The sequence below is a fragment of the Haliotis cracherodii genome, unplaced genomic scaffold (genome assembly GCF_022045235.1).
Source record: "Haliotis cracherodii isolate W230 unplaced genomic scaffold, xgHalCrac1.p SCAF_12, whole genome shotgun sequence".
NCBI lineage: Eukaryota > Metazoa > Mollusca > Gastropoda > Lepetellida > Haliotidae > Haliotis > Haliotis cracherodii.
Genome location: NW_027266267.1, coordinates 9749333 through 9821421, shown reverse-complemented (window position 1 = coordinate 9821421; position 72089 = coordinate 9749333). Strand labels below are relative to the sequence as shown.

Below are 72089 nucleotides of genomic sequence, written 5' to 3'. Positions count from 1 at the left end.
GCTTCTGTTGTTAGTGTTTGAGAAATGCAACTACAAACACAATCGGACATGAAATGGAACGGAATATCATTACCGTCAATATTCCAAAAATATGGACTTCGTTAATTGATGAGAAATATGTATTTTTACACTAACCTTCCTACAATTATATCAACAAGAAAGATAATGTCAATATGATAAATGTGGTATATTTACATTACACTTCAGTGTCAGGAAGGGAAAGGAATCCATTTCAAATTGAGGTTCTATAAACCAGGATTGTAAAAATCAATATCAGGCGGAGGAGAATCGCCTGCCTGTGTGTTGGGCATCTGTGTTGGGCCGCCTCTCTGGGTATATCTATGTGACATACAGTGCTTGGTGGTTATGTGCAAGGTTACTTCCCATGATGCTACAACTAACGAAGGGATAGCATGAACTGTACTTGCAGACAGGAATCCCTCTGCTCACAGTCACAGCACACGTACGGAGGACTGAGTCAATTCAAACAGAGTAAAGTGTTGATGTGTTGACAGCCAAATCTCGTGAACGTTATGTCACACCAATCTGGAACGCTTAAACATGGAATTGCACAAATATTGTTGATAGGCGTTTTGATTCTCATCATAACTCCATACTGTCACTTCTAGGTCACTACCAAAACACTAGTCAATCATTGGAAGGGAATTATCTATTTGCTGATAATGTCGCGTCCAAGATTATTGCACTTATATAGCCACGTGCATGCACGTGTGTGCGTGAGTGTGTTTATATGTGTGTTTGTGTGTGCGTGTGGGTGGCTACTTGCACTAGTCCGGACTGATGCCGATGTACAATGCTAGCCCACTGAGAAACCATGCCGCAGTTTAAGATGAATACTCCACTCTTTAACATGAAATCCCCACTCAGATACAGTATACTGAGTAGTCCATGTGGTTGTCCCTTAATGCCGAACACCAGACAGGGTAACAACAAGTACCATCTCTTAACGTTTCGATATGCCGGGGATCGAACCCCTTTACATCTCGTCCTGGGTTGTATTCACTTTAAGAGTAATAATTGTAGCTTTACAACTCTGGAAAGCCGAAGATACCTTGGCAGATGTGGACCGATCAATTTGAAACTTCCTTACTGGACAACGATCTTGCTGACGTGTGCCAGTGAAAAACGTCAGCTGCAGTTTAGCAGGTACGTTTGGTACTGCAGTGCGAGGTAAACCTGGATCACAAGCCAGTGACTGTGCATATAGACCCCGGGTTCAAACGATTCAATACTGAATGAAGCGGTCTGCAAATTATCGTTAGCGAACCACAAGCTTGTATCTACCAAACAAACACTTGCCGGCTACGATAATAGCCGTATGCTGGATGAGAATGACATACATTGAGGTTGAACTTGAGGGACTTGGGTGTTGATTTGTTTTGATTGTAAAACAAGTAGGGATTCATTTACAGACATTACAAACCGTGCCATGTAAAATCAGTCAACAAATGTGCAGAAACTGCTCAGGGTTTGTGATTATCAAGTCATTTGTGCACAAGCCTTGAATCAATACAGGTGTCCCTCAAAATTGAAAATCAAGAATAATTAAAAGAAATAACTCGTCGCCCTGGATATCAAATCTTGTGATAGCTTTCGATCTTCTTTCTTTGTTAAGATGTTTTGGCTCCAGGCATAAAACCGATTGAAATATTGTGATTTGTGGCCAGTTACATACTACAGGTCTGAATGGATGAACATTGCCCCTACCAAGTTGTAGTCAATTGAAGGAGTGAGTTAGAGAGACTGAACGTTCGTTTTGGAAGATAAGACAAGAGTAGACAATGTTCTGTGAATGTTTTATCTCATACATGTGAGTACATACATGCATTTCAACAGTAAAATGTATAAAGTAAGGGACGATCGCCAGCATTGGGATATTGAGTGAACACTGTGGAGTTACAATATTATTTATGAGGCAGTATTCCCTCCATCTCGAGTACACCTGTAAATGATTGACTGACTGAAACATGTACCGTTAGAATATTGAGTGAACGCTGCGCAGACACAATAATAATATTTTGTAGTGAGAGCCAACTAAAATTCGGATCGGATGGTCTGGCTGCGGAACTTGTCTGATTGCGTCATTGTGCACCGTCGCCGTGAACGTGCTCATGCTATCACCCACTGGGTACAGGCCGCCATGATAACGTTGTTGACTGCGGCGTAAAACAACTAACACATCAAAACATACAACAACTGACACTTAGCTCAAAGAAGAACGGACACATATATCAATTAGGAGATAAACATACTGTGTGTTCAATGTAGAGCTAGGTTACCTGTAGATTTAACCTCTAAATTAAATTTGGAACCGAACGCGCAGCGTGAGGTTTCAAATGTTAAATTAGCGCGGTTAAATCTACAGATAACCTAGCTCTACATTGAAAACACAGTATGTTTATCTCCATTCTACCATGACTAAATAAAATGCGAACTCTTTGGTGTTAGCAAATATACTGAGTGAAGCGGCATGGGTTGAGTTCAGAGTTTTGGGTCGGTTATCGATCTGAATTACATAATCACCGAACAGTCGTATATAGAAAAGCGCCAAAATTCCAAGCTCTCTGTTGTCTCCAAAACGTAAATACATTCCCTTTGTTGATTTCTGTCATGTTTTTCTGCACGAAATGTATTGCCACACATCCTTTGAATATTGTAGTAACCGCATCTGTGCATTTTGTAACCTGTAATTGTAGATATAGTTATTTGAATATGCCTACCGACAATGATTGAAAATAGTACTATTCTATGAATATTAGCTTCCGCGGTGATGCGGCCGTCAAACCAGTTGTTTCAATCAGAGGGGGTTTATTGTGATTTAATAGCCTCTGATTGACCAATCAGATTCGAGTAAATTCCAAATTCATGGTAGAATGTCAAACAACAAATGAGATCGCGAGCATGAACATTTTACAAATATTCAAATTGTTTAAGCTTTTCTAATCCATAGTTTTCTAATTGACCTGCATATATTCAACTTCCAGTTGGAACACAAGGTGTAAGTGATTCGTTAATTGGTTGTGTGGGAAAGCTACTGAATGTGAACATATAGTCGTATGTATCATTCAGATCTACTTAGCTTACTTGGTTCGTCTTATTTACCTCCCTTTGCTTCATATCGTTTTATACGTGATACTGTCACGTTGTTTTTATTGATAACAAATAAGCATCCAATAACTCAAATACACTTCATGACCCCACACAGCATAAAGAGAGCTTCTGTATTACCACAGCATCAATAGAGGCAAAACTGTGGTATTCTTAGCATACAACATGCATAACATGTGATCAAGTTTAATACAATAATCATGAACTACGATATTGATTTGATATAACAAATTGAAACACAATAATTATATTAATACCACATGTACTAATGATAATATCAAGTTGAATGGCAAATCTGTATGTAATGATATTAATATCAATTTGAATATATATACACGTACAGATGACATGAATCATATCACTTAATTTTTCTTTATACACGTACACCCACGCAGAGGGAAAATATAAAAGCAACTGTCATACACATAATACCAAGCATTTACATAAGAGATTAGTATATCCGTATCCGCATCAACGAAAACCTATCAGTTCAATGCTTTCCAATGATAAAATAATGCACTGAACATTCCATGGATGTATTATACTGACACACGCATATAACATATAATCCACTTAAACTAAAAAATAATTACAATAAAACAATATTGGCAGTACATCTCGATACACATCGAATGAGATTTGAACACGTACGACGACCAAGAACAATTTAGTTTCATTTTCGTGGACAAAATTCCTTTCCAAAGTGTGTCCGTATGTTTTGCAGTTTGTTCTGACACGAGTTGTTGTCTGTCCAGGTTTTGTTGTTCATTCAGGTAATCTTGACAGCCACCATGCTGAATGCATTATCTGGAATAACAACATACAACGTACATCTACAACGTTAACATTATCGACCGTGAATGTGTGTCGTCGCGGCAGTCTTCAATATGTCCTCGTATGTCTCGGGAGCCTGTAATAGTGGTGTCTGGACATATGGAACGACTGACTAAAAGGGTGAACGACAACCGCCGTGATATAACTGGAATACTGTTAACAGAGGCGTTAAACCCAACTCACTCACACTTACGACAGGTGAAGGATAGCAGAGATCCACGTTTTTCCCTTGAAATCCGCAGAAGAGAAAATTCCATTGGATCAAAATATCAACGCCCAAATACGCACTTTCGTGCTTATATATTAGGTCAACCAGTGTCAGTATAATGGCAGCATTCAGTGTTTTGGCATGTCTGATGAGAAGGCTCCGAATAGTAGGGGATAGCGGCTATCAGTACATATTGCTCAAATGATACACACATATTCCAGTCTTATGGTAATGATTATGATCCGTCCATATACTCACTAGTCCTTGCTGTCAGATCCAGCACGCTCATCAGCGGGGCCGTTGTACTGTCAACATAAAGAATGTAGGACGTGACTGAGAGATGGATAATACAGTTTACATTTGTTGTTTAACACCTAGATTATATGACAACGTGATGGATTATTAATTGTTATAACATTAACTGCTATCAACAAATAAATAGTTTAACTTTGAGAAGTTAAAGGAAAATAATAAATAAACACGTTACTTGCACAAATTTAGATAGTTTGGCATACAATATATATGCTTCATTCCTATTTCAGTGTCGGCAACTTGAATTTGTAACAAAGACATGTATGGAGGGGGGAGACTATAAGTTCCATCCGCCTACCTCCCAGTACGAGGTGTCCGAGACGTCGCTGTCCGAATACCCATGATAACAGACGTTGTCGACCATTTCTGAAACAATTGAAGTGAGTGAGTTATAAAAATGGGGGGACACAACTCTGTACAATGAATTGCGGCTTCTCAGATGACTGGACAACCGTTGCCCCGGGGACAATAAGGCGACACAATGACACACCAGTACACAGTTAACCTCTACAAAATCGCTCTCACACGTGATTGCATCTACCCCATAGTTTCTCTTGACATGGCTTGTCTTCACATTGTGTACTATATAGGAATTATGTTTAAGTCATATATTGATATTGTGATGTTCAGGAGCATGGGTGTTCCACGTGACAAATGAACCAGACTTATTTTACGTTAGTCAAGCGCTAAACACGTTCACATTGCAATATATTTGGAATAAGAGTTGAATGATAGATTATATGGTTGTTCTCGTGTTGAGCTAAGACAATACTCGACGTATCAAGCTTTAACTTAATGTTAATAAAATAAAATTAGTTTCATCATTAGTGTGCGATTTTATTTTGACGCTCAGACCACAGACACTCATTACCGCCCACCACTAATATTCTACACTAATCAATCTGGTTTTGAAAAGGACATTAAATACTATAAAACTACTAGAACTATTGTGCTCTTTAACTGTTAGCAATATCAAAAGTACAATTGCATCTTGATAATTTGGTAATATGAAAGATTCCCATGTTATGGTAAAATCGGAATGAAATACCTAAACAAGATTCCATCATGACTCGTTAATTCTGTTGTTAAATGTGCACTACTACCTGCAGTTTCTCTTTCATACTGCACATCACAACTGTTTGTATCTTCAATGTAGGCATATTGAACATAAGCTTCATTGTCGACCATCACTGCAACGAAACGTTTATTAGAATGTACATGACTTATATAGAAATGGACACGAAATATTTAAAAATGTACACAAAGTATATAGAAATGTACACGAAGTATATAGAAATGTACACGGTGTGTATAGAAATGTATACGAAGTATATAGAAATGTACACAACATATATAGAAATGTACACGAAGTATATAGAAATGTACACATGTATAGAAATGTACACAAAGTATATACAAATGTACACGACATATATAGACATGTACACAAAGTATATAGAAATGTACATGACATATATAGAATTGTACACAACAAAAATAGACATGTACACAAAGTATATACCAATGTACATGAAGTATATAGAAATGTACACAACATATATAGAAATGTACACAAAGTATATAGAAATGTACACAAAGTATATAGAAATGTACACTAAGTATATACACATGTACGTGAAGTATATAGAAATGTACACGAAGTATATACACATGTACGTGAAGTATATAGTAATGTACACGAAGTAAATAGAAATGTACAGAACATATATATAAATGTACACGAAGTATATACAAATATACGTGAAGTATATAGAAAATTCCACAATGTATGTAGAAAGGTACACGAAGTATATAGAAATGTACACAAAATATATAGAAATGTACACAAAGTATATAAAAATGTACACGGCATATATAGAAATGTACACGAAGTATATAGAAATGTACAAGAAGTATATAGAAATGTACACAAAGTATATTGATATGTACATGACGTATATAGAAATGTACACGACATATATAGAAATGTACACGAAGTATATAGAAATGTACGTGAAGTATATAGAAATGTACACGAAGCTATAGAAATGTACACAATGTATATAGAAATGTACACAAAGTATATAGAAATGTACACGGTGTGTATAGAAATGTACACGAAGTATATAGAAACGTACACGAAGTATATAGAAATGTACACGAAGTATATAGAAATGTACACAAAGTATATAGAAATGTACACGAAGTATATATAAATGTACACGAAGTATATAGAAATGTACACAAAGTATATAGAAATGTACACGAAGTATATAGAAACTTACACGAAGTATATAGAAATGTACACAAAGTATATATAAATGTACACGAAGTATATAGAAATGTACACAAAGTATATAGAAATGTAAACAAAGTATATAGAAACGTACACGAAGTATATAGAAATGTACACGAAGTATATAGAAATGTACACAAAGTATATAGAAATGTAAACAAAGTATATAGAAATGTACACGAAGTATATAGAAATGTACACAACATATATAAAAATGTACACAAAGTATATACAAATGTACGTGAAGTATATAGATATGTACACGAAGAATATAGAAATGTACACGACATATATAGAAATTTACACAGCATATATAGGCATGTACACAAAGTATATAGAAATGTACAGGAAGTAAATAGAAAGGTACACGAAGTATATTGAAATGAGAATACAAACCATCCATGTTTACATCTCCATTGTTACCTTCCGGTGTGCCCTTATCATTTCTGAAAATGAATGTTCAGACACATTATGGAACCATGGACTAAAAGCTAGACGTAGATCATTTACAGAAGTACGGAGCACAGAAGTTAACACTTTCTAGTAATGAGAGCAATGTCGGTCACTTTGGCCGAACACATTTTACACTTCAGAGATGTTCGAGATGAATGGACTGAGACACATGCTCCAACACATTAGACTGTAACAAATATCTTTGACACGGATTGCACCTTATGGTAAAACACTATCTTTGATAACTTATTATTTTTGTTGGGCTTACATCCGGAGTACATACAAGCGTATCCGTCATTAATTGCATGCCGATATCCAGGACTGTATGCCTACTACACTAAATCACACTATCGTCCTAATTAATGAAGATACGGACGGTATAATGTAAGTTATTCATGTGTTGTACATACTTATGTTTGTCAGTGTCCTTACGACCTGAAACGATGAAGTTAAACATCAATGGCAAACATTCATAGAAGGCAAAGTGCATCACGTAACATTGAATTACATAACATATTATTTTTAAATATAACCATCTTTAAACTAATAAGTAAAGAGTACATGCATATGTTCCTTGTCTTCGAATGCTTAAAGCTCAAAGTCAACAATATTAGCATAATAGTTATTATCTTGCAAATTCAGTTTTAATGTAGTGTCTCTGTGATACTAACCGCCTGCCATCTATTATATTGTTTTTAAAGCCGTATAGCTTGGAATGCTTTTGATAAATGGCTTATTGAACAGAATATAATGTTCTTTCCTTTATATACGCATATACTATAACACTGCTGTAGTATTTACCTATCATTTTCTTGACACAGACAAGACACACAGTCACAGCCACAGTTGTAATCACTACAACAGCAATCGCTGATCCAATTACAGCATACAGGATAATATCTGTAAAGAACAAGGATTCACCAATTTTAGACGTATTCATACGTATAATTATTTGCTAAATTAGTGATGTAATGTTAAACATGAAGTATTCCTCGTTTCTTAATTCAGTCAGCGGTATAAATCATACATACGCTTGTAGAGTCTTTATTCAAAGCTTTCAGACGTAGTTAGGGCATTGAACTCTGATTGGTGTCATATTTACGGCTGCTTATTTGTTTTGTTTGTTGTTTAACGCTGCACTCAGCAATATATTTACAATTAAACCGGTCTTATGTGTACTGTAATGTGTGGGGAATTTCTTTCCCCCATGTATGCTTGCAATGAGGACAATGCACTTGCACCTTTAGGGTCATCAGGGGGTAATAAGGAAAAAGTGTATAACAGGAGATCATCATGCATGATTCTGAAACATCCATGTCAATTGTTGTTTATGTGAATGTGTTTTTCCCGCATGTTAACACAAATTGGAAATCGAAACATTGAATTATGTAATAATATATGAGGTTTTGCTTCTGAACCAAACATTCAGTGTCCACACATGGAACTAGACAATGAAACGCTTCATAATGTTGCCAAGGGAATACAAATCAAAGCCTAGAATTAATTTCAAGTCCATTTAACACAACCATAAAATACCATGCTGTGGTTTGTGTACTGATATTGATATCATGAGCATGTTTTACCGTTCTTGTTTTCTGCAGAACTTGACACGGGCTGAGAAAGTGTCGTCACATGCACAGTTGGTTGATGAGAAGTGGGTTTTCTGCTGCCTGTGAAATAAACATATACAAATCTGCAACTGCAACATGCACGTGTAATTCATCTCTATTGGTGTCATCACTTGACTGGCGCGACGCCTGCAACACGGAGGATTGTGTAATTCAGTTAAATGTGTAAGGTTAACATGTTATTTATTGTTAAATTACGCCTCACTCAGCAATATGGCAGCTGTTGATAGGCTGCCTTTATATAATTGAGTCCAGCAACCACGTGGTTCGAACAACCCAATTACCGAACCATGATCTACCCGATCTATTGTTACCTCCGAAGACAAATTCAACAACTGCTAACCTGAGATCCTTACTGGGCTAAAATCTCTAAAACTAAGGACCACGACCAACATAATCCCACCTGACTTTGATTCAGAAGTATTCCATTGGGATCATTAAGTAACATTGAGTCATGAGGTCAACGAACTTTCAATGTCCAAAGATACAAAACGGTGATTCCATTTTCCCTCTTGAACAGCAAAGACACACTTTCAGTAGACATGGGACATGGACTATAACGTCTTTAATATTTACTGAATAAGCATCTTTGATACTTGCTTTTGAACTGGGATGTTGTCAGTGTTGAGGCACTTGAGGTACCTTTGTCACTGCTTGCTGAAAATAGAGAGTATTCCTCGTTTCTTAATTCAGTCAGCGGTATAAAGCATGCATACGCTTGTAGAGTCTTTATTCAAAGCTTTCAGAGGTAGTTAGGGCATTGAACTCTGATTGGTGTCATATTTACGGCTGCTTATTTGTTTTGTTTGTTGTTTAACGCTGCACTCAGCAATATATTTACAATTAAACCGGTCTTATGTGTACTGTAATGTGTGGGGAATTTCTTTCCCCCATGTATGCTTGCAATGAGGACAATGCACTTGCACCTTTAGGGTCATCAGGGGGTAATAAGGAAAAAGTGTATAACAGGAGATCATCATGCATGATTCTGAAACATCCATGTCAATTGTTGTTTATGTGAATGTGTTTTTCCCGCATGTTAACACAAACTGGAAATCGAAACATTGAATCATGTAATAATATATGAGGTTTTGCTTCTGAACCAAACATTCAGTGTCCACACACGGAACTAGACAATGAAACGCTTCATAATGTTGCCAAGGGAATACAAATCAAAGCCTAGAATTAATTTCAAGTCCATTTAACACAACCATAAAATACCATGCTGTGGTTTGTGTACTGATATTGATATCGTGAGCATGTTTTACCGTTCTTGTTTTCTGCAGAACTTGACACGGGCTGAGAAAGTGTCGTCACATGTACAGTTGGTTGATGAGAAGTGGGTTTTCTGCTGCCTGTGAAATAAACATATACAAATCTGCAACTGCAATATGCACGTGTAATTCATCTCTATTGGTGTCATCACTTGACTGGCGCGACGCCTGCAACACGGAGGATTGTGTAATTCAGTTAAATGTGTAAGGTTAACATGTTTTTTATTGTTAAATTACGCCTCACTCAGCAATATGGCAGCTGTTGATAGGCTGCCTTTATATAATTGAGTCCAGCAACCACGTGGTTCGAACAACCCAATTACCGAACCATGATCTACCCGATCTATTGTTACCTCCGAAGACAAATTCAACAACTGCTAACCCGAGATCCTTACTGGGCTAAAATCTCTAAAACTAAAGACCACGACCAACATAATCCCACCTGACTTTGATTCAGAAGTATTCCATTGGGATCATTAAGTAACATTGAGTCATGAGGTCAACGAACTTTCAATGTCCAAAGATACAAAACGGTGATTCCATTTTCCCTCTTGAACAGCAAAGACACACTTTCAGTAGACATGGGACATGGACTATAACGTCTTTAATATTTACTGAATAAGCATCTTTGATACTTGCTTTTGAACTGGGATGTTATCAGTGTTGAGGCACTTGAGGTCCCTTTGTCACTGCTTGCTGAAAATAGAGAGTTATGGATTTTCAAACATATCGATTGGCATCAACATGACCTTTGCATCTTATTAACTGTTATTATGAGTTTGTTGTTTTATTCCACAGTCAGCCATGGTCCTAGTATACCGAATCTGGCAAACTAGTAGTTGATAGCATGAACAACGACCCATATTGTCGGGATACGATGACAGTAATTGGGATCTAATGTGAACTGGAATCGGCACATGGAGTTTCTATGAGTAACTGTTGAAGAATTGAGAAACACGTCCAAGCAAAGATGACTTCGCACGAATTGAAGATTACAATCATTTTGATAACTTTACTGTTCTGGAAATCTCCTAATCTCAAAAGCTGAATCAACGGCAAAGTTCAAGACTCCGCCACCATGTTTGCTTATGTAGGTGCTCTTGAAATAGCTGATAGTGAAAATAATGTAATAACCATCCTCTGAGAGCGTAAATACTACAGTCACAAACATTTCTTTTATCGAAGAAAAATATGTAAACTACCGACAGACTCATGTGTATTATTCACAATTTTGAGAGAACTCATTATTTGAATAAGCATGGCGATGTGTTTTATCGTATCACTGTGTTGTTTATTACTTTCTACTTTCAGACTAAATGTTCCTGAGGTACAAAACTTACAGTCATCCTTGGATGTTTGTGTTGTCACAGAACGTGTGCTTGGTTGTGAAGTTGTTGCTGAAAAGAGCAGATTATTGACATGAAAACGGGCCGGATTGAAAGACTCCAGACCACAGGTGAAATGAATTGACGGAAACGTACCAGTGGCTCACGTTGCCTACCCAGATATTACTTGAGTGTTCCCATGGCATACTTACGATGAGAGCACTTACCATATTCTTCAGTTGTTGGTTTAGTTATTCCCAGGGTGGTTGTGGTTTTCTTACTCTCAACTGAAACACGATAAGAAACACCTGCCACTTGCAAATTATTGTCCAAATATAATCCATTTGTCGCCGCTTCAAGCAATTTGATTACAACACAAATATAAGTTTGCTTACGTTGTGCTCTTGTAGTATGGTATGGAATTCAACTGTTATTAAGAACACGAAGAGTTTTCAGTGTTAGGGTGCCAAAATTCCTTGTCTGGAGCTGCGTCCGCTAGGAGTTCCAGAATCTTGTTCCAGAGTCGATTATTTTATGAACACCATATCAGTGCTCGTGCGTGTATGATCTATGAAGGTCCGGGTTAGAACAACCCATCATCTTCTTGCTAGTCGTAAGAGACGACGAATGGGATCAGGCGTTCAGGCTCATAGACTTGGTTGATGAATATCATCGAATCCCAACTGCGTAGATAGCTGCTCAAGAGGTCAATCACTGGATTGTTTGGTCCAGATTCGAGCATTTACAGACCGCCTCCCTATAGCTGGAATATTGTTGATTGCGGTGTTAAACACACAAACACAAACAAATACCTGGAATGTTGTAACACTGGTCAAACAACGTTATAGTTAGAGTCATATGCATGAAAGTTGAAGTCATCCCTCGTTTCATACAGACATGTAGAGAGTTTTTGTCACTCTGAATCTGAACGCATAGAGCTACATATGAAACGGATGAGGCGTTTCACTAGTCTTATTTATTTCTTGCTCAGATGGGTCAATCAGAGAAAAGGAATTGGCTATTTGACCATTATCGGATCTCCGATATACCTGAAGCTTATTAAATTAAACATCTTGACCAAATTTCCCTGTTTTGAATTTGCTGATACGAGCAGAAATACCGACTGTGAAATTATGCCCTTTATCACTTATTGCTTTTGTGGTTTTAGAATGTACCTTTCAAGGATGAATGTATAATATATCTCTGTTATTTCACATATTACCGTTCCCGTAAGTTGTTGGTGTCGATGACAGAGGAAAGGCGGTTGATTCAGAACTGCCAGCTGTAATAAAAAGAGGATGATGTTTATCATGATGTGAAATCAGCCACAGCAGATAAGTATGTAAGTTACAAACCACTTCAAGAGCACATCTTTATATAAACTGATGAGGCATATCAACATCGTCATATGAAATATATAGATATATCGCGCTGTCGATGCATGTACACATTAACGGAGTTATCTCCCTCTTACCTCTTTTTGTCTCGATCACCAAGTCATCACTGAACTTCTGATTATTATCACAAGTCCACACAGATTCCGCATCAAGCACAGAGTTCATTCGGAATATCACGTTGTGAACGGCAAAGTTGGCGTTAACTAAAATACGCCCATCCACAGCCTTGTAGTCTTCTTTGTCCGACTGCTTGTCTTGTACGATTTCCGGTTTGTGGTTGGACGTTTGGAATATATAAACATAGTTCCGATACCACAGCACTGTTGTAATATTGCGGCCTGCTCCGTGTCTACAGGAAAGAGAGACATTGGTGCCATCTAGTGCTTCCTTTGGTTCTGATGTGAGATTCGGCCGTATACATTCATCTGTAACATTCAAATCATGTTACAGCAATACAACGTGGCATGCGTTAACTACGCCGAATCTGCGTACAAAATGTAAAGTTAAGAAACTGACTTTAATCTTTCATCATTGTCAGATAATGTGTAATGGGCCTTCCAAATTGAGTTGATAGGGGGTTGGTGCCATCAAATGTGAATCTCCTTATTGTAGATATGTTTTATTTCTTTGTTATTTTAATCAAATTTCTTTGTGTCACTATCCCACTTCTACATTGTCTCCTTACCAATATGCTTTGAACAAAGTGTCATCTTGTAACTTGATTTATTGCCGTCTCTACACTCCCACACAGATCGTTCGTCAAGAGTGGTATTGAACGGGAGAATGATGTCATGTCGTCTTATAGTTGCGTCCACAGTAATTCGCCCATATACAGATGTGTTCCTGTTTTCATCAAGCGCCTGGTTTGGCTGGAGGTGACTTGTTTGGAAGATGATCACATTGTTTCTGTACCACTGTGCTTTTGTGATATTATTGCCCCCAGCATATCTGCACGATATAGTAACAGACGTTCCGTCCTTGGCAAACATTGGGTCAGAAGTCAGACGAAGACCTGGCAAGAAAATCTTTCACATGACTTTCAAAGATTTTTGTTTGTTGTTCATTTGTATGTATTTTCAATACATAGTTGTGTTTTTATAACCATGATCAATTATTCAAACAAGATCAATAATGATGACATTAATAGCTGACGTATATGCTGTTGTTATATTGAGGCGAGTTGCTGACATATATTTGATTGTCTTTCCGATATGATTGACAGCCATATTATTTATATTTAGTTTCATTTTCAATTTTATTTTGTAAGCAAAAAATGAGTGAGTATTTTGCGTGAAAGGTGTTGGAATAAACATGTTGGGTTTGTTCATTCATCATCACCAGAGCGAAACATGGATTCAAATGAAAAGCATCAATGTCCATAATCATGAAACATTTCTACTGAAGGTAGAGTACAATGTGTTCAGACTATGCCATAAGCAGAAGGTCTAAACACTACAAATGATGATGATGCAAGATGTTCGTGGAAAAGGGAGCGTGCTCTGCCTCGCCGGTAGTACCCGTCACAAACACACGCAAAGCAAGTCAAGTGTTCACGGAAGCATGTGGTAGTATAATGGTACAAGTCCAAATGGGGAAGTGCATCGGACAGCGTGTTGGTTATTGATAGGTCAAATTTGCAAATATCCTCCATCACATATTTTGAACATCGTACTAAGGCTTAAGCCAGTTTGAAATCTTAGTGGAAAGAGTATGTTCGATCGTACTTTAGAAGGGTGTGACATGTAGCCACCAAGGGTTGGAGCTGCTGGAATATTGCTCGACATAAAGGGACAGTTGATGTCTCCCCTTTTGTCACACAGTCTCTTTGAAAATATGTTACTCTATGGAATTAGAGAAACTACGACAATAAGGCGAACATCTACATAGCAAATACCTACCTACATTTTGTAGTCCAAGCACTCCACAGATCAACACTACTGCAGCGTACAGCTTCAAAGGAGACAGCAGCTTTGCATTCCCCTAATATATGACAGATACATAGTCAACAATTACGAATGAATGTGTTTCCAAAGTTGCACACATACACATGTTTTACATATACTCAACAACAAAAGTTCCTGTGACACCAATATTTGAGTATATTTTTCAAACAAGTAAAGTTTGGTTTTCAATAGTGTAGTGCATGTATGGAATCAAGTCACAAAAACGCAACTGCTACAGAAAAGCTTGCATTTCATGCAAACATTCACTTTTATGCAAGCCCAATGCATTTTACTACCCAAGAATGAGTATAAAAATATATGCGTTAACGGGATCTCATATGCATTGTTTAGCATCGTGCTGACAACAACCACTCAGAAAAACAACAAAATTACGCAATTCTTCAACATTACGAAATGCCACGCCTGTCCTAAAACGAGCGTCTGCGAGCATTTGGTATGCTTGAAGTAGGATAGAGTCAACGTGATGATGCAAGACAATTTAACGTCCACAGAAACACCATTTGGTGTTTATGGCAACGATGGCAACAGACGAATGCAGTCAGAGACCATCCTCAGCGTGGCAAGCCATGCGTAACCAATAATCGACAAGACAACTGGATTCGAACAACACACCTACAAAATCGATTCCAGCCAGCAACAGTGACTGCAAGAAGCATCCCTGGCCTTCGACGAATATCTTCACAAACAGTACGTCGCCGCCTTAGATGTGCAGGGATTGACGCCAGAAGACCGGCAAGACGTCCCATTTTGACAGGAAACCACCGTCAAGCACGTCTACAGTGGTGCAGACAGCGCCTACGCTGGACGGTCATGCAGTGGGGACAAGTTCTATTCACTGAAGAGTCTCGTTTTCACCTCAGCAACAGTGATGGGCGGATTCGAGTGTACCGACGTCGAGGTGACCGTTACGTCAATCATTGTGTCAAGGATCGGTTCGGGGGCGGCAGCGTTATGGTACGGGTGGGATTACAGCAAGACAGACGACCCGTTTGGTAGTGGTAGATTGAGGGAATTCTGAATGGATAGCGCTACCGCGACGAGATCATCGGTCCTGTTGTTCTACCGTTTTTGCGTCGCCATGGCCCAGGCAATACCCTTCAACATGACAATGCCCGGCCTCATATTGCTCGACTTGTTCAGGAATCTCATCAACAAAACAACGTGATTGTCATCCCCTGGCCGGCTCGCTCCCCTGATCTCTCACCAATCGAGCACATGTGGGATGAGATGGAACGGCGCCTTCGACGTCAACCATGTGTTCCAAAGACACCTCAGGAACTTCGAAACATGCTCCAGCAGAGATGGACAGATATCCCACAGGACTTTGTGCGAAGCTTGGTCCATTCCATGAGACAAAGATGTGTTGCTTGCATCGCAACCAGAGATGGACACACAAGCTATTAATTTGTAAATTGACATTTTGGCATGTTCATGTTATTTATGAAATCATGCATTTTCTCAGTATGTCAGTCAGTATGGCAAATTAAACCATTTGAACAATTACAGGAGTCTTTTATCTATTGTAAACGTACACCTAATTTCTGCCTGTGCTTCTCAACTTCTCGATTTCAACGTTCTCGGCTACGGTCACTGTGACGGTGCTTGACCATCCATTGAGTTACATACCTGTAATGTTCTCTCGGCTACTGTCAGTGTGACGGTGCTTGACCATCCATTGAGTTACATACCTGTAATGTTCTCTCTGCTTCTGTCACTGTGACGGTGCTTGACCATCCATTGAGTTACATACATGTAATGTTCTCTCTGCTACGGTCACTGTGACGGTGCATGAACATCCATTGAGTTACATACATGTAATGTTCTCTCGGCTACTGTCACTGTGACGGTGCTTGACCATCCATTGAGTTACACACCTGTAATGTTCTCTCGGCTACTGTCACTGTGACGGTGTTTGACCAACCACTGCTTTAAATACATGTAATGTTCTCTCGGCTACTGTTCACTGTGACGGTGCTTGACCATCCACTGCGTTACATACGTGTGATGTTCTCTCGGCTACTGTCACTGTGACGGTGCTTGACCATCCATTGAGTTACATACCTGTAATGTTCTCTCGGCTACGGTCACTGTGACGGTGCTTGACCATCCATTGAGTTACATACCTGTAATGTTCTCTCGGCTACTGTCACTGTGACGGTGCTTGACCATCCATTGAGTTACATACCTGTAATGTTCTCTCGGCTACGGTCACTGTGACGGTGCTTGACCATCCATTGAGTTACATACCTGTAATGTTCTCTCGGCTACTGTCACTGTGACGGTGCTTGACCATCCATTGAGTTACATACCTGTAATGTTCTCTCGGCTACTGTCACTGTGACGGTACTTGACCATCCATTGAGTTACATACCTGTAATGTTCTCTCGGCTACGGTCACTGTGACGGTGCTTGACCATCCATTGAGTTACATACCTGTAATGTTCTCTCGGCTACTGTCACTGTGACGGTGCTTGACCATCCATTGAGTTACATACCTGTAATGTTCTCTCGGCTACTGTCAGTGTGACGGTGCTTGACCATCCATTGAGTTACATACCTGTAATGTTCTCTCTGCTTCTGTCACTGTGACGGTGCTTGACCATCCATTGAGTTACATACATGTAATGTTCTCTCTGCTACGGTCACTGTGACGGTGCATGAACATCCATTGAGTTACATACATGTAATGTTCTCTCGGCTACTGTCACTGTGACGGTGCTTGACCATCCATTGAGTTACACACCTGTAATGTTCTCTCGGCTACTGTCACTGTGACGGTGTTTGACCATCCACTGCTTTAAATACATGTAATGTTCTCTCGGCTACTGTTCACTGTGACGGTGCTTGACCATCCACTGCGTTACATACGTGTGATGTTCTCTCGGCTACTGTCACTGTGACGGTGCTTGACCAGCCATTGCGTTACATACGTGTAATGTTCTCTCTGCTACTGTCACTGTGACGGTGCTTGACCATCCACTGCGTTACATACATGTAATGTTCTCCCGGCTACGGTCACTGTGACGGTGCTTGACCATCCATTGAGTTACATACCTGTAATGTTCTCTCGGCTACTGTCGCTGTGACGGTGCATGACCATCCATTGAGTTACATAGATGTAATGTTCTCTCTGCTACGGTAACTGTGACGGTGCTTGACCATCCATTGCGTTACATACATGTAATGTTCTCTCTCCTACTGTCACTGTGACGGTGCTTGACGATCCATTTCGTTACATACATGTAATGTTCTCTCTGCTACTGTCACTGTGACTGTGCTTGACCATCCACTGCGTTACATACGTTAAATGTTCTCTCTGCTACGGTCACTGTGACGGTGCATGACCATCTACTGCGTTACATACGTGTAATGTTCTTTTTGCTACGGTCACTGTGACGGTGCTTGACCATCCACTGCGTTACATACATGTACTGTTCTCTCGGCTACGGTCACTGTGACGGTGCTTGACTATCCACTGCGTTACATACCTGTAATGTTCTCTCTGCTACTGTCACTGTGACAGTGCTTGACCATCCATTGCGTTACATACATGTAATGTTCTCTCTGCTACGGTCACAGTGGCGGTGCTTGACCATCCACTGCGTTACATACGTGTGATGTTCTCTCGGCTACTGTCACTGTGACAGTGCTTGACCATCCACTGCGTTAAATACAAGTAATGTTCTCTCGGCTACGGTCGCTGTGACGGTGCTTGACCATCCATTGAGTTACATAGATGTAATGTTCTCTCTGCTACGGTCACTGTGACGGTGCTTGACCATCCATTGAGTTACATAGATGTAATGTTCTCTCTGCTACGGTCACTGTGACGGTGCTTGACCATCCACTGCGTTACATACCTGTAATGTTCTCTCGGCTACGGTCACTGTGACGGTGCTTGACCATCCATTGAGTTACATACCTGTAATGTTCTCTCGGCTACTGTCACTGTGACGGTGCTTGACCATCCATTGAGTTACATACCTGTAATGTTCTCTCGGCTACGGTCACTGTGACGGTGCTTGACCATCCATTGAGTTACATACATGTAATGTTCTCTCGGCTACTGTCACTGTGACGGTGCTTGACCATCCATTGAGTTACATACCTGTAATGTTCTCTCGGCTACTGTCAGTGTGACGGTGCTTGACCATCCATTGAGTTACATACCTGTAATGTTCTCTCTGCTTCTGTCACTGTGACGGTGCTTGACCATCCATTGAGTTACATACATGTAATGTTCTCTCTGCTACGGTCACTGTGACGGTGCATGAACATCCATTGAGTTACATACATGTAATGTTCTCTCGGCTACTGTCACTGTGACGGTGCTTGACCATCCATTGAGTTACACACCTGTAATGTTCTCTCGGCTACTGTCACTGTGACGGTGTTTGACCATCCACTGCTTTAAATACATGTAATGTTCTCTCGGCTACTGTTCACTGTGACGGTGCTTGACCATCCACTGCGTTACATACGTGTGATGTTCTCTCGGCTACTGTCACTGTGACGGTGCTTGACCAGCCATTGCGTTACATACGTGTAATGTTCTCTCTGCTACTGTCACTGTGACGGTGCTTGACCATCCACTGCGTTACATACATGTAATGTTCTCCCGGCTACGGTCACTGTGACGGTGCTTGACCATCCATTGAGTTACATACCTGTAATGTTCTCTCGGCTACTGTCGCTGTGACGGTGCATGACCATCCATTGAGTTACATAGATGTAATGTTCTCTCTGCTACGGTAACTGTGACGGTGCTTGACCATCCATTGCGTTACATACATGTAATGTTCTCTCTCCTACTGTCACTGTGACGGTGCTTGACGATCCATTTCGTTACATACATGTAATGTTCTCTCTGCTACTGTCACTGTGACTGTGCTTGACCATCCACTGCGTTACATACGTTAAATGTTCTCTCTGCTACGGTCACTGTGACGGTGCATGACCATCTACTGCGTTACATACGTGTAATGTTCTTTTTGCTACGGTCACTGTGACGGTGCTTGACCATCCACTGCGTTACATACATGTACTGTTCTCTCGGCTACGGTCACTGTGACGGTGCTTGACTATCCACTGCGTTACATACCTGTAATGTTCTCTCTGCTACTGTCACTGTGACAGTGCTTGACCATCCATTGCGTTACATACATGTAATGTTCTCTCTGCTACGGTCACAGTGGCGGTGCTTGACCATCCACTGCGTTACATACGTGTGATGTTCTCTCGGCTACTGTCACTGTGACAGTGCTTGACCATCCACTGCGTTAAATACAAGTAATGTTCTCTCGGCTACGGTCGCTGTGACGGTGCTTGACCATCCATTGAGTTACATAGATGTAATGTTCTCTCTGCTACGGTCACTGTGACGGTGCTTGACCATCCATTGAGTTACATAGATGTAATGTTCTCTCTGCTACGGTCACTGTGACGGTGCTTGACCATCCACTGCGTTACATACCTGTAATGTTCTCTCGGCTACTGTCACTGTGACTGTGCATGACCATCCACTGCGTTACATACGTGTGATGTTCTCTCGGCTACTGTCACTGTGACGGTGCATGACCATCCACTGCGTTACATACATGTAATGTTCTCTCGGCTACGGTCACTGTGACGGTGCATGACCATCCACTGCGTTACATACATGTAATGTTCTCTCGGCTACGGTCACTGTGACGGTGCATGACCATCCACTGCGTTACATATGTTAAATGTTCTCTCTGCTACGGTCACTGTGACAGTGCTTGACTATCCACTGCGTTATATACGTGTAATGTTCTCTCGGCTACGGTCACTATGACGGTGCTTGACCATCCACTGCGTTACATACATGTAATGTTCTCTCTGCTACTGTCACTGTGACAGTGCTTGACCATCCACTGCGTTAGATACATGTAATGTTCTCTCTGCTACTGTCACTGTGACGGTGCTTGACCATCCACTGCGTTATATACATGTAATGTTCTCTCTGCTACGGTCACTGTGACGGTGCTTGACCATCCACTGCGTTACATACGTGTAATGTTCTCTCTGCTACGGTCACTGTGACGGTGCATGACCATCCATTGCGTTAGATACATGTAATGTTCTGAGCTATACAACTTCTGAAACAAGTCCGAACATGTCAGACCTCACTCACTCACTCACTCACTCACTCACTGTTATGAACATTGTGTATTTACTTACAGTATCAGCCGCCATTTTGTCTGACAAGAGGCACGTGGATGACTTCACTACGCAGCACGTTTACCCGGCAAATGAAACCCGAAAACAAAGTTTCCTCTTTAACTTCGCCTGTTAATATCGTGTGCAGATTCATAAAAATGATATTCGATGATTCACCAAGCTGCATATATCTTCTATACCATGTGTTCAACCTCCTGACTACACGTAACACTTCCGTAACACGTAAAAACCAGCTCGCTTGTTATGTTAATCATGAATGTGTATGAGGAAAGTTTGAGTAAAATGAAACTTAAACAAACATAGTAATAAACCAACAACAATAGCTTTCGTGAGGGAAATATATACAAACCGAAACAAGGACGCTGACACCAGTAACAAAAGGTTTATCATATACAGTACTCACCAAATACGTCTCTTTAAGTATTTATCTATTTTGCCCTAACATTTAATGAAGCTACTTGACAAAATGGGTGCATATGGGTAGAGTTGACATAACAAATACGGGTGGTGGGGTCAATACTGGCACGGGGGCTACTGACAAGTAACCCAGCTAGCTTTATATACCCTTACCAAGATGAATATTAACGGATTTGAGTGAGTGAGTGAGTGAGTTGGGTTTAACGCCACTTTTAACAGTATTCCAGCTATACCTCGGCGTGTCATCTTAATGTGGGAGGAAAGCCCGAAGGGATGCAGGTCTCAGACGTTTACCACTTCGGTGAAACCCACGAGCACGGGTATGGTGCTGACAAACCTAGAAACATAATCGGGGCGAACCGGAATTCGAATCCACAATCCTAGGTTTCTGGCGTGCCCAAGGAACGCAACTCTGCACAGCGAATCGCGGCGCCTTATACGACTGGACCTAACGGATTTGAAGTCAGGATGTGTCCATTTCCCAATGCGCCAAACAGGTTGCTATATGGCAAACTCCGGCAACTTGGGTTATGGCAGTATTTCAGAACATGCATACTGCTGCATGGAATTAATGAACAGATGAGATCATACTATTCTAAATGTTTCTGATATGGAATAAGGAAAAGACTCGCAGCCCACCAATTTAATTTCTTTGGCATTCCTGTAGAAGGAAAACAACAAATGAATGAAATACCTCCAGAAAGGTAACTGCCGTCAAAGATTATCAATTTCAAATGCCTGGAACAATGAGTTTGTTAGTTAGGGTTAACTCGGCTTTGAACAATATTTGAGTTATATAAAAGCGTGTCAGCTTGATGTGGGAGGAGTGAGTGAGTGAGTGGGTTGGGTTTAACGCTGCTTTGAACAGTATTTCAGTTATATCATGGTGTGTCAGCTTGATGTGGGAGAAGTGTGTGAGTGAGTTGGGTTTAACGCCGCTTTGAACAGTATTTCAGTTATATCACGGTGTGTCAGTTTGATGTGGGAGGAGTGAGTGAGTGAGTTGGGTTTAACGCTGCTTTGAACAGTATTTCAGTTATATCACGGTGTGTCAGTTTGATGTGGGAGGAGTGAGTGAGTGAGTTGGGTTTAACGCTGCTTTGAACAGTATTTCAGTTATATCATGGTGTGTCAGTTTGATGTGGGAGGAGTGAGTGAGTGAGTTGGGTTTAACGCTGCTTTGAACAGTATTTCAGTTATATCACGGTGTGTCAGCTTGATGTGGGAGGAGTGAGTGAGTGAGTTGGGTTTAACGCTGCCGTGAACAGTATTGCAGTTATATCACGGTGTGTCAGCTTGATGTGGGAGGAGTGAGTGAGTGAGTTGGGTTTCCCGTCGCTTTGAACAGTATTACAGTTATATCACGGCGAAAACCCTAAAGTGATAATGTCTTAATTTCAGAGTCTGCATTTACACTCAAAATGGCAAATTTAAACAGGGGATGTGTAACCAAATAAATAATATCAGTGAAAACGTCTCATCTATTTAATATGTTGAAGTTTCAGTATGACAAAAAAACTCACAAGACTGTATGACAAAAGGGATGACTTCAACTTTGAAACATTCAACCCTTGCTCTGACACTGTCCTTATACTGGACACTGCTGTTAGAAGTTTCATATGAAAATGTAAATGGTTTTGTCGCTGAAACCAACAAGCACAGGTATGGTCTTTACATTACGGAAGTACACGAGGGTAGTTGTGTATTGTTTATATACATGTAATGCCATTTAAAAAATCTAATGTTAAAAACGTAATAACTCTCAGTGCAGTAACTTAGAATTAGTGTATTCGCCGAGCAGCTTACATCTATCTATTAACTCGCGGTTCCAAGTTCATCGGATCGGATTATCGCATCTACAGCGCTACCCTTTATATGATAACTAATAAGATGTTAATTACACTCTTGATAAAATATTCCACTTATTTCACTTATCATTCTATAATCCACCTCCAAAGGCATTCTAACTTGATTGTTAACATTCAGGTGTTATAAATATGTCGCCTGCTGTTCAGTCAATTGGGTTTTTCGTTTTCATCTTCCGCACTGGTGAAGAGTAAATGCTGATCATAACGTGATCATAAAGGCCCCACCCTAAGCACACATAGACATATTATCAACGATATTATCCTTACTGATGTGAAATCCTTGTTTCATATTTCTCTCACTTCCTCGATTCATGTCACAGTTGACTAACGTGTGACTAAGCCACGATTGCAGTCGGTAACTGAGGAAAGTCTTTCACTAACAGCAGAATTGGGTGTGAGCATAATGCATATGGGTATGGTTTAACGCTGCTTTAACAATGTTCCAGCAAAATCACGGCGAGGGACACCAGACATTGTACCCATGTCGGGAATCGAACCCTGGTCTTCGACGTGACGAGCGAACGCTTTAACCACTAGGCTACCCCAGCACCCTGTAAAGGGTTGACAACTACAGGCAGTGTCATCTTCTTGCAGTACTCCCAAATAATAGATGCGGCCATACACGGTTGGCGACTGTCAGAGCTGCTTGATCAACTTGTGTAAGGGAACTGACGGCACTTGACATTTTATTGTTGTGTGAGACGTGAAATCCTTCCCTCATTTGTATTGTTTACTGGGTGCATTGTCATGTACGTCATTGTTTCTTATATGCGCCCTGATAATAATGCGCCACTACATTAATGGTCATATTTAGCTCGCTGGTGAATAAAAGTCTTCTATAAGGAACACAATTTAAATGTATATACTGTGTATCATGCGTATTATGATGTGTTCATTACACCAGATTGAGGATTGTAATGTGCGATGACTATGTCATACTAAACATACTTTGGTTTAATCAGTAAACATACTGATGCCATCGCAACATTCAACTACTGCCAAGGAGCTGTACGACTCACAAAGTCCTCAGCAGGCTATCGTGTCATCTCAGGTTCCTTGTGCATGTCAAAGAGACATGTCAGTGTGACCTAACATCCCAGCACCACCAGATCTTCGTTAGAATCTCACAGTTCATGATGTTCCCCCATTGATATCTGAGCTTCAACGATTGTAATTTGGTGTATAGAAAAGGTCTTGTGGTCTTTGGTGTGGTGTGTATGTTTGTGATGGTTGTTAGAGTATGTTCTACTTAATTGTACGTAGAGTGACAACAACTGATATAATATGAATGTACACACACTTACAGACCTTTTGCATATTGCTGGACTATTGCTAAGTGCGACGTTAAATGAAAAACACTAAACAATTAATAAGCTGAACATCTTCATAGTGAATGGACCTGAACAGAATCAATAGATTACAGTTTCACCACAAGGAAGTAAGCCATTCCATAAAGTCACAAGTGCCTGATTAGTGCATGTTCCGCTGGTGGAAGGATGCGGGTGATGGGGTCTCACTCAATGATGAGGATGCACTTCGCTACGTACAGCCTTAGGGTCAAATGTCTCAGTACTTGTCTGACACTATCACTACACCATGGGATATGAAACACATGTAGTATTCTGGTACGGACTAGTTATGCATTTTTACACACATGTGGTGCATGGAGAACAACAAGGTATGTATAATACCACATATTTGTACACTTATGTTCATTCTGGCTATCGTCAGAATATATAGCAATACTGCTCAACGTGATAGAGATTTATCAATTAGTATATCTACAGATAATCCAGTGGTTAATGTTATGAGCGACAATCCGCAATCAACCAAGTCACCATGCATGACCACAGTGTCTGACAGACACGCACACAGAATCAGCGATGTCAAGAATATACAGAGAGCGAGCCAAGTCTTCAGTATTACTGGTCTGCAGTCTAACTAATCCAATCTGGACAAGGCAACCTGTTTGAAAACAATACAGAACGATCCACGAAATCATTATTTGTTTATTGTTACCTTTTGTTCCATTGTGTGTACACTCATGTTGGCATTGGTATTTATCAAGACTAATGGATGAAGGCATATAACTCAGATGAACCACCTACTCAGCCTCTGGTCATACATTCTGTAACGCCCTGTGCCTTGTTGGTCCTCGTTATTGATGCTACCGTGAGTGTGTGATGTTATTAGGGTTAGGGTCACGTTTACCTGGCGCCATGTGCCCTGTTGGTCCTCGTTATTCCTGCTACTGTGAGTGTGTGATGTTATTAGGGTTAGGGTCACGTTTACCTGGTGCCCTGTACCCTGTTGGTCCTCGTTATTCATGCAACCGTGAGTGTGTGATGTTATTAGGGTTAGGGTTAGGGACACGTTTACCTGGTGCCCTGTACCCTGTTGGTCCTCGTTATTCATGCAACCGTGAGTGTGTGATGTTATTAGGGTTAGGGTTAGGGTCACGTTTACCTGGTGCCCTGTACCCTGTTGGTCCTCGTTATTCATGCAACCGTGAGTGTGTGATGTTATTAGGGTTAGGGTCACGTTTACCTGGTGCCATGTGCCATGTTTGTCCTCGTTATTCATGCTACTGTGAGTGTGTGATGTTATTAGGGTTAGGGTTACGTTTACCTGGCGCCCTGTGCCCTGTTGGTCATCGTTATTCCTGCTACTGTGAGTGTGTGATGTTATTAGGGTTAGGGTCACGTTTACCGTGCCATATGCCCTGTTAGTCCTCGTTATTCCTGCTACCGTGAGGGTGTGATGTTATTAGGGTTAGGGTTAGGGTCACGTTTACCTGGCGTCCTGTGCCCTGTTGATCCTCGTTATTCCTGCTACTGTGAGTGTGTGATGTTATTAGGGTTAGGGTCACGTTTACCGTGCCATATGCCCTGTTAGTCCTCGTTATTCCTGCTACCGTGAGGGTGTGATGTTATTAGGGTTAGGGTTAGGGTCACGTTTACCTGGCGTCCTGTGCCCTGTTAGTCCTCGTTATTCCTGCTACTGTGAGTGTGTGATGTTATTAGGGTTAGGGTCACGTTTACCTGGTGTCCTGTACCCTGTTAGTCCTCGTTATTCCTGCTACTGTGAGTGTGTGATGTTATTAGGGTTAGGGTTAGGGTCACGTGTACCTGGCGTCCTGTCCCCTGTTGGTCCTCGTTATTCCTGCTACTGTGAGTGTGTGATGTTATTAGGGTTAGGGTTAGGGTTACGTTTACCTGGCGTCCTGTGCCCTGTTAGTCCTCGTTATTCCTGCTACTGTGAGTGTGTGATGTTATTAGGGTTAGGGTTAGGGTCACGTTTACCTGGCGTCCTGTGCCCTGTTAGTCCTCGTTATTCCTGCTACCGTGAGTGTGTGATGTTATTAGGGTTAGGGTTACGTTTACCTGGTGCCATGTGCCCTGTTGGTACTCGTTATTATTGCTACCGTGAGGACGTGAACAAAGGTAGACTGTACATGCACCTTCCTGAATATGGATTCCATTTTTGTGTCTTTCAGAAATCACATTCGATGCCAACAAAGAAATAAGAGAATTTGCTAAACCCAGCGACGGTACAAATGAAACGGTCGCAACAGGTCGGCATATTACCTTCGTGTGTCGCACAGATGCTTTAGATACTGTCAACGTCGAATGGTACAGGAACTACGAAACAAATAAAATAGCTGATGTGCAGTTTTTCAACAACAAGTGTCGACTGAGGATGTAAACATTGCCAGGCTTGTATGTACAACAGACGGACTGCAACAATGGACAATTCAAACTGAGGATAAGACATGTCAATATCCATTATGAGGCTGACTGGTTCTGTGTCGTTATTGGGACGAAAAGACATCAAAGCCAGTACGTTGCTCTTCACGTTCAAAACATTAGTAAGTCTACTGTTACTTTCTCTCTTAACATCCTTACAGGCACGTAATAATTACACACGTATTCATGTTTGAGAGTATAAACACGCACCGTTAATACCATTGGTCTTCAATGAATGTTATCCACATTGGCTAAATCATGGAATGAGTTAACTATGTCACTATTTAAGATTGGCTCAAATGTCATGTACTCGATATGACCAAAATGTTTCGGACGTAAGGAGGTTTTCTTTTCAGTTTGTTTTACTTTTCACAAAGATAAATGTCAAAGACATGGTCACTGTACTATGCGCCGACCAGTATTAGCCCAAACCTCGATGTGGGCATCGTGGTGAACATTGAAGCCAGCGAATCATGGACAAGGCATGTCAATCCCTCACCTCCTTGCACACACATGTACTCTTCTGAAATATTATGAGTTTGAGAAGTCCAACTTAAATGTTTAATACATGTACTTTTATATATTAAACAGTCTTTCTAAAAGTTAGTTTTACTTTTTCCAGCTTTTTTTCTGACAATCAGATCTCATTTGGAGAAAATATATTGTAATGTTCCTGAAACAAAAAGAATTGTTTTTCCAGATATTCTCTAGATTCACATCAGCCATTTTTCTTATCCATATCAATTTCAGGGACTGAACAAAAGTAGCAATATCAATCATGCCAAGACCTCCCTCTAACTAATTTGCATATTATTGTACTTCCATTTATTTTATCTGGTTTTTCATTCCACAAGAATTTAAACAATATTTTATGTAACTGCTTAAGAAAATCTTTTGGGGGGTTGGTAAAGTCACAAAAATATAATTCAACTATATGTAGGGAATACCACTTTTGCGATGTCATATACCATAGAAAGTTCACGTAAAAAGTAGCATCTGACGAGAATGAGTGTGGTAGTTTATTACTTACCCACATTAAATACTAGTATGTATTTAAGTGAAAATACATAAAGCAACTTTTGTTCGTTAACAAACTAAACTGAAACCGGTTGCAAATCTGATTGCAAATGGGCATTTTTGACATTTCTATGCATACACATTAACAACATGTTCCTGTTGTTTGTGCAAACATGACGACACTTTTTAAAGAATTTCGTCAACGTATGGTAATTCAAGAGCTTGGTTGTTATTACGCAGGACAAGTATACGAAAACGTTAAAAGTCAATTAACGCCGCCCTATGAATCTCGGACCACCACTCGGTCACTCGCTCCCACGGGGTCCCGGCTGTGCATCAAAATGGTTCGGTTTCCTTGATCTATCAGCTGAATTTATATCCTGTCCATTTTGGAAGAGGAAATCAGAGTGCACGTCAAAGACGTTGCTGTTAACTTTACGACCTTGTACTGAAGACGTGAAAATGAACAAACGCAAGTCTTCTTGCATGTCAGTGACAGGGCAAGAACACCATCGGAAGAAGAAAAGACAACCGTGATCTGCTCACAACGTTATTGGTAACCTTTTGGATGTTTGGGGGTCACGAAATCAGAAGTCAGACACATTTCCGCGGAGTTTTCGAATGACTTGTTTCGGAACTGTTCACTTTAAGTTATCTGGTCGTGCAGTCGTGTACTTTCATTCACCCTCGGAAGCAGACCCACAAAATACGTTTTGAAGGGGACACTGATGGCATACGTCGGAGCTTCCAACGTGAGTCCACATAACTGTCCGGATTGTTTAAACTGACTTCAATTCACCACTTTTACGTAAAATCAAATTGAAAGATCTATCGGTAATCGTACATTGCAAATGGATATAGCTCGATTATGTAATGTCTGTAATAGCTGTATGCATAACTAATATAGAATGCAAAGTGAATTTGAAGCGTGTGACTATCTTGTTTGGTTTACTAAAGTGTCTCTCTGTGCATAAATGTCTTTTGCATTCATGCGATTCCTTTAAGTTCTGCCTTGCAGTAGTAATTTTTTTTTTATGAATGAAACAAGTAGTTCCGTTGCACATCAATGATAGACGTCACGGTTATCCAATCAAACGAATAAAACGAGCTCAACCTTGTACGGCACATGCGTGACGCAAGGATGTGGTATCTCATCACCGGCATCTTCACCACGTGGGTAATAAACGCAATTATGGCAATCTCACCAAGGGTCGAAATAGTTCTGTTCATCAATCTGTGAATTATTTGTCCAGTTTCAATTAACTTTCCAGAAAGGTTAAGACCTCGATGAGCTATTTCTTCCACATTAGTAGATAACTTTACACTCAAAACCTTAAAAACATCAGGATTACAGGATATACATCAGTATAAATACGAGCTTAATATACATGACCCATAATTTATATTGTATGGATGTAAAAATACTGTTTACACTGACAAAGTCTTTGAATTCATTATATTTTTTGTCAAATATTTCATTTATAGATGCAAGGATAAGGCTATTGCTCTTAATTTAAACCTTTACAATATTGACAATTGTACTCATTTTAATTGAAGTACTCAGCGCAAGTATTATTCACAACAGATGTTGTATTATTGTCTGTTTGAGAACATCGCTGTATTTCTCACGTTCCTGACCTGGTACAGACGTGTATACATTCTTCTGTGTGAATGGTGTGTGGATGCGATGAGCATATCCTTTAATTTCATAACACTTCACAAGACCATTGTTTGAAATTATTCCATTTCAAGAATTAGGTAATTGAGGTTCATGTATACCCTTGACATGGATCTCCATACTATAACAGGGGTTTCTGCCCCACATATTGGATTGGCATGTCTTTGCAAGCGTGTCTTTTGTGCTATACTCTTGAATATGTAACGAACTTTTCGGGTGTATTACCCATTCCCTTCGAACAAAGGGGCAATGTGTTAGAGATTGCGTAAGTGATTGCGAGTCAGTCAGTCAATCAGTCAGTAAAGTATCGTTTTAACCCGCTCTGTGTGTGTGTGAGTGCGTGCGTGCGTGCGTGTGTGCGTGCGTGTGTGTGTGTGTGTGTGTGTGTGTGTGTGTGTGTGTGTGTGTATTGACAGCTCATTGAAGGGGGATTGTAAAGATGTGTCAAATTAAAATTAATAAGGTAAATTCATAGATTGCTGCAGACTGTCACTGTCAGGCTAGACACAGGTCGAGTCGATACAATAGCTCGGATGTCACTCGCTTCGTTTCTTCACAAAGATAGGTCATAGCGAGGATATTCGTGGGCGAAAACGCTGTGTTCGAGATTAAATGGTTTAAATGATCAGACAGAACGCCTCTTTATGTATCCGTTTGTGAGAATTCCTCGGGGTATCCCAAGGAATGTGGAAGTAGTCCGTTAGCGTTTATGTCATTTCAAGACTACAGTTTCGTGAAAAACGTATGGGCGTCAAATTACGTCCTTCATTTTCTTAGGAACGTTAGTTTTGCTGTCATGTGACCGACCTCTCGTCCAGTGAAAAAGGGGGAAATTGTTAAAACAAATATATATATTTGTCGTTCAAATATCCTGATTTCATGAATGGGGATGTTCACAAAAAAAAGTTAAGTAAGAGGTACCCAACTAGAATAACTCTCATGTAATCTTCAGGTGTTGGCAATGGAGAAGAGATTACAGACTCCACACCTCAGCTTATAGGTGCAGCAGCGAGTGGCGCCTTGGTTCTACTTGCTGTTGTTGCTACCGTAGTTGGCCTTCTCAGGTCAAGGCGAGCAAGGAACACTGCAAATGGTATGTTTTTTTGAAGGGTGTAATGTAGTAACATCACCGCAAAATGACGTTGTATTTTGCAACCATACTGAACTCGTATTACTTCCGTGCATTTGGTATCAATGCCTACAAGAATGTTGTCCCCCAATAACGTTATGCCGTAATGACACTGATTCACACCTAGACTGGAGTTGGGGATGAAATAAAGCTTCAGTGCTCTACAACATGCTCAGCAAGTCACTCTTGCATAACGTGGGCCAAAGGGCAGCCTTGTGCTCAAATGGAACACACGTCACGACAACGCCCTGGTTTGATTACCACGTTGGTACAATGTGTGAGTCCGGTCTTTTGTCCACCACGGTATTGCTGCACTATAGCTAAGAGCCGTTAAAACTCTTAAACAAGTAATGCATTTGCCCATAATGGTGTACATGGGAATTTAAATGATTTTTTTGGATACATGACATTGTTAAAAAATACGGATGAGATCATTCTCAGGGTTGATAATTATGTTATTTTCATTTCTCGCCGTGAATAAAGTATGTTTTCAAATTATACTTCAGCTGGATCGAAATCAAAACAGAATGAACAGTAAGTAGTAACTTTATTAACATGTTTGTACCATCAAAATACGTGCAGTTAAAAATACTCTCTCTTGACGATTATATTCTTTTAAATAAATTATTTACTCTTCGTACAAGCTTTATTCTAAAGCGTAAACTACATACGAACTGTTGTATTCAAGTATATGAAAGAAAGAATGTTCCTCTAATTAAACCTGAAGATTATATGTTTAATTGTTTGTTATTTTAACATTGGTTCCCAGGGGAATAGTTGTACACTGTACTGTTGTGTTTGTTCCACAGAGACCAAGGATCATATGAGTCTGTGGGTAAGTGACATAACTGGGTGTGCAACCTTTAGCATATCGGGTGACTGTTTACTTGTCAATAAGGCGTTACTAGCCCCGAGGGGATTCGGGGTTAGAAGAGGCGACTAAATGGATCGGGTGGTCAAACGTCGACTCATGTGATGGCGTGTCAACGTACCCAAACAATCACTGTATTGTCTTGTCCAGACTGACGTCAGATAGACATAGAACGTGGGATCAATTCACACAGAGAAGGCAGAGATTAAACTATCTATTACTACAAGCAGTTACAAAGCATGATTTGTCCTTGATATGTACTGCTTGAACATTGGTATTTTATATCAGATTAACCTATGTTGGACATTTGTTTAAAGATGAGACAATAAGCGTATCATTTGTGTATAATAGGATCTTATTTTAGCTTTGATCTACTACGTTTCCTGTCCAATTACTTAACATTTTGGACTGATATTTTCAAATAATTAGTACATCAGAAATAATGGAAAGGTTGACGATGGATGATCATTTCAAATTGTATTTATAACATTCAGAATAAAGAGGTTTGTTCTCCAATCAATTTCAGGTATGTTCTGCACCGTATGCAAATACTGCCTTTTCGATTAGTGTAGTAACGTCTGGCAGTGTTTGTCGTCTTCAGAGCTGCATTAATCCCAACACACACATCTAGACGAGTGATACAATAGGACCAGGTTTATCTTTTGGCTGGAAATGTCAAATCCGTAAATAATCTGTTTGCACATATTTTAATGTTTGTTTGCCTTGTCCAATATGTATATTCTAATAAAATATAATTAGCTCAGAGTCGTGTGTAAAAAGATTTTATATGTCTCAATTGTTCGCACGGGCCAAACACCTTGACTTTCATTTTGGTATTTTTGGCATTTCGTGTCGTATTTGCTGGTGTATATCATCATTGGATTCTTGCAATTGATGTTTGTCATCCGCTGAATTGCAGCACTGTCAACCATCATAAACCATGGTGAATTACCATCTGCTGGAAGTGTCCATCTATCCCAAGGAGAGTCGAGAATGCTTACTCGTCAATATTCCCTTCTCCTTTTTTTTACTCGTCAAGATTCTCTCTCCTTTAAGGGTTCCTGCCCACACAACATTGATGCTCTGGACATGGATGTAGCTCCATCATTGATCACCAATGGCGTTCTTCCTCCTCACTTTCACGTGAGGGATTCCCAATAGAACCACTGTGATCGTCCAGCTTGATACAATGGAGGGGTACCTTTGGCTGCTAGTGGTCCTAAGCTGTGTCGTCTGCATGGAGTCGCTTTGAACAGTATTCCAGTTATATCACGGCGTGTCAGCTGAATGTGCAAGGAAAGCCCGAAATGATGCAGGTCTTAGACGTTGACCACTTTGGTGAAACCCACAAGCACATGTATGGTGCTGAGAACCTAGAATTGGAACTCATGATCACAGGTTTCTGGCGCACCCAAGGGACGTAACTCTGCACGGTGAGTTGCGGGGCGCTGGCCCCCTCACCATTGAGACAGAATACGTTTCACAGTGTGCGTTGCAAAACATACCAGTAACAATGATGTCCAAAACATTTCTCTTGACCCACAACACATCATGTCGAAAATGAATTAATTCTTCTCTTCTTCTAATCACAGTGGGGGGGCACGGGTGGCCCAGTCGTCTAAGGCGCCGCGATTCGCTGTGCAGAGTTGCGTCCCTTGGGCACGCCAGAAACCTATGATTGTGGGTTCGAATCCCGGTTCGCCCCGATTATGTTTCTAGGTTTGTCAGCACCATACCCGTGCTCGTGGGTTTCACCGAAGTGGTAAACGTCTGAGACCTGCATCACTTCGGGCTTTCCTCCCACATTAAGCTGACACGCCGCGATATAACTGGAATAATGTTAAAAGCGGCGTTAAACCAAACTCACTCACTCACTTACTCACTCTAATCACAGTGATGGAGGACAACCCGATCTACAGCTCCAATGACGAAGAAAACGGTGTCAATGCTCACCCACCTGCTCTGTCAGTTCGATCGGATGCTCGATGTGACCATGTTCCAATCTTTTGAAACATATACAAAAGTAGCGACCATGCTGAACCTGCTTTGTATCATACAAATGCTATAGTATCATACATTCACTGCAAGCCTTCCACATCAGGCTGTGCACCTAGTTTATACTTCATTATAAATTTTGTTATTACTAATAAGTTAATCTGTGAAGTATTCCTTTGGCTATGTAAGCCTTCCACATCAGGCTGTGCACCTAGTTTATACTTCATTGTAAATTTTGTGATTACTCATAAGTTAATCTGTGTAGTATTGCTTTGGCTATGTATGCCGTCAATGAGGGGTAGGGATTTGTTCTCCCGCTTATCCAAGGGTTAGGCTGGGTGTTCTATTACACTATACCCATTTGTATGTTGACCCAAGCCAATGATGCACCTGTACATAACTACTTTCAACTGTATAAAATAAAACTTTTATATACGGCAAACAACCGAGTTAGTGCTCATTTGTTTCGTATGATGGCCCTTTGACAATATTCCAGTTTTGGTAGTTTACTGTTGGATTTACCGTTTACCTCTTCAGTGAAATCCACGAGCAGGGCGTAGTGCTGACAAACCTTGAAGCATAATCGGGGCGAACTGGGATTTAAACCCCAGAATATAGGTTTCTGGAATCCCAAGGGACGCAACTCTGCACGGTCATCCCTTCCCCCTATCTTCCAACAAAGACCTGTACACAGAAACCTTTGGAAAATGCATGCAAGTCATGCTTTATGTTATAGTGTTGATATATAACAAGAGGTCTATATCAAAGATATTGAAGCCATCTGAATACATGGTTCCATGTTTCCCTGTATAGGACATTTATTAAATGGACATTTTGTATAAGTTAAACCGAATTTCAACCCACATCACCAACGGATGGAGGGATTGAAATTGATTGTTAAAAGATAAGCGGTGGGAAAACGTTGGGCGAAGTATGGATTTTGATCCCACAATGTGCACTCTAAGGAAATGTGCGCGGTACATGGCTACATAGCCCACCTATACTAACCACACAATTGCGATTTTGGTACTTCAGGATGGTGCGATAGAATTATTGGTACAAACACAACGACTTTCCTATATTAAGAATTCTTTAAAATGTAATTTAAGGGCGTAACACATTGCTTGTAAAATGAATATCTTTACTGAATGTTATAGCCAACAATTTCACATCCAAACATTCGTACATTTATATGTCTTACTTTAATACCTGCTCTGTTGAAGTGATTACATATTAAATCATTTTACTCAGGTCAGGAGCTGTGATTTGGTTGAAGCAGCTTTGACGTAAACCGATCGCTTAGATCGTTGCTCATCATATCAATCACTGGGTTGTCTGGTCAAGACCCATCTTTGACAATGATAATTTTGTGAATTTGGGCTCTTGGGTAATGTAAGCGAAACTATGCATTGTCAAAGTATGTTTTAGCTATAAATTTGGGTTAACGTGAACGAGCTGTGCAGATAGAGTATATTTATGAAAAATATCAAGTACAATTGTAAAGACCTCTTGAAATTTAGCATTTCCACAAGGTGTTTCTCTGCGAAAAGAATGGATACATTTCTTACTTACAGCCACTTCATGCGAGGACGTTCCTGGGTATATTTTACAAATGCTTCAGAAAATATTGAAGCCAGAGTTATCGGTCCGGTACAATGCACACGGTTCGAAACAGTGGGCAGTGATCAGTCGGTGGTCCGCAGTCAGTAGACAGTGGGCAGTGATTGCTTGGTGGTCAGCAGTCAGTAGACAATTTGCAGCGATCGCGTAGTTGTCCGCAGTCAGTAGACAGTGGGTAGTGCTCGCTTGGTGGTCCGCATTTAGTAGACAGTTGGCAGTGATCATGTCGGTGGTCAGCAGTCAGTAGACAGTGGGCAGTGATCATGTCGGTGGTCAGCAGTCAGTAGACAGTGGGCAGTGATCAGTCGGAGGCCCGCAGTCAGTAGACAGTTGGCAGTGCTCGCTTTGTAGTCTGCAGTCAGTAGACAGTTGTCAGTGATCATGTCGGTAGTCCGCAGTCAGTAGACACTGGGCAGTGATTGCATTGTGGTCCGCAGTCAGTAAACAGTGGGCAGGGATCAGTCGGTGTCAGCAGTCATTAGACAGTGAGCAGTGATCTGTCTGTGGTCAGCAGTCAGTAGACAGTGGACAGTGATCAGTCGGAGGTCCGCAGTCAGTAGAGAGTGGGCAGTGATCGCTTGTCGGTCCGCATTTAGTAGACAGTTGGCAGTGATCATGTCGGTGGTCAGCAGTCAGTAGAGAGTGGGCAGTGATCAGTCGGAGGTCCGCAGTCAGTAGAGAGTGGGCAGTGATCGCTTGGTGGTCCGCATTTAGTAGACAGTTGGCAGTGATCAGTCGGTGTCAGCAGTCAGTAGACAGTGAGCAGTGATCAGTCGGTGGTCAGCAGTCAGTAGACAGTGGACAGTGATCATGTCGGTGGTCAGCAGTCAGTAGACAGTAGGCAGTGATCAGTCGGAGGTCCGCAGTCAGTAGACAGTAGCCAGTGCTCGCTATGTGGTCTGCAGTCAGTAGACAATTGTCTAACTCCATTATCTATCGAAAAAAATATATTGCCCCTGATTTTAATGAAAATAATAATTACACTTCATACCTTTGAAGTATAAAGCAATTGCCTGTCACAAAAATGACATCGTTGCAAGTTGTGTATCTCATAAAATCAGGCTGATAGTTTTAAATAACAAAAAGTGTGATTTTTCTGCTGAAGCTGAAAAAAATCTACTCTCGACACAGATTCCCAGCCCCCTAAGGGTAGTATCAAATGGTCGCTCCCTTGGTAGCATACCGTTTGAAAAGAAATGTTTAATACCAAAAGGAACATAGCCATAAACTGTATGTTCGTTGTCTAACGCCACGGCACTAATCAATATTCCACTCTGTCCAGGCAGGACACCGAGCATGACTACCCAATCCACTCGCCTCACACAATAAGCTTACATTGCTGGGGACACCTTCTAACTGACCAGTCCTTGCTCTATACCTTTAATGCCGAGCACCAAGCAGGCAGGATAACAATAAGTACCATATTCTAACGTCTTTTGATATGACACTGCATGCGCCAGGTCACTGTGACAAACCTGCTCCAGTAGAGCCGACCAGCTGTTAGCATAACATTCATTCACTTATTTGATATTACAAGTATAATTTAGATATGTTCCTTGACAATAATAATTATCCAAAGCAATCCAATCATGTTATTGGGATCGTTCATCAGAAAATAATAACGACATTATGAATCGATCTAAGAATATTGAAGTTTGAATAACAATGTTGATTTCTCCATAATCACCAACATGAAGACAGTTACGAATAGGTACCCTAGGCGACTGACTAATATCGGCTGATCAAGCTCTGTGACCTGGCTGACGGCCTATTGTCATCGTACTCCGGTGGCATTGATCGTTGTGTTCTGAAACTAGATTCCCTTGTATTGACTGTATTATTACCGAGACGCTGTGGTGCAGATGGGACATGATGAATGCTGCCACATGCATCGTTCCCCGTTCATTTCTAAACAGCTAGGAGAGCGGAAGGTCCGGGGTTCGATCGACGGCCGCGTCATACCAAAAAACGTTAAAAGATGGTACTTGTTGTTTCCCTGTCTGGCGCTCGGCATTAAGGGGTAAAACAAGGACTGGTCGGCTCGGAGTCAGTATACTGTGTCTGAGTGGGGTATTCATGTTAATCTGCGGCATGGTATCTCAGTGATCTAGCACTATAAATCGGCATCAGTCCGCACTAGTACAAGCAGCAACAAACACACACACACGTACATGCACGTCGCTAGATAAGTGCAATAATCTTGGACGCGACGTTAAACCCCATTTCACCTCACCTCACTTCTTAAAAACTAGCATCTTATGATGGAAAGTCCCCATTTAGTTGTGGCTTTGTGTACAGTTATAGAAACCTATAAGTGGCCTGATATACTACTCGGCCTGGTCTACACCCATAGCTGTAAACAGAAATGCCGTTTGATCGTGGGTAGTCTGACAGAAAGGCTACCCGAAGTGTTTGTTGTTGTTTTTTGTTTTTGTTTTGTTTATTGTTTAACGCCGCACTCAGCAATATCCATTCGGTGCGGGTTCAAACATTTGCTTGATAACGGTGTTTGAACCTTCACAGAAAAGTCGCTCCTAATTGTAATGAAGCAGTTTATCCATATAGCTTATCCTTGCTGACTATGTGATGGTGTATGAAGCATTCAGTAAAGCTATGTTGCAATACGTTGATGGGAACAATATAGGTGTACTATGTATATCCTGGCATAACTATTTCAGTGATGGAAAACAGATCCATAAACAGCAAGTGTTTAACAGTCTTCAATCTCCCGACAGTCATTTCGGACCGGTACATGTTGAAAAACTGAGTGTTGATTCCATGCATGATGATCATGTACATGTCTCTCAGACAGGTCTGTACCGGGCCATGTATGTGGTAGACAACTGAAATACTGCCTCCTAATCATGTTATAAGAAAACCAGCTCTACCACTAGACCACGGAGGCGGTACTGCGATCTGAAGACGAGGGATCATGACCACTGAGGTGTGCGAAAACAATTATTTCTCGGGGATCAATTGTTTGTTTGTTTGCTTGTTTGTTTTGAGACAAACCTATTAAACCGATTGCCTTGATGAAGTATTGACTGAAAAACATAATTCTGTCTCAAAAACAACAAACTAGCAACTCATCCCCGAATATTAAACGGTCCGTAAAACATGTTCCCGTTTTGTTGTTGTTTAGATCACAGTGTATCAAAGGAAGCTTTACAAAGTAAAAAAAGAATATTCATGGTGTTGACCTCGCTGTTGTACAACGTACCCTCTAAGGAATTGCAGCTTATTGTTGGAGGGAAATCACGGCACAGTTAGTAGATGTGTACCACGTGTTGTTTCATAAACAGAAACATGAACAATTAAAGGTATTTGCTCGGGGTTGTCTAGCGGTGTATACACAGAATAGCACTGAGGATATACTATACTGATAATGGTAGAAGATGTTCCGCATTCTTAAAGTGGAGAATCTCTGATTACAAACAATGTCTTACAACATGCCTGTAATTGAGTTCCTTACGTCATTGTTATAGCTGTGCGTGGTCCCAATTTACTACACAGGAAGGTATATCGATTATGGTGTTAATCAATATAAGTAAACACACAACTTTAATAACTGAGCCACTGACATGTCTCATATGCTGGTTGGCAGGCAGGATTAACTGAAGTATTCTACAAAGAGCAATAATTGATTTGCTCAGTTTCTTCTTGGCATCAACTGTAACCGACGGTTCTGATTGATATTGACAGGAAAAATCGCAGTTGAATCTGATACCTCTTCCTATTGCTCTAATACCTCTTCCTACTGCTCTAATACCTCTTCCCATTGCTTTAATACCTATTCCTATTGATCTAATACCACTTCCTATTGCTTTAATACCTCTTCCTATTGCTCTGATACCTCTTCCTATTGCTTTAATACTTCTTCCTATTGCTCTAATACCTCTTCCTATTGCTTTAATACCTATTCCTATTGCTCTGATACCTCTTCCTATTGCTTTAATACTTCTTCCTATTGCTCTGATACCTCTTCCTATTGCTTTAATACTTCTTCCTATTGCTCTATTACCTCTTCCTATTGCTCTAATACCTCTTCCTATTGCACATTGAAGAGGGCGTTGAATATGTTACTGATGATTCCGTATATGCTGGTGATGGTCGCTCAAGGACATGGACAGAATGTCATCTCTGGACAACTCGTGTCTGGTGTGTTCCAAGAGACTCGCGTCCCCAGCTTCACATTGTGTCAGTCTCTGTGTTGGCACTTCACTCCCTGCAGGTCCTCCACGTGGGCTACAGGGACAGGCTTGTGTCAGCTCAGCAGAGACACCAGGAACACCTCACCTGCCTCCTTCTCTGTCAGCCAGCATCATGTATACTCGGACGCCATGGCTCCACTTGGACTGGTATGTGACTTCCTTTTATCTATCAGTTAAGTGTACCTTTATTTCTCAGTTGCTACAAACTCCATTGGCGGGAGTGGTGTCAGTCTGTTAGTACAATGCCCTGATACTGAAATGATTTTGTTTGTTTGTTGTTTTACGCCGCACTCCGAAATATTCCAGCTATATGACGGCGGTCTGTCAATAATCGAGTTTGGACCAGAAAATCCAGCGATTTATATTATGAGCATTGGTCCGCGCAATTGCGATCGATGACATGCATCAACCAAGTCAGCGAGTCTGACCACCCGATCCCATTAGTCGCCTCTTACGACTGACATGAGGATCCATTGCAAACAATTATCACAATGTCCGCCTGTACATTTTAATGTTTTCCGTGGGTAGTTTTATGTGGTAATGTGATGACCTTTTATATGCACACGCCCTTTAATTTTAGCGCAAACGCATTTTTGCTCTGCAATCACAGAGATAAGAAAGTTAATATTAATAAATCCATATATCATAACGGTTCATCGACCTAAAACAATTCGGAGTCACAATAGCGATGGCTCTACCGACAGGCAACAAGGAACTCATTTCCAAGTTCATTCCTATATGTCTTTACACCTCGTATCATCACTATTTGATAGTGATTCATAAACACAGGCTCATGATATAGTTGGAATCGTAAATCGACTCTGCTTTGTACAGATATTTCTATTGGATATGGAAAGAGTTTTGTCGTTATATTATTATAGAAAACCATGAACACTTTTTGGACCACAATATCCATAGTCGTTGATCAAGATACATATTTGCACGGGTGTCACGATATAATTACCCCTTTGTATACGGGCCTTGGTTGACGGGTTATGTCTTTCTTCTGTACCACAAAAAACACATCGGAATGACACTCATTGTATATGTTCAGACGTTTAACACAAGATTGAAAGGTTTCTCATTTCTGTGAATATCAACCATTATGAGTGTCGGTCATATATCTTTGCATTTCAACCTCGAATGTGACTGGATGAATGTAGACGTCCAGAAATAACGCATACGCTGGTCTGTTCAGTTTGGGGCCGAGCACAGCAAGCCGGGTATACGTTAGACCTTTCAGTCTTATTATACATTATATGTTCGAGGTCTCGCATGGTACAGTAGAGGCAATGTGGATGTGGATACTTTGGAAACAAAATGGTCATGTACGAAATTGAAGACTCGTGAGAATAGAAAGTATTAACACTTAATGAGTGAAACTAAAAATAAACTTCATTTTGGGGCAAGAGAGGCCTTCATTGTTACAAAATACTGCAGCATCCAAGATGTATCCCATTTGCGTGGATCGATGCTCATGATGTCAATCACTGGATTGTCTGGTCCAGACTCAATTATTGACAGACTAACGTCATATACCTGCGATATTGCTGAGTGCGGCGTCAAACAACAAACAAACACACATGGATGTCGATGTCAGGTCTTATGGGAAAGGGGGGCACGGGTGGCCCTGTCGTCTAAGGCGCCGCGATTCGCTGTGAAGAGTTGCGTCCCTTAGGCACGCCAGAAACCTATGATTGTGGGTTCGAATCCCGGTTCGACCCAATTATGTTTCTAGGTTTGTCAGCACCATACCCGTGCTCGTGGGTTTCACCGAAGTGGTAAACGTCTGAGACCTGCATCACTTCGGGCTTTCCTCCCACATTAAGCTGACACGCCGTGATATAACTGAAATACTGTTAAAAGCGGCGTTAAACCCAACTCACTCACTCACTCACTCTTATGGGAAAACAATAGATTGAATATTAAAAAACGCTACTCCCGGAATATTAAACATATGGTTCCTAATGCACCTACATCTATGAAACATGTAATGGCACAAAACAAGTCCTGTAGGGGTATAGATTATTGTAAATTGTCACTTAGAAACTTTGACCAACAAATATCTGAATTGGCACTTAACATCACAGCACTCGCTGAACTTGGACACTTCACTTAAGTGCAACGAAAGAAGTGCATTTCATATTCATGTATACTGATTGATCTGCTGTGAAGCATACTCGAATGTTATGCTCTGATACCCAAACTCATGCGACAACATTTGATGTGGGGAGTAAGTACGTACCATCTCCCCATTTTCGAAGTGCTGAGTAAATTACATTCTATAACTTGAAGTGCTGTATGGTATTAACACAGTAAATAATATGTATCTTTTAACATAAAACAAACAAATACAAAATACAGATAACTTTTTAAAGCAATAGTTTATTTATCCATCTTCTCATTTACAGATAAATGCTGTAGTACTGTACTACAAATCAGTTGAAATCCTGTCAAATAGTATTTGTGATGATCTATCATCAAATATGAGGAAGAGAATTGATGGATATTCTTTATTATGATGAGACACGTTTCGGAGTACATGCTTACTCCTTCATCAGGTGAATAAATGCTATGAGGCAGAGAGCACATATATGTACATGTAAGCACCATATATTTTATACAATATATTGATATAAATCTTTAAATTGAGTTCGTCTCTTTTGCTTTGCTCCAAAATATAACAAGAAGCAAGCTGATATTTGAACATATAACGAACAATTACCTGTATCATTTCATTCAAATAAAACCAAACGTTCAAGAGGAAGACATTTCGCCTGCTATTTTGATTCTTGATGCACAGTATTTCTGAATTATAAAGGAACACTTCAATGTTTAACTCATGCATGCTTTAATATTTACTAACAAAATACAGGTATCAATGTATAGTTTGCATAAGCACTCATAACATCATTAGATTCTTAAAAAATTGAAACAGGCTGGATACTAATTTAAATGGGTTTTTTTAAAGATATTGAGATGTTTCCAAACATGAGGCATTTAACGGCAGATAAACAACATAGCAGTCTCAGCAGTACACAAAGCACATGAGGAAAACAATTGAACGTGCCTCTGTGTGTGCGTGCAAGCAAAACCACTCAGAAGATTCGTATCGGCATGTACACTTAACGACACATTTATTTCTGTTAAAGTTAGATGAACATCTACAAAAGCATGCCGAAACAAAACAGTAAAGGCTAAAAGCTTATCAGTTTAATATACTCTTAAAAAAACAACGCAAAGCCAGATTTGTGTGAGGTTTATACAGTTATAAACCGTACAAGGCACATCGGAAAAGTACAAGATGAAGGTAAGCTATCACCAATACGCGTATGTCCCCTGTTGGAATCGATAGTGCCCTGACATCTCCTGCCAATGGAAGAGACGAGTATGCAAATCACATCCTGGGGAATGGTAGCCCACTCGGCCTGCAACTACAAAAACAACTGTTGCAACGTCTGGGGTTGTGGTTGACGTCGGTGTAGCCGTCCATCCGATTCATCTCACAGGTGCTCTATCGGGTTCAAATCCGGGGATCTGGAGGGCCAGGGGAGACCATCAACGTTGTTGTGTAGACAGGTTCATGTGATCCGCGCTGTATGCGGTCGAGCATTGTCCTGCTTGAATACACCGTTGCCATTGTCTGCTATTGGGAGGACGCGTGGTAGGATAATTTCGTTGCTGTATCGTTGAGCCGTCAGATTGGCCTGCAAATGGACCTAACCTGTCCTGCCGTGATGAGAGATAGGCGCCCACATCATAACGCTACCCCTACGAAACCTGTCTACTTCCTGTGCGCAGTTTCCGGCGTAACATTATCCACGATAACTGTAGACCAGTGCTCTTCTATCCCCTCACCAGAGGAGAAATCTTAATTCGTCGCTGGACCAGACATCTCTTCATCGCAGTTAAGGACATATCCTGTGTTGACGACACAAATGCAGTCGTCGTTGACGATGTTGTCGACTCAATATGACGCGTTTCATCACATATTTCATTAATTAAAAATGAGTGCCCATGGCAGACAAATTAAAAAATAAATAAATTTAATTTTGTTCAAAAAACGTATTTGTAAATAAGTATTTTTCTTTAATTAATATTTATTTTTAACAATGCATTTAATGCGATGATGTAAAGCTACGTAAGATTTTTACAAAATCCACTTTCCGGTGTAATATTATTCGTAGGATAATACCTAAGAAATAACATTTACTCTGTCCCCATGTGTAGTGTATAAACGAATAGTTTTGCCCATTATGGTTAGAGCACAATGACGAAAGCATCAAAGCGCTTTGACGTTAGAAAAGTTCATGTTAAAACTATCCTTTATTATACACCACATGGGGTTGGAGCAAACTTTGTTCCGTTTCTAAGAAGCCACATCTGGGACTAACCTTATATTTTCTATTACATCTGATTACTGAAAACATTTTTTTGCAGAATTTTGACCACCCCTGCGCGAGTCGACCATGTCCTGTAGATGAGGTGTGTGTGCCAACTGAAGCAGCCACGAGCTTCTTGTGTCTGTACGGAGGTAAGACATTTAGATGGATACATGTACCTATTTGAAAATATATTTTAGGTTCATTATCATTAATTTTGTTTAATACTAATACATTTACGCTGGCATGGTGCATGTATAATAAACAGGTATTTAAATTACAGTATACTTCAAAATATATACCATACGTTTATCTCTATTCTTCGAATAATACACACATTATCTATAGTACTACAGCATTAAGTTCCTTTCAGCATCCCGGACCATTAAACCATCATGCAATGATATAACTACCACTTACCCCCACACACTCACTCACTTGAGATAGTGTCCAAGCTACCGGGGCAACTTGCTTACATAAGTTTACATAAGTATTTTAAAAGTGGGACAGCACATGTTCCTGCTACAGAAGCTTACATTAGTATTTTAAAAGTGGGACAGCTCATGTTCCTGCTACAGTAACTTACATTAGTATTTTAAAAGTGGGACAGCACATATTCCTGCTACAGAAGCTTACATTAGTATTTTAAAAGTGGGACAGCACATATTCCTGCTACAGAAGCTTACATTAGTATTTTAAAAGTGGGACAGCACATGTTCCTGCTACAGAAGCTTACATAAGTATTTTAAAAGTGGGACAGCACATATTCCTGCTACAGAAGCTTACATTAGTATTTTAAAAGTGGGACAGCACATATTCCTGCTACCGTAGCTTACATTAGTATTTTAAAAGTGGGACAGCACATGTTCCTGCTACAGAAGCTTACATTAGTATTTTAAAAGTGGGACAGCTCCTGTTCCTGCTACAGTAACTTACATTAGTATTTTAAAAGTGGGACAGCACATATTCCTGCTACAGAAGCTTACATTAGTATTTTAAAAGTGGGACAGCACATGTTCCTGCTACAGAAGCTTACATAAGTATTTTAAAAGTGGGACAGCATATATTCCTGCTACAGAAGCTTACATTAGTATTTTAAAAGTGGGACAGCACATATTCCTGCTACAGAAGCTTACATTAGTATTTTAAAAGTGGGACAGCACATATTCCTGCTACAGAAGCTTACATTAGTATTTTAAAAGTGGGACAGCACATGTTCCTGCTACAGAAGCTTACATTAGTATTTTAAAAGTGGGACAGCACATGTTGAATGTGGAACACAGGTTTTAGAATTACATATGTATCTCGTTATATTTGTATTGTTATGCGATTTGAATATTTATATTTACTATTGTAATTACTACGTTTTACGTGAGACGTTTTATATTTACATGTCACCATATATTACTATTATTGCCTGTTAGCTAAACGGACTTGACAAATACTCAAAAACAAATGACTAGTAAACTAATAATGTACGTTGACAATAATATATTGTTAATACCAAAATGATGTATCAAGGATCAAGTAGAAGATATATTAAAACTATTCAACAAGCCCGTGAAAACAAAAGTGCTTTAGCTCAATGTTTATCTCTCCTTATGGCCATTATGCAACGGCCATCTTATACACAACCCCGCGCTCACGTATACAGGTCTTTTCCTGTGGTACGGTAATAAGTAGCACCCTCTCCCTCAAGTGTATCTTCCATGATATAACCTACTCTCATTAATTAAATGCTGCTCTTTTCCAGCTATTTTCACGGCTATGGAGCTGAGACAAAGAGACCCAACCATCATAAAGTAATTAATGTCCAATAAAAACAATGCCCCGCCAAGACTCATCAACACTGAAAGTCGTACTACAGACATTTAATGTCAAATCAGAAAAAAAAACACATTTGAATTGCATTTACTAGGATCGTGTATTCTCTTGTCAACATCGCAAAACATCATGTAGAAACCACACCTGTACTCATATTTGCCTACAAAAAAATGAGACATCAGCAAGTCAGCATTTTTCGTCAGGATATCAAACATGTCTCTCCTTGTTACCACTGCCAAGTTCAGCTTAACATCGGTCCTCCTTTGGTCAAAAGTTTGTTCCCCATCTAATGAGTGTGTCACGCGTTGCACACGAGTGACGAATAGGGTGCACATCCGTGTTCAACGCGTTGCACAGGGGTATCACACGCGTGGCGGACGGGTTCCACACCAGTGACCAACGGGGTGCACACGGGTTGCGTAACGCGGTGCCCATGCCTGTAAGGGAAATTAACTTTTAGTCAGTAGTGTACATAAATACATTGTGGGCAGTCGATAAGTCCTGACGCGGATACTTTTGTTCTGAAAGACCTGTCGCGTTTTCTTGACAAAACGATCCCTAGAGATTATTATCCACAATTGCCATTGTTTGTTACTGGTTGTATGCCCACACTTGTGGCTTGTCGTGTTTTAAATGACTCCCGAAGCGTTGATGGAGATGTCAGTCGAGGGAATTTACGAGTCCAGGTCGATATGTTTCGTAACAGAGAAGTGTTTGCACAACATGTCACTCATAGATGATGTCTCCCTTAACTTTATATATTGGTCCGGAAAAACTCAAATTTGGGATGTACATTTTAATTGTGAAACGTCTACTCCACATATATTATCTTGTACACATGGCATTAAACACGTGCAAGACATGTTTTCTTATGAACATGGGGCACGGGTGGCCCAGTCGTCCAAGGCATCGCGATTCGCTGTACAGAGTTGCGTCCCTTCGGCACGCCAGATACCTATGATTATGTTTCTAAGTTTGTCAGCACCATACACCCGTATGCTCGTTGGTTTCACCGAAGTGGTAAACGTCTGAGACCTGCATCCCTTTGGGCTTTCCTCCCACATTAGCTGACACGCCGTGATATAACTGGTATACTGTTGAACCCAACTCACTCTCTCACTCACTACGGTACAACAGAAATATAGTTTTTTGGGGTATTTAATTGAAATGTGTTTAGAACTTAACCACGTGATGAGAGCACATTAATTCGGTTTTTAGTTCTGTGTGGACAATGACATTTGTAATATTTTAGAATACAGCAATATTGTTTCAACGACGATCGTCATGATGGTCATTAAGATATGGTTGTATATTATATGTCTTCGTAATGCATGATTCGAATGGAATTTCTGCTGCTCGTATCACAATTTAGCTGGTGTGTTTTGATGATGGGGGTCAGGTCGAGTCAGTAACTTTGCATCTGTGTAACACTCAGAAATAATACATTTTGCTCACCAGACCTGTATCTGAAGAAATAGATATAGTTGGAGCTTTTGCTTACACGAGAAGTGAAAAACACCATCATCAAGAGAAATGGCTTAATTTACTGAGACCTATTATGCAGTGGTACATGCATGTATGGCCTGAAGCTCATTCCGCGAGAGTCCCTAACAGAAAGAAGCACACTGTCAGCGAATCTGACATCCTGATCTGAGTTGTTTAACTGAAGCATAAAAGGTGGTATTGATATCCCATAGTGGCAGTTAGCAAATTATCTCCCTTCTAGTAGATACTCTTATAGCCGGGGCTACATTGCCATTGTCGTTTATTGTTTGTGTTCATTTGGTGTTTGTAAAACAGAATAACAAAATCATGTAGATCAGCATGAAGAATGTAATAGTATGCTTATATTGGTTTATTTGACTCCTTGATCAATTGAAACCCTTATTAGTTTCACTGACACACAGGTTTTGATTGAAAACATATGCTTAGATCCTAAAACTTTAAACTAAGCACATAATTGTCCATAATTGTAATGCGTTTGGTCTAAACATGATTAGATGCCAAACATGTCTGGAACCTTAACTTGCTCTGATGTGATTGCGATTTAAACATGTTAAGGATGCTGTTACAATTATTGGACAAGGAAAGTGATTAATTTTCTGTTTCGCTTTTGTTTGACAGAACACAAACACTAACACGTTCATAATGTGATACGTGACCTCACCAACTCTGCAAGGGACGCTAAACTCGCTCTGCAATAGTGTCCATAAATGTTACTCAACACACTTTTCATTTTTCTCATCAGCTTTGGTCAGTCCCTGTTTGATAACATGGGACATACATACACTGTCCATACTGAAATGAAAGGAACTTGAAACTGATTCTGTTTCTGTACTTACATCAGCACTATCTACTGATATACCATCTGCTTCAACAACACCTGACGCAGTACCTACGACAGTAACAACAGATGGACCACCAACCATTGCAACAACTACTGCAGCAACTACGACTGTGACAACTACTGCATCACCTACCACTGTAACAATTACTGCAGCACCAACCACTGTAACAACTACTGCAGCACCTACCACTGTAACGACTACTGCAGCACAAACCCCTGTAACAACTACTGAAGCACATACGACGGCAACAACTACTGCAGCACCCACCACTGTAACGACTACTGCAGCACCCACCACTGTAACAACTACTGCAGCACTAACCTCTGTAACAACTACTGCAACAACTACCACTGTAACGACTACTGCAGCAACTACGACTGTGACAACTACTGCAGCACCAACCACTGTAACGACTACTGCAGCACCAAACTCTGTAACAACTACTGGATCACCTACCACTGTAAAAACTACTGCAGCAACAACCACTGTAACGACTACTGCAGCAACTACGACTGTAACAACTACTGGAGCACCCACCACTGTAACAACTACTGCAGCACCCACCACTATAATGACTGCCGCAACTACTACTGAAACAAGTAATCAATTCACAATTAGTCTTTTATTACTGATATATTTTTTTATATTTGTAAATTTATTGTCATTATTTGTAAAAAAATATTGTTTTATTTATTGATTTTTTTCAAATAATCATGAACGTTTTTGATTTAAGGTATTCCGAATTCCAAGGTTTTAAGTATATCCATATTTGGATTTCATTGTTATGAGTAGATCGTATTGATAACAAGTATCTAGATGACAAACGAATTATAATTTTCACTTCTTGATAACATCACATGCTGAGTCATTACTTTAAGGTCTGTACATGACTTTTCTTGTTAGGATAGCACTTTCAACACTAATGTGTAGCAACGTGCCATTTGACGTTAATAGATCAGAAATGAATTTAGCGAATAACACATGTTATATGCAGACATACATGACTAAATGTGTCTGATAATGTGGAATAACATTTATATTCAGAGTGAAAATACATGTAGATACTGCACTGTTTCAGATTCATGTGTGTCGGAGTGTGTTGGTCTCATCGGGAGCTTTCACTCCTGCTCAGGAGGCTGCGATGAATATGTAGTGTGTTCAGTTAACGGTATGTTTCCAAAAAACTGCTCGTCAGGTACAGTGTGGGATGATAATAGCAAGTTATGTAATTTTCCACCATCCCCAACATGCAGTTAGATGCTTTTATTCTAGTTATGCTGCAGTATTAAACTCACAGCTATATCAGAGCACCAAGGTAAGCACCGTGTTTTCATAAAAAAAATAACCTACCTACAAGGATGTAAAATCAAAGTAACTAGATAGTGGCAGGCTTAGGAAGCGTGAGAATACATCAGTATCAACTCAAAATTGGAAATTGTGCTTGTTGCCAAGAGAATAACTTCGTGTATTTTTGGAAACAATTTTAGCCGCCAACATTCTCCGTGCTTGAAGGACTCAATTCATCTGATAGATACAGATTCAAATACACCCACATATCATTGGCATTTATAGGTGTAACTGAATAAAAAGAAATGTGACTGGAGATTTGATGAGCCAAAGCGGTGTGTTTCCGAGACGTAATTGACTGTCAGTTATGAAACGCCACATTCGGCAATGTTCTAGTTATATAATCCAATCTGTTTTAAAACCTGGTCCAGCTAACCCTTGTAGTGAGCAATGGTGCAACGATGTCGTGGCACGTTGACACACAATCAACCAAATCAACCAGTTTGACCACTCAACCAATTTAATCGCCTCTTGTAACCAGTAAAGGTTGCTTGGGACAAGTTAGAAGCCGGAATCTCTGAAGTGTTGGTGTCAGTTAATCACTCACTAGGGCGGTGGGGTAGCCTAGTTTGTAAAGGGTTCAGTCGTCGCGTTCAAGACCCGGGTTCGACTCCCCAAATGTGAAGCCGATTTCCAGCGTCTCACATAAGCCATATGAATATGAGACTGTACCTCTCTGTAAAGTAATGAACTGTAACTCTAATCAATATGTCTGAGCTTTATAGATTAATAAAACGGTTGCATATGTTCGTGGTTGCTTTCTTTTATGCAATGAATTCAAATGCTTTTTTTTTTCATTGTCAAATTTCTGTATAACAACATTACTGGGATTGATTTGTGCGAAAACAAATACCAAACTATAGCGAATAAATAGTTTAACTGAACCCGGGGGAACAATCAATCCCGCCACAACCACATATACACACACACAATGTCAATCTGACCAGGTAAACAAGCAAAATGTTCATATTGTAAAACCATGAAATATCTGTTGAAAGGTCGGAATTGCTTCAGGTTAAAATCGATTCGATCACTCAATACATTTGCCCCCTGAACACATATAACATTAATTCAATATTCATGTTCTGCACGAAAAGACACGTATTCTGAAAGAAACTATTGATGAATACACACTCGACACAGATGTAATATCGATGATCAACTGCTATGGAGACGTATTTATTGATGGTAAAAGGCAATTCTACAAGGTATTCAACACGAAATAAAAGAGAACGTGATACAGATGAAGACAGTATAATTACATAGTAGACGAACGAGAAGCAGAACTATATTAAACTGACATTGTTGATAACAAACGCTAAAGGTAGTCAAAAACGTCAAAACACAATCTCAACTTGGGAAATATTTCACTTATTTATAACAAACTGGAAACGAGAGAGATAGCCCAGCGAAGTTGGTTTCAACACCAGAATCCAGAACTAGTTAAAGCAATGACCAAATCAGAGACAAAATTAACCAGACAAAGAAAACAATGATACAATCAATGTACTTACACCATTCTACGAAACACTTTACCATAAAAGATCGAAATCACATCTGCATACAAAGTTCAAACATTTCAATGCAGGTATTGAGTGAAGACGGTGATAACCAACACATCAAGAATATTTGACATATTTGTAGGTTGCCAGATAGAGAAGTATCCTCCAATATGTATTGTCCACCTTACCACTCCGAGTTCACGTATTGCATCATCCCTATATTTATTTATTTGGTACAAATCAAAATGAATGTGCTAGCCCACAAAAAACATGGCCGCGAACATGTTTACAGAAAAAGACGTTCTGTGGGAAATAGCGTCACTTTGTGTTATATATCACAGCCATATGCCGACAAGGGGACACTATACATGAGCTTCACATGTTATAATCATGTGGAGAATCGGACCCGGGCCTTCAGCGTGACGAGGGAATGGTTTACCAACTATGTCAGCCAACCGCCTCTCACAGAGTGATGATGGGGACAGCACCAAAACTCCGACATGCGAAGATTTCTTGAGCAGAATTAGAGACACTTCTGAGCATTTATGTTGTAAAAATATCATGATTTAAAGTATTTCCGACTTCAAGTGGGTTATCATGTTATTTCCCAAATCCATATTGGATCAGCTAGATTAGTCCTCTCTTCTATCCTCATCTATCATGCATGAAGATCAAACAGGTTTTATGTCAAATAGTTTGTAAAGCGAGTATACAAGATTAATCAATAGTATAATACACTACACTGATTGTATCGGATATAATTGGGTTTACTGATCATTAATTTTGAAGTAAACATTTCCTACATTATCGATTGTAGCTTTGTTTCCCCTGGCATTTTTACAGCACAGGGGTTGGAGGCAAGGCGATCAATTAATCCCTCACTTATTGCTAATCTGTGCTTCGAAATGATAAGAAAAGTAATAGTATCAGAACAATGTATACTTCATATCAGGAATTTTGTTCATAATAGCAGACGAAACTGACACCGTCTCCAGACTGCAAAACTACCACATGTTTAGATATATTCTGGATTACGCATAAACACATACATGAACATTTTTCATATAACACAACGCATACCGTACCTTTTTCTAGAATCAGTCATTACTGGCCAAGTGTTTCTGAATGATAAAATGTAATTCATTAGGACCATTGATTGTATTGGAAAGACATAGGTTTTCTTCCTAACAAACGACAATTATGATACGGAACCACACACATAAGAAACATGAAATGTCATTTTAAAAATATTTGATGTCAAGTACATGCAACTCCAGAAACCACATATGTCTACATAATTCAGTAAACCGCCTTTTGCATATACCGTGACTATTGATTTACCGCCAAGTATGTCGTTAGAAAGCTAACAGGAATGCTCTATTGAAACTACAGTTAATAACTATTAAGCAAGAAGACATTGAAAAGTTGTATGGACCTGAAATATAGTTCCTGTCACAAGCCCTAATTTGCATATTTATCGGATCTTGATACCAAATGTATCGGGTTTGTTTATTGAAGCCATAACACAATGTATACTATTAAACATATGTTCCATGATACCAATATCCTAAGAACAAATCAACACAATGGGTGTTTGGGAAAATCTGACTTAGAAAGGTAAATAACTACAGCGTGTGAATAGATTCAGGAGACTTTTAGCGTGGACCATTAAGGAATTTTCACTCGCGTGTTTTCATCAGTGGTTTCTGTTTGTGTTCTACTGGGGATAATAATCATGTTCTGCCCTACCGGTGGCAATACTACTCGCGCAATTTGTGTAAAAAGTAAGTGTGTGTTGCACGACTCCGCACAGTAGTACCCGGCCAAGGGACGACGGTCTGCGAACAAACAAGACAATCAGCTGATTGACCAAACATAAAATTTAGTGACACGATAGGGGATCTACTGATTAAACTACAAAACGATTTGCTAAGTTTGAATTGAGTGAGTTGTGACGATCAGCATGTTTTGACTCATTCTCTGTGGGACAATATGTAAACGTTTCTTTAAACGACACGCAATGTTCATATGACATTCTTAAGTTGTTTACGTCGAAACAGGTATCAATCATTCATAGGTGAAAGTGAAGAAGATCCTCAGCGAATTATCATCTTGAAGGTAAAATCGATAGACAAGAACGTGCTTTCCAGCAAAGACGCAGTGGCTGCACACATGGCAACAGCACAACATCGACAAAGTTGGCAACAGGGTAAAGAGAAAACTGTTTTCACTAAAATATGTCCGATTCTTCGGGATCTGATTCAGCCTTCTTGGTGCAATGGAACCATATATGGTCCCTCACTTTTCACATCCCCTTAGTGCCACGGGACCATATATTATGCGCAAATTAGATTAGAATTATAACCATCATCACAGTAATCAGCTCAGCTTTAACATCGTGTAAGTCACGTGTAATACAGTCATACGGATTACGCAATATGATGAGATTAGTAAAGTAGTTCCCGTGCTTGTCAAATTTTTTCTGCCATGTTTGAACTTCGAACGAATGGTGGCGAATTTTGATTGTGCACCCATGTCACATACACATAACTAATTTAGTATCAGACAGCCAATTGAAAATGAAATCAGATCACACTTGTCAGAAAGGTTTACTTTCCCCACTGTACAGTAACTGGCTTAGGACTTCTGACGTTTAAACCTCAACGGACATTTCTTATCGTCTGTGTGTCATGGCGATTTAGCACGGCGTTAGAGATGAAACGACAGTTCTGTTTATGATGCTGATTGACAAAAAATAATAAAATATAATATATAGACAGATATAACTAATGTTATATTTTGGATAACACTTTCTTAGTAAAGTACAGATTCTAGAACTTTTTTGGGTTGAGTCCCGTCCGGGATTCGAACCCACACCTGCCAGGGTGAGGCACCTAATCGCCAGCACACAAAGTCAGCGATCTACAAAAATGGAAGTCCGACAACTGGTAGTCTAGATCACGTACTTTGAGTACCCCCCTGACAATGGCATTGTGTATTCATAGCTTTCGGCCATGGGAGCCGTGCCAATTTACACTTGTCAGGGGGGTACTCACTGACCACTTTGACCACTTTCTAAATGTCATTGTATATTTATAGACAGATAGCTGTGATCGTCAATATCAAGGTAGCATATTTATATTTGTGGGGAGAAGGTTCATAATCAATACGTCAATATGCAATCACGTGTGATTGTTCTAATTACCCGACCGTGTGAAAGAATTACCCTATCTGTTTCACATTTTGTCGCAAGAGGAGATTTCAAAAGTGTGGCCACGACATCTTAACGTAAGTTGACGCCATATTGTAAACAAATTGTGTCAAGGTTGGTTTCAAATGCGGTACCTCGGCCCCAGTTTCTGTCAGTGGTACACGCGATAAAAACATAATACAACTACTAAAACCATCAACATAACATCTAAATGATGACAGCAATACCTTTTAGCATTTGAGTTAATTGCTTATGGATATAATGTGCTCTAAAGTTCGGTTTTAATTTGTTTTTCCTTTCATTGAAACTTATACCTTTGGGACTTGATGAATTTAGATACTGTTGGAGAGACAATCAACTCAAGTTGAATGTTTAGTAACACTGTGTATAGAAATGAGAACGTTTTAACAGTTACTTTTGATGCAATGTATACGTTTTTGAAACCGCGAGGTCATCACAGTGCTGCACTGAGCGGCGTACAAAGTCAGCTGACAGCCAGGCACCATGAGGGTTAAACTTTTGATATCGAAAATCAATTATCAGGCCGAAAAGAAACACAATTAATCAACTTATACTCGTCAACAAAATACTGTTGCTGGATTGGTAGATAACGATCTACAGCCCGTTTATACATTGGACAGCATCCGTGGTCTAGTGGTAGAGCGTCCGCCCAGAGTCAAGATTTTCATAATTTTATCGTCTGTGTGTCATGGCGATTTAGCACGGCGCTTGAGACGAAACGACAGTTCTGTTTATGAAGTTGATTGACAATAAATTAATAAAATCTAATTTATGGACATATATCTGTGATATCAAGGTGGCATAATGCATAATTGTAGGCAGGAAGTTAATAATGGTTAAATTTTCGATATCGAAAATCACATATTAGGCCGACAAGAAACACAATTAATTAACTTATTCTCGTCAACAAAATACTTAAACTCCACAGAAATGCATAGCATATTGTTCTAAAATGAAGTATTCGACATTCGACACCTATAACCAATAACAGTCGTCAGGAATATACTGGTGCTACATCATGCTCGGTAAGATGGTGTACAACCTGCCAGGGAACCGTGCATGTAGCCCGTAAATCCCCGGTTACTGGGTTGTTAGATAACGGTCCATAGCCCGTTTATGCATTATGTTCCTGAGAAATAGTTGTCTTTATGTAATGTTCTCAGTCTTGTTTTAAGAACATGAAAATCTGAATGTGATATATTGCTAGATAGAGTACAGTGCATCGTTTACAGATTTTAATATACTATTATCAATGTATAACATTGGACTAACATATAGTCTATGATTTTTTTCATAACACAATAATTTTCTCTCCTCTGAAATTAAAACAGATATTTTTTTCTGATGTTCATTTTAATGACATGACTGTTGAAAAGCGCAGGCTAGAGCTTGGTAGACTTGCTTTTCTATTTATATCTGTACTGGTTTTGTTTTCATAAAATAAATATTTGTTAACAATTTTTAGTCGATATATGGCTGCAGTACTGACGACTCACTCACTCACTCACTCACTCGACAATTTATCTGGCTTTCCAACAATGTTGATAACAATTCTTTTTTGATCAGCGTTGTCAAGCAAAGAGTGTTTGATAAATGTTAACAAAATGGTACTCATCATTAATGGTGCGCCCAAATATCTACTTCACAAATCACTTCTACATGTTGAAACGCATTATCGGGTTGATTTAGATCTGTATATAAGAATATATTTAACTATTTTAAGATGTTGCAGATTCAAACTAATGACTGAAATTAACAGACTTAAAAATGTACCCTTTAAGGCTATGTCCTTACTGTGAACTACATACCAGTGATTATATCGGTTGGTTGGTTCCAGCTATACGACCGTGGTCTGTAAATAATCGAGTCTGGACAAGACAATCCAGTGATTGATATCATGAGCATCGATCAACGCAATTGGGATCGATGACATGCATCAACCAAGTCAGCGAGCCTAACCTCCCGATCCCTTTAATTGCCTTTTACGACAAGCATGGGTTGGCTGTTCTTCACGGGTCAATTATATTGGAGATGAAATTCAAGTGAATGCGCTCTCTAAAATATTAAGACAACACATGGGTGAGTTGGTCGCTGTTACCATCAGTCAGACCATATCGGAGGGAGACACAATGGTCGAATTACATTACATGTGTTGTACTGGACTATATCTCCTGTCTAACATTATAAGGAGCGCTGCACAAGGCAGATTGTTTGTATGTTTTAGTTGCTCGACCCCACAGCCAATAGTATTGATGGAAACCAGGTTCAGGGGGTGTAGCAAAGACGATGACATAAAACAGAAGTAGGAACAAACGATAATAAAGTTCAATACAGTAATACGGGATTATAGGGCGCACAACCATGAATTACAAACACACAATCAACGTACTGTATTTAAACATTCATGAGAGCACATGGGGTTCAATTTGCTTCATAGAAAAACATAAATCGACTGTAGACATAGGCAAATAGAGCAGTCAAAAACCTCCAAAGGGCTGTGTTTTGTTTTTGCATGTTTTTATTTGTTTGCTGTTTAACGCCGAACTCATCAATATGCCAGCTATATTACGGCGTTCTGTAAGTACTCAGGTATCGATCCATGCAATTGGGACAGGATGACATGCATCAACCAAGTCAGCGAGTCTGACCAGCCAATCCTGATTGTCGCCTCTTACGACAAGTACCGTCGCCTGTTAAATCATTGGTTGCTGAAGAGCTATTCTCAGCCGGTTCTGCAAGGGTCTAATATCAGCATGATCGAGAGTTACCTCCCTAAACAGCTTTCTAAAGACCACAATGTAAACACTGTCAAAATACGACCCAAGCCATAAAATGGCAAATTGATATTTTTCTGATATTAGTGAGAGAGTGTGGTTTTACGCCGCTTTTACCTCGATTCGAGCAATGTCACGGCAGGAGGCTCACCGGAAACATTGTACCCTGGCCTTCAACGAACGCTTTAACCACCAGGCTACCCCACTTCCTCCTTTTTATAGTGACAAGATAGATCAGTAAAAATAAATTGATGATCTTACTCATGATACTGACACAATAGGCTACACCAACAGATACTGAATATTCCAACAGTTATTTCATGTCATGCAGTGTATTATACACGTGATAGCAGATTTTCCTTTTTAGAGAGGATTCTCTTAAGACTCCTGAAATTATATATAATTGTGATGTGGCTATGGCCTGACTAGTTTACTACCTTGCGTTGTCTGGGGATTCATGGCATCGCGGCGGGGGTATTGACTTGTTGTGCTGAAAGAGTTAAGTAAATACTTCTATTACATGCCTGTTTGACACTCCGGTGGGATACAGACCTTTATGTTTTCAGCCCACTATTAATCAGAACTGTTGCTTTTAAAATGAATCTAAAAAAATATTATTCCAATGCATCTGCATGAAAGTTATAATGCCATAAATGAATCAAATGGAAATCAATAGTCTTTGTAAATATTTCCCCAAGGGAAGTGTGTTTGTTTGTTGTTTAATGCCGCCCTCAGCAATATTCAGTAATATTTCAGCTATATGACGATGGTCTGTAAATAATCGAGTCTTGACCAGACAATCCAGTGACTGACATCTTGAACATCGATCCATGCAATTGGGATCGATGACATGCATCAACCAAGTCAGCGAGCCTGACCATCCATTCCCGTTAGTCGCCTCAAGGGACATGTGATAAAAGTCGATAATGTGATGTTGGCAGAAACAAACGATGTGTTTACCAATCCATATCCCTAAATATAGTAGTTTTGCTGTATCATTACAATATGGCCTTGCTAAATGATAGCAATCGGGTTTTGTTTTACAAGGATTCATTTAACATATTCGCCAGTGAAGAGCAAATAGAAGGCGTAATATCTTCATTAACATGTTTACAAATCACTTCAAGTGTTGTCACGAAGCCGCACTTCGTCCAAATTAATCATTCAAAGTCTTGTGAACCAATTGTACATGTGCATTCAAATAAAAGGATAAACGTGTAAAGTCAGAGCTTTCGGACTGTGTTGGAAGTGTTTGACGTCTGAACATGGCAATTCGTGACATTTTAGGAACTTCTCTTCTGTTCATACAAGGTGGGTTCGTGTCACTATAAGCATCCACTATAACTTCCAAGAACAACTGCTGGTTTTATATTTGCCAAATAGTTAATGATTCAACAAAACAATTAATTGTATGTCTAATATCAGCGGTTCGGATGTAGGAGATTGATTTGGCATATCCAAAATAGCTACAATCATAGACAAGATAACTGTACTGTGAACACTTCAGGGGGAGCAAAAGCGACAGAAATACAAATCAGCTTGATGAGTTATCATGGACCTCTGTACATCGGTTATATGGGTTTGATTTTGTTGCTTTGCCAATTCCAAATATCTAGCATAATGGACAAGGTAATTGTACTGTTAAATCTGCAAGATGATCAATTGCAGAATAAATATGAATCGTCTTGATGAATTACTACTGTATTTGCCAAAGTGCAAAGTGCAAAGTTTCATATTTAACAGTTTCCTAAAACACTAGGCGTATTTGAGTCTAAGCCTTGTTTGTTGTCAAGAAAACATATTTTAGTGATACTAAAACATCAAGAATGACTTATTCAGCAAGTGTTTGAAACATACAAAGTTTCAGAATAAAATCTAAACGGTTTCCGAGTTATTCTCCGGAAACGGAACGTGACAAACATACGAACGGGCTTTGGAGTGGGGGATAATAACTAATTTCTTGTCAGAATCTGGCTATTGGGATACTATTCATTTACAATCATTCACTTATATATTCTAATTGTCAGGATAATGTACCTTTGAGTTTGTGTTAACAGTGACCATCCTAAACTTATGTCCAAATAAACGACACAAACTATTATGATTGCTTTATTTTATATTAAAACATACTTAAACATATCCCACGAACCAAGCCAAATGTAATCGGTGGGGAAATTTGACAATTCGTGTAAAAAAGTGCAGTTGCACAAAGATCTACTGCTGCCTCGACACGTTAGGAACACGTTTAACTGCGATAGAGAGGGAGAGAGCCGTTGATATGGCCCAACAGGGAGCGACGCACGCAATCATTGGCAGGACGTTTGGATGCGCCCCTATAACCATCCCCAGGTTGATGCAACAGTTATGTCAGACAGGTCCGACAACAGACAGGCCGAGAAGCGGAAGACCACGGGCGACCATTCAAGACATCTGCATACGGACAATTCACCTCTGAAACCGCTTCGTCACGGCGACATTAACGGCAGCAGAAGGCACTGCGACACAGGATCAGTCGTCAAACCGCGTACAGGAGAAAAAGAGCCCATGGTATCAGAGCACATCGACCCTACCGCCGGTTAACGTCATCGGCGTGTTGACGTGCTCTGGCGTGCTTTAATACTGCAGGTGGACATATCCGATATCAACGTGACATTATGATGAGTATTCTGACATTTTACACACTAAGTAGTGTGACTTTCACCGTTGACCCAACGCGTATTTATTGGCCTGTCCTGAATGAAATCAATGCTTGTACACATGACGTTAAAATATTGCTCTAATGAGATATACCAGTATGGATTTTTTTATGGTTTTGTTTTTCTTCCTGAACCTTTCAAACACTTGGTATCGTTTCTTTTGGACATTGGTTTTACTTATGAATTATGAAACAGTAATAGAGGGCACCTTTTGCCTTAGGCTGGAAAAAAAATGCCTAACATTTGAATGGGAGATGCACATTTTAAAGAAGGTACAATCAGGGAGTCTACATTTACACTCCCTGTTACAACTAGATAAAGTTAAAACAAATGTTTTATTAAATTAGGAATAATCAAGGATAAACATTAAAAGGACTGTGTACATGTAAGGAAAATATTTCTTTGTATGAACAAATGAAGGTGAGGTATTTCAGAACCATCCACCAACAGCGTTTAGAAATTACGAGACAAATCCCCTTAAAGGTATGGTGTAAGGTTTAAACAGATAAATGCATAGTTGGATGGATGGATGGAAAGAGAAAAATACCCCAACGACTATGTTGGGTGTGTTGCAATCATGGTTCCTTAAATGTTTCTTTATTTTCAGCATGTGGGTTTCTTGGGTACTCGCAAGCTGTCTGTGATACAGGGAACCTCAGCAGTTTCCTCTGTGAGATGGACATGTTACCGACGGCTATCATTATTGGACCAAAGACAGGTTAACACTTTAAATGGTTTGTTCCTGTATGTAGGCTAAGGCTTTGTTTGCTTGTGCCACACAACTGAGGGATTTTATCTCAATACAAAGTACTTTTTATCCATTAATGTCTACATACTATAATAATATTATGCCTTTAGCAAGTTCCATATTTTAATTGGCGCTGCCCGTCCGCCAGGTTATTAGACATGTTGATACCCTGACAGAAACTGAGAGACATGCTTATTGTTAAAAATACGTCAGCATACCACGTTTGTATTTGTGCTGCATTTTTTTATTAATGTTGATAATACAACATATTTGCCACTTACAAGTGAAAGGCGTAATTGGACCCAGAATAAATATTGTTCATTCTCTGTGGAATCGGGTTTAAATACAAGCTACATTTTCTCATTAAAGACAGAATATGTTATTTAGATTCGCGAATAGACGACATCATCAGAACAACTTCACGACAGAGGAAAGCCATAATTGTGGATCTCGATGCCTTTCGAAACATGATATCGTGGCATATGTCTACAGTCATGTTGTATGAAAATCTGGAATCTGTCAAAAGGAACCTCAAGTTTCTCGTTCTCTCTGACATTGAAACAATTCGTCCTCTGCTACAAAAGGTACTTCTATGTATGCAATACATGATGCTGATTTACGATATTACATATTATGTCCTAAGAAGCCAGTAACGGGATCGGGTGGTCATGCTCGCTGACTTGGTTCATTCATGTCATCGTATCCAAAAGGCGTTGGTCGATGCTCATGATGTAAATCACTCGATTATCTGGTCCCGCCCGATTATTTACAGACCGTCGTCATATAGCTGGAATATTGCTGAGTGTGGCGTTAAACAACAAACAAAATAGTTATGACATCGGGTGTAATCATAAGTACACTTGTATGATCGACCACGTGACTTTTGCATAACGCTAAAACATGAATACATGGAAGAGCTGATATTGTCTGGTGAGAAAATAATATTAAGGAAAACATTAACCATCAATTTATGACAGCTTTCTCTGTGCAATTGAAATTTATGAAACCCTTTATATTCTCCGAGTTTTTATCGACCCGTTTGTTCTTCTGTTCAAAATATATCCCCACACATCACTTTCATACACTCACAGCTTGATATCGTTCTACCTATAGTGCATATTTTTCGTTCTTTAACTACCAACAAATAGAGATTTTAAGAAGTGTTTCTTTTTCTCCTGGGTATGTTAGCGAATTGGAACCTTATTACCTGAGTTGTTTATATCAAGGTAGAATAGAATATGGTGCAACTCTAACTATGATTATTATTCAAAGAGAATGCATGTAAGCTGTCATCCCAAGTAGGGAATGAGGAGAAATGTCTGATGTTCTTGCCAATATATCCAGCTTATATACACTGTCCGGTCATCTGTCATGAACAGGCTCAGCAGCTCGATAGCGACCTTGGAGCAGGCCTACTTCTTCGACACTTCTCCAGGTGGCTGGTAGTGTTGACAACGGGAACGGTAGATACACTGATCATTGACGACATTGTGTTTGACAACGTTGCTGTAACGACAATAGACAACATATATTGCAACCTATGCAGGGTATGTTTGTCATGGCTTTAAACTCGCCATTCCCCTCCCACCAGGTTGTTGAGAATAACACTATTTGTGTATTACTCTATCAGTTACCAAAAGAAAATAATAATACTGCAGGTTCGTTACCAAACGAGCATTTTAATAATTTTAAATCTTGATTCCAACTATGCAAAGAGCAAAAATATCATTTTGAAATGTTGTCAAGATCAACAAATGTCTCTTCATTTCCTTCAAATACCCACCTTTAACGAAGAAAGGGCCAACCTGTGCTTATATTTCAAAAACTAGTTTCAAGTTCGTGTTACAACGATTCGGAGTGTACATGTCTTCAGGTTGTCATAGTACCTGAAACTCCAATGCAGACTTGATGTGGATGCACAAAACTAATACTCGCATCATCAGGGTTTATTGCATGACGTTTGACAGTTTACAGTTTATACCTGGAGCCATGGCTTTAGGACAAATGGTGACGGGTCGGTAACGAGTTGAAGCATTGATTAGTTGAACAGTTGATGAGTTGAACAGTTGATGAGGTTCAGAAATATGTGTCTTTACATAGTTCAAATAAAGCAGGCAGTGAGGTGAGAACCTGGCAGCATGGAGGTCCAATACACACTGGTGAGCATGTGCTTGGAAATGCATGAGCTTTGAAGAGGTCGTGACGTGACCTGTGAGCTTTGACAATCTTGCATCTACACTAAGTTACCTCTAGTTATCAATGCGACTGGGTTGTACTGACTGTACATGTATGTCTGTGCATAGTGGGTAAACTGACTGAGTAACAGTTTCATCCAATGCATGTATCGTTTGTGACAGCAAATCAACTTCATGAAATGCATTAGCGCAACAATACGTCATATATGTGATATTAATGTAACACTGTCTTGTCAGAACATCTCCTTGCTGCAGACTATGATGTGGAAGAACGCTTCAAGAAAACTGCAGCCGGTTTCACAAGTACCTACAGAGGACCTATCTTCTCGTATTTTTCCCAACACCAAGACTGGTTTGAATGGGAGGCTACTGAAGGCAGCAGTATTACAGGTAGGTCTGTTAATTACAGGAGTGTAACACCTACTTAAGTATCTGGGGTCAACTTACAGTATTTCTGTAATATGAAGGACTGTCAGCATAATTTTAGATGAAAGTCTGAACAGATTGTTACGGGTCGCTTTACAAATTTAAACAATATGTTAACCCAGAAATCTGTACGGAAAATAATTTAGTGTGAAACCAACAATCAAACAACAAATGGTATACAATAAACAATGGCAGTATCAAATATATAAACAGTGGTAAAGCTTCCAAGACAGGCCCATGCTGGTGTTCATCTTCACATGAAAGCTGGTCTTGATGTAATTAATGTGACAGATGATGTGAGATGAGATAGGTATGTCCACTTATGTAGTCTAACTTGTTTTCAGAACTGTTCAAAACACACTGGCTTAGTCTATAATGTGAGATGAGATAGACTACATATGTGGACAAGGGCATACCTAACTTCTTCTCAGAACTGTTCATAACAGGCTGGCGTGGTCTATACTGTTCTCGAACTTAACAGAAAACACCAGAGTCGAAATATAGTAACTTCCACAGCAGTGTATACATTATATAGTACTAAATTATTGACAACTATTTACGATCAAATACGATGCTGTGACCTTCTACTGAATTCAACAGAAACAAAGTAATACTATTGCAACATTGTTAATAATACATTACACTGCCGTATAGCATGATGCATTTGTAGAACTCATGCGTTAGGTGAATACCGAGAACACAGAAACAAGGAGACTCTCGACGGATCGCCACCTTCTACTGTACCCTTAAAGACTATTTTACATATATATATATCGCTAGCTGAAACATGTTGGTAAAAAATATTAAGATTAGATTTAAAGTCTTCTTCGCTTGGCAACCCACAACCAATACCGGGGTGCGGTCGGGTAGCCTAGTGGTTAAAGCGTTCGCTCGTCACGCCGAGGACCCGGGTTCGATTCCCGACATGGGTACAATGTGTGAAGCCCATTTCTGGTGTCCCCCGCCGTGATATTGCTGGAATATTGCTAAAAGCGGCGTAAAACCATATTCACTCACTCACTCACAACCAATACCCCATACCCATACAAAATACGTTCCTGTCAGACTCAAGCAAATACTTGAATTAATCACAAATTTTCAGTTCTTCCTCCGCTGTTGCTGTCTACCCTTTCAATATTCAAAATCTTGCTTTCTTAATTTGCCTCAAGGGAAACGTTGTTTATCTTAACAATGAGGGGTTCTACCGGTACAATGAATGCTGATTAATATGTCACATATTCTGTTTCAGTGGTTTTCATGCAAGCTAAATAATAAAACCAAAACCATCTCCGGGCCATGCAGCAGACTCATATCCCATCTATCAGGGGTATTTAATTTCAGGTAACTTTTTCAAAAACTTTGACACAGGAACCAAAAGAGAGGTTCGTGAATTAGAGCATGTGCTTTCATAATCTTAAAATAAAACCGACAAAGAATTTGCATTGCCATAATGATATAAGTGACACAACCCCTTTCCATGTTCATATGAAATTTCTGCTACAAACAGAGCCGAATGTACGATTCCTACTATGCCTTGAGCTTGCGTTTATCAATCCCTATCAAATAATGATAATGATAATATCAGGTGTTCGCGAAAAGGTGGGCGTACCCTGCCCCACCTTTGGAACTCGTCACAAACCCACGCAAAAGCAAGTAAATTGTTCACTTGTAAAAAACAAGGGCACATATAGTACAAGTCAAAAAAGGGAATTGTATTGGACTTTTATTTTGTCACTGATGCGTACTTTTGATGTATATTTTATGAAAAAGACATTTACGAAAATATGCAGAAATAATGAACACATTATTTATTTAATTTTACTTAGCAAATGAGCTAGCTTTGTATATTTTAAACTCAATTGTGGAATATTCGATTTCCTTAATGCTCTTTCCAGCTACACTTACGTTGAGCCCGAGGATCAGTCATGGGGAAAGTATGACAAGGGAACATGGGATGGAATCATGGGACTGTTGGTAAACCAGGTATGGTATGGAAAAAACACACTAATGTCAAACAGAAACGATACCAAGTGTTTGATAGATTTTGGAAGAAAAACAAAACCATATAGAAAAATCATAAAGACGCGTGGAGGTCAACAATGAAAGTCACAGTCCTAACACGTGTCGAGGCAAGTGTGTATGATGTCAAAATATTCATCATATTGTCACGTTAATATCGGGTATGTCGGGTATGTGAGAATAAATGCACGCTAGAACAGGTTCAGCATAAGTGAGGATTTGTCACAATGCTGTTGGCTTTAAAGAAGTTAAACACGTGTTTATGGATAGATTTTTCAAATGTTTTGCGGAAAAAGTGTGATTGGTCTGTAATTACTGTGTAATATCAAATTAAATTTATAAGAAAGATAACAATTATGTATTCTAAATAATATTTTATTTAGAATACATATTTTTTTATCTTTATCGACTGTCCAGACGAGGGTAAAGTAATGCATTTGGCGTGCATTTTTCTCTGTGAATCCTTGCTATCTATCTTCCATGCTGTCATGTTGGAGATATGGATGAGATTAAAGTTGTAGCGTAAGCCTACCAAAAGTGCAAACATTTACGTTAACTATGGATATCTCAGCTCATGATGGACACGTGAAGATCCGGGGTAGAATAGGTCTTCAGCAACCCGTGCTTGCCGTGAAAAGTGACTATGCTTATCGTAAGAAGCGACTAAAAGGATCGGATCGTCAGGCTCCCTGACTTGGTTGATGCATTGCTCATGGTGTCAATCACTTGCTTGTCTGGTCCAGACTAGCAGGAATATTGCCGAGGGCAAACGTTAAACAACAAACAATCAAATAAAACAAACAACTAATGATGTTATTAACGCAGCAATGAATAAACATGCTTTGTTCAAAGCATAAGACCCTGTGGTCTTAACAAAGAATGAACAACACGTTCTACGTGTACCCAAAAGTGTAACAATAATAGTTGAATGTGCAAAATAATCCAAAATAAACTTAATCATGGTGTGACACCGGGTAAAAATATCAATGAATATAATTCGTTTTACAGTTTCAAACGTACGATAAAGAGATACAATACATGTAGTAAATTTTACAGAAACACATTCGCTTTTGCAAACGTATCCCCTAGATCTTGCCTGATGCCTAACCAGACTGTCAAATGCACGGGTATCAAATACCTGGATATTCCTATAACTTAGCTTACCAAACATTAAATTCACCTTCATGAGCAAACATAAAATGACAGACACCAGGAACACATGTATTTAGTCATCACACACTGTCCACAGCGAATAGTAAGCATGTCTGAATGACAAGACAGAACTGAACACGTGACAGTTTTATTTTAGTAAAACGGTAAAAACAAGTTTATGTAGCTTTATGAATGAATGTCAGTTATTAGGAACTAGAATACCTTGCTTAAATGACAACATAACCTAGCCTATCATTCCTAAATAAGGCATCCGAACGCGCTAGTATTATTTTTTGTGTGTTGATAAACAATGCACTCAGCAATATTCCAGCTCCACGACGGCGGTCTGTTTATAATCGAATCTGGACCCGACAATCCAGTGATTGACATCATGCGCACCGATCCATTGGGATACGATGACATGCATCAATCAAGTCAGTGAGCCTGACCACCCGATCACGTTATTCGCCTCTTACGACAACCATGGGTTGAGGAATACCATGTCTATCCCTGATCTTCACGGGTGCTAGAATTCTTGGTCACGTATTGGTAAGCTAGCTCAGGCAGTCATGCAACTTTTAAGCAGAATTAGTTATTTAATGTGGCTGAAATCCGGGAAGTAGCCTTCAACGGGTCTTACAAAGGCTATGCCTTTGAAGCAGATTCATGTCCATCTACAGGTATAAGTGCCATAACAAAACCATGTCTTTCATGTAGTCGATGTACTATGAAAAAGGTCACGCTAAATCAACTCACATAGCATCAATTTATCGTTTACGATAGCTAGTTGCTCATTTTAATCATTTCAGACAGTGGACATATCGGCAGTGCCCTATGCAGTTTCCCTTCGCAGATCAAACTACGTGACATTTCTGTATCCAATCAGATACACCTACAAAGACATCCTGTACAAAAAACAGACTCCCGCGTCGACTGGGCCGTACTGCTCTCATGTTTCAAATGGCAAGTCAATGTGTACTGGTGACAATTGTTGCAATGACCACTTCCTTCCTCGTGTGCAAGAGATGTTCTGCCCATCAACACGGGCGCAGCAAACAGGTTGACCATCAGATGCTAGAGACAATAATGTCGACTATCGGAGTTACGTGCAAGCAAGGTACCATGCTACTGTTTTGTTATATAAAATCAGTGTTTATTTTGGAGTTCAAACGATAAGACCATTTCAAATAATAATACCCATGATGATATTTGTGTGCTGGGTGTTTTTCGGTTGTCAGCAAAGTATTATTTAGAACAGAGAGGCATCTATGTGAAGGTTTATTACAATAAGTGATTGCTGGACAACCTGATTCCGATTAGCTGATAAAATGAAATACCAAAATGTTTGGCAGTGAAAACATCTGCAAACCGTTCAAACAATTGAATTACCAGCACAGATATGTACATTAACGATTACAGGGCCGTCTACACCGCCAAACACAGAGTCTAATCGGATCCTGCTCGCATTTTGGTGGCTGTGTTGTATTCCCATCACGGCAGTGTATTCTGGGAACCTGGTTGCCTTCCTAACTGTGACCAAGGACAATGTCCCATTCACGGGTCTAAATGATCTGCTCGACAGTGGCTATGATATTGGAATTGAAACCGGATCATACGTCGCTGAGATCTTCAGTGTAGGTGTTGTATTCTACATTCGATTATATGTAAGCGTTGGAGTCTTGCCTAAATCAGCACCGCGATCGAATGGTAAAAATGCCTGTTTACACAGAGTGTCAGACTACTACGTTCTCGTCAATTTCAATTGCTTGGTCCGGAAAAAATATGCCAGTTTAGAAAGAGTACCGGAGCACTCAGATGCTCAGAATCCACTGTACATTACGTTGTGTTGATATTGTTGCTACATGGCTCATAATGCATATTAATAAATGATACGGACACATTAGAAGTCATTGACATTTCATTGCAGGGGTCGAATGACTCTGTCAACAAACAAATCTGGGAAATGAACAGGGAGCACCAACCTGACAACCTCACTAATGAAGAGGACATTGTTTACCACAGGATCAGACTAGCTGAAGGGCGGTATGCTTTCATAACGGACAGTGACATTATCAACAGCTACATGGCTGATAAGAGTGACATGGCTCACACAATGGAACAAAGGTTTCCTGCCACGTCCTCTCTAATTGTGCCGAAACGTTCTCCTCTTGCTTTGCTGATGGATCCTGAGTGAGCATACATATGACAATAAAAGTGACAAAACCATTTCCGTAGCTATGTGATATTTTTGTACCATTCCGGCCAAATGAGTTTATGACTCACTTTCAAATAGTGATGATGCACTGGCATAATCAGTCTCGATTATCCGCTGAACTGGATTTCTTTTGGTGTAAAGGACGTTACACATGGGCATGTGGCTACATGTCAGGATACCAATATCGTTCTCGTGAATATATTCGTCCTTAAGGAATCGGTTCTATCTCAACAAATGTCCTTGACGTCCCATGTACCTCAACCATTTCATCAAGCCATTATGATAGGCTGATGACATTAGTGGCAGAAAGATTTATTGACAAGTGATTTTAAAATCCAACCAGTTCAAAGAACAAACACCCTTTGGGTAAATGGCATGATGCTTTTTAGAATATACTTAGTCTGACCAAGGTGTTCCGTGCCATAACATGGTAGAACCGCGCTGTGTGTCCCGCACGTCCGGGCTAGCTTAACGTTACAAACGAGTGAGCTTGACATTCTGACTCTCACCTTCATGCTGCTAGTAGGTCTAAAACGATTATGTGTCTTTGTGCTTCCAATATTTAAGTTCAAAACCTCAACGCCAAAGAATAATTTCCTCGAAGTTCATTTCCATTTTCATTGTAACAGGCTGATGTTTCTAGTGGAGCGTGGGATTATTGACAAGTGGTATGAACAGCCCAACCTTGACGAGAAAGTGTGTTCATCAAAGAAGGAAGAAGATAATGGCCTGAAACTGAGGAATTTGTTCACAGTTTTATTTGTTGCCGGATGTGGAGTGGGGCTAGCTGCTGTTGTTTTAGTGTTTGAGATATGTAAATATAAAAAGGTGTCTTACAGGAAACGGGCTCTGGAGGGAAAAGGTCTATGATCTTAAAGATCATCATTATCCTGTGAGCAAAACACATGGGGACACATATTTCAAGATTTTGTTGTTTCCATATTAGAGACATGTTAACACCATCTGACATGGAAAGGAAGCATATTCGTTAATGATCTTCACAAAGAAAATTTTCTCAAAGGTTTCATTGAAGGGATTCTTAAAAAAAGTTTCTGGTGTGTTGGTGTTGCCAGCTGTGGCCAGGTGAGGCAGTGCATAAATTCTACACCTTTCGGATAAACATTCTACAATTTCTAAAAACGTATGTATATGTATCACGAATTCCATATATTATTGTTTATTCTGACTCATTTTTCTGTAAAAAGTGCCCTTAACTGATCAAGGTGTTTTTACAGTCGTGTAAATGATCAAACAGCATATTGAAAACGTTTGCCCCAAAAACGGATCCCATGCCGCGGTGAAAAGATGATATTTCTTGTTAATTTGCCTTACCTCAGCATTACGGAGAAAACAAGGACTGGTTGGCTCAGAGCCAGTATATTTGTCTGAGAGGGATATCCATGTTAAGCTGCGGCATGGTATTTCAGTGGATAAGCGGTATTAAACTCTTTGTCACATCACCCTTGATTTGCGTATGTCATTAATTATTTAAAATCCTACCATTTTCACAACCAACCATTAAGTAAATGGAATCATGCTATTCAGCACATACTCACCCTGGCAAACGTGTCAATGTCATCACACGGTAGAACCTCACCGTGCGTCCAACATGTACAGACTACTTTCCCCACTACAAACGAGTCAACATGCTAGTACGGGTTAAATGATTCAATGTCTTTTTGTTTCCGATATGTAAGTTCAAAAACGCCAATAATCAGTCTTGAGTATCTGTCAAAAAAATTCCAGTAAGTAAATTACATGAATGGATCACTGAAAAAAGGACCACACAACAGGTAACCTGTGTTTTCTGGATGCACGCGGCACTCACAATTTACAAACATATACTTAAATCCATTGAACACGCACTTGTGAAACCAGTAATTGCCCAAAACATGTTTGAAACATGACGATGATGCTGGGAGGGACATGTGCCCGCCCGTGGGAGTTCGAGTTCGAACCTCAGACCATCTGGCAGCAACGAGCCTGGAAGTGACGACCGCAACTGTGAACACTACACAGAAACTCAACAACTGCTAATCTTCACATACTGCATGCGAACACGAACTTATCATTCGTTCACACGTTGCAAAAGTTATACATAGTGAGCCTCTACTTGATTTCCTGGTATGTTGGCATCTTATCATAAACCTCATCGTATTGTATTTGTACCCCTTGCGACTATTATGATTGTTATTCCCACGTGGGTTGATATGAATGCATGTAACAGCTATAAACCTGCTTTCAGGTGGGCTGCATGTATAAATTCACCTTCTTGTGTTTGTACATTCTGTTGATGAGAGGAGCCGATGTGACCATTTTGCGTGGTACAATTAATGTAATGAGACGATCTCATTTTGGAGTAATTTTTAAACCTGCCACAACAAGGTGCCATTGCAACACCACCCGTTTAACGGTACTTGTTCCATAGTTCCAATCAGTCGAGATATTACACTTTTTGATTTGACAAACATTCGGGTGACTTGGGGCATTTACGTCCCCCTCCATAGACCCAATATACTGTCTCCGAGGCGCTTTTAAGAGCGTGCAGTGCTCAACATTCGTTATTTTGAGTTCCACAATATGTGCACAACACCTTGCGTTTCTTTATGCATATCAATAGGAATTTCTGATCGCATTGGAATAATCAAAAAGAGGACATTTGGCCAATAAGTTTAACTTAAGCTTCAGGTATAGCGATTCAATAACCATCAACTAGTCAATTTCCACTGATTTACACACTTCAACTAGAAATATTGAGTGAGTGAGTGTGTGAGTGAGTTGGGTTTTACGCTGCTTTTAACAGTATTCCAGTTATATCAGGGCGTGTCAGCTTAATGTGGGAGGAAAGCCCGAAGTGATGCAGGTCTCAGACGTTTACCACTTCGGTGAAACCCACGAGCACAGGTATGGTGCTGACAAACCTAGAAACATAATCAGGGCGAACTGGAATTCGCGGCGCCTTAGACGACTGGGCCACCCGTGCCCCCTAGAAATATTCAAGACCAGTGAGGTCGCCTCCTTTGGTTTATACTTTGATCTGTGCAAAAACATTCAGAGTGACTAAAGTCTCATACTCATGTAACAAAAAATATGTAAGAGTGAGTGAATATGCTTTTACGCCGCTTTCTAGCAATATTCGTGCAACTTCGTGGTGAGGGACACATTCGGTGAGTGCGCTGACTTGTTTTAAAGGGGCCTATTAGTTTTGCTGCTGCCAAATATTTCATCCATATTCGTGTTAACCTAACCCTGTGTATTTCAGTATAATGTGTCGATTGTACATTTATCTTGTGTGGTTATTTTGGCAGATTTCGCAAGTTAGTTCTGTTTTCTTGTTAGCCTTTGCTTATCAAATGTTTATCAAATTACATTGATGGCTAAACTTGCATACAATCGCCAGCAGCTGAAGGGATGGTGTAAATCCTGCTCAGGTATGAGAAGTATTGTATGTTCCTACGGTGCCTCGTATGGTGGCCTGACTTTTGTTGTGAGCGATCTATAGCCCGCTGTTATATTGTGTTATTAAATACTCTTTTGTTTTTTCTCAACTAGTTTTAAAATTGAAGCTGTGATAATCTAGTTATCATACTGTTAATCGATGAGAGTATTTTAGTCAATCTTAATATATTTATTATAAATGTAAAAGTTCTCGTCAC

The 72089-nt window shown here is 39.8% G+C and overlaps 1 protein-coding gene and 1 pseudogene across 1 annotated transcript; both read left to right on the top strand.

Moving 5' to 3' along the window:
• The first annotated feature begins 24902 nt into the window (after positions 1 to 24902).
• On the top strand, positions 24903 to 34147 carry LOC139457528 (uncharacterized; annotated as a pseudogene).
• Positions 34148 to 39438: 5291 nt separating this feature from the next.
• LOC139457526 (integumentary mucin A.1-like) lies at positions 39439 to 49384 on the top strand. The gene is made up of 4 exons (XM_071238911.1): positions 39439 to 39720; positions 44014 to 44107; positions 48127 to 48726; positions 49206 to 49384. The coding sequence occupies exons 1-4, from the start codon at positions 39439 to 39441 to the stop codon at positions 49382 to 49384; spliced, it is 1155 nt and encodes a 384-aa protein (XP_071095012.1).
• The last annotated feature ends 22705 nt before the right edge of the window (positions 49385 to 72089 follow it).

Coding starts and splice junctions, on each gene's coding strand:
- LOC139457526 (XM_071238911.1), top strand. CDS start 39,439: ATGTTACTGATGATTCCGTATATGCTGGTGATGGTCGCTCAAGGACAT. Junction 44,108..48,126: donor CTTCTTGTGTCTGTACGGAG/GTAAGACATTTA, acceptor TACTTACATCAG/CACTATCTACTGATATACCA. Junction 48,727..49,205: donor CGCAACTACTACTGAAACAA/GTAATCAATTCA, acceptor GCACTGTTTCAG/ATTCATGTGTGTCGGAGTGT.